This window comes from Neophocaena asiaeorientalis, unplaced genomic scaffold, assembly GCF_003031525.2.
Source record: "Neophocaena asiaeorientalis asiaeorientalis breed wild unplaced genomic scaffold, Neophocaena_asiaeorientalis_V1.1 scaffold439, whole genome shotgun sequence".
Taxonomy (NCBI): Eukaryota; Metazoa; Chordata; class Mammalia; order Artiodactyla; family Phocoenidae; genus Neophocaena; species Neophocaena asiaeorientalis.
In genome coordinates this window covers 113,680-172,923 of record NW_020173943.1, presented here as the reverse complement: position 1 = coordinate 172,923, position 59,244 = coordinate 113,680, and the positions used below count along the sequence as shown (strand labels likewise).

Here is a 59,244-nt window from a genome sequence, read left to right as displayed (position 1 = left end):
ACTTTACTTAGTCTGGATCATCATTCAGATGTCAGTTTTAGGCCGTTTGGAAGAAAGACTTACCTAAACTCTTATACAAGATTAGATTTACTATTATTTTCTCTCATAACACCCTATATTTAACTTACATAACCTTGTATTTTTACTGTGGGATTGTTTGGTGAGTGCTTTTTTCTCATTAGAGCATGAGTTCTGGGAGGGTAGGGTTCTAGTCAGTTGCATTATCTTTGGTATCTCTATCACCCAGACCATTTGAAAAATTCTTAAATGGGAGAAGGGGATTCTTAAAGACCATATAGTCTACCACATTTATAAAGAAGAGCAAAGAAGGAAATTTCCCAAGTTCATACTACAAGCCATGGCATAGCTGGGCCTGGAACTCAATCTTCTGCCACTGTGTATAGGGCTTTCTTTAATGAATCTCCAATCTCGATTAATTCTGGGTCCTAGGTCATTAGGCACCAGGGTCAAGGGATGGTCAAAGCTTTCAATATTTACATGTCACCTCATTTTCAGGCCTGTACAACAGGAATAATTATTTTTCATTAACAAATATTTATTGAACACCTACTAAAAGCAAGGCATTAGGAATATAGTTGTGAATAAGATAAAATCACTGCCCTCATGGAGCTTGGTAGAAGACACAGACAATAAACAAAAATATAAAATGCTAGAAGCAAAGTCAAAAGACGAATGATAAACTAGTGAAAATATTTGCAATTCTTATTACATACAAAGGGGGAAATCTCTCTAATATATAAAGAAGTCCCAAACACAAGAAAAATAAATTAACAACTTTATAGAAAACTGGATATAACAAACATGGTTCTTGACCTCATGGAACTTGTAATCTAGCGGGAGAACCTCCTTTTCTCTAAGGCTAGGGAGTGGCTGGACTGCATGGTTTTAGGACACCAAAGGAGATGGTGAGTCCTTGAGTAGCCCCCCTCATGTCTTCTTAGGTACACAGCTAATAAAAGTCCAAATATCAACTCTGTCACTTACTAAATATGTAACTTTGAGGGGAATTGCTTTTTTTTTGAGCTTCAGTGTCCTTATTTTGTGAACTGGGAATAATTCTAATTCTACAGGTTTGTTGAGAGGACTAAGTGATATAATAGATGTGAGAGTATGTGGTACATAATAAACACTGAACAAAACTTTTTTTCCTTCCATTTCCCACCTCTCATTCTGCCTAGAACTGAGAATAGAGGAGCAGTGCCTCTTCTTCTGTGAATATTTAGCTTTTTTTTTTTTTTTTTGCTTCTTACCATGTAATGTCTGGCCTTGAGAGTTCTCAGTTATACCACTTTCCTGAAATCCCATGAGGTACCTATTTATTAGCTCAGTTTTGAGATGGGTAAATGGATAGTCAGAAATATTAGTAATTTACCCAAGGCCCCACGGCTGGAAAGTGGCAAACTGAAATTCAAGTCCAGGTCTTTGAACTTCAAGCTCAATGCTCTTGTCACTATAGCACAAGGCCTTGGGTGACAATCTGCAATGCCTGCCACCAATCAAACACCCACTTTTAACATCTTTGATATTTTTATTTCCCACTTAATCAAACTGTAACACTCTTTATGAGTAAGAGACATTAGACCATCTACAGCATAGCATCTGCTTTGGGGTTAGAAAAGTTCAGTTTATACATTGGAGATTCTGAACTACCTATTGCCATACACATTGTGATGGTTGACACTCTTTAGATGAGTCTGTGGAAGCTAACATATGCAAATAAGGGACAGGAGCATTAAGGAAAGCTGTCTGTGGTGACTAACCCTAGAGAGAAGTATGTAAAAATTGACTACCTCCTAAATCAGTGCTAAACTAAGTTCTAGCACCCTAGTTCTAGAAGATGTTTAGCTGTGGTGTAAGCACAAAGGCTTGGCCTAAATTCTCTTTTTGTCCCCACAAATGCACCATTCTTGCCCTTTGTTTAGTCAGAGGAAACTCTAAGAAGATGAAAATGGTCTGTGTGTCAAGTCAGTGAAACCAGGGGCACCCATCCCAGTCTGAATTAGAGACTATATATTTTAAAGAAATGCTGTTTTGTTCCTTCCAAATATATGCAATGGACTATCACAAGTTTTTCCTCCTTCCTTCCTTCCCTGTCCACAATTGTTGCCTAGGGGTTTTTACCTTTAGGTGGGCCATTGTGGAAAATAGATGAGTGGTTGGCTAGTTATTTCTTCTGTTATTTCTGTCATAGATGGAAGTTTCTGAAGGACTCTTATTGGGAGTAAGGTATAAGAAGTGAGGAGCACAATCAGTTTACTTTTCTAGGTCTTTAAACTCTCTGGAACTCCTATCTTATCTTATCTACCTTTTTTTTTTTTTTGGATCCCACCGCATGGCTTGCAGGATCTTAGTTCCCTGACGAGGGATGGAACCTACGCCCTCAGCAGTGAAAGCGTGGAGTCCTAACCACTGGACCACCAGGGAATTCCCATTAATTAGTTTATTTTTTTCTTTCCAAGAAGCTAAGCAAGGGTCAGCTCAGCTCAACCCCTCTAATAGTCATAAATTGGAAATTAATTGAGTTTTTTCTGAAAAAGACTGCCCTTGTAGACTGAGATGATAACTTACTTGAATTTGCTACTTCTTAACCAGAGCCATATTATATATTTTTGTAGATTGCTTCAAAATTCCTACCTTTCATAAATTGTTGCATAGCATTTGGGCAAGTGACATGACCTCCCTGAACCTCAGCTCCTATTATGTCATATGGGGATAATTTTAGTATCTCCCTTATAAGGTTGTTATGAGGATATTACTAAACTAATACATGCAAAGGGCTTGAGACAGTGCCTGGCACTTAGTAAATTCTCTTGGTAGGTCCAAGGTCTTTGCCTGGTTTCTCCCAGAACACATTTTGTGAGTTGGATAGGCTTTGGGGTGGCTATTGTTCTAGTGCATCTATAGATATTCAAAAATATACTTAAGCTTATATTTACCCTGTTACATCAGTTGTCCCTCCATTCACACAAGCTCACCATGTTCTTTCCTACCTCTGCACTTTTACTTGTGTTCTTCTTTTTGTCTGGAATGCTCTTCTCTGACTATTGATCTTACTATCTTTCAAGGCTGTTTTTAAATGCCTCTTCTGTGAAGTCTCTAGTCCACCCAGTTGGAATTAACTTTTTGTTCCATGGCCTAAACTCCAGAATTCCTTGTCTTGAAGATGGAAGAGTATTGCACCACTTGTACATTCTCTTGTTTCTCATGTCACATTGGATAAGTTTCAAACCCTCAACATAGTATACAAGGGCTTCCTCAGTTTGGCCTCCTGTTACCTCTCCCACTTTGCTTTGAGCTATTCTTTCCTTTGCTTGCTCTATTCCAGACCACATCAGCCTCCTTATCTTCTTGGAATATGCCACATATTTTCCCATCTCAGAGCTTTTACACATGCTGTTTCTTCTGCTTGGAATGGGTTTTCAACAATTATTCACTTGGCTCACCTGGTCATTTGTTCTTATTCTTCAGTCGCACTTCAAAGGCCACTTCCTTTGAGAGGTTTTCTTGACCTATCCAAGCCTTGTGGATTAGGTTCCCTGTGTTCTCCTAGCTTTCTGTGATTCCTCCTTTCTTTTCATATTTACCTGTAATTATTTGTTCAATAGCTATTTTCCACCACACTGCAAGTGCCAAGAAGGTAGGCATCTTATGTGTCTTGCTCTCCTCTGTATCCCAAGTGCCTCGCACAATGCTTGATACTTAGAAAACTCTCAATATATATTTGTTGAGTGAATGAATCTAGTCCAGCCTCATTGTAGATATGGCCCATAGAGGGAGAGGGTTTTACTCAAGGTCACACAGATAATCAGTGGCAGAGAATAGACTGTAGTCTGGGTCTCCTGACTTCAGGTGCACTGCTCTTTTCCATACATTCACCTCCACTATAGTATTTGTTCTTTGTACATGCTTATGTATTAATTTGGATCCTGGACTACGCTGTAAATTCCTTGAGGGCAGGGACTACATTTTATACTTTTGTTGTCCCACATGGTAACTACTAGCTATGTGTGGTGATTGAACACTGGAAACATAGGTAGTCCATATTGTGGTGTACTGTAAATTTAAAACACACACCACATTTTAAAGAGTGTAAAATACCTCATTAAAACATTTTTACATTGTTTACTGGTTAAGATAACATACTGGATGCATTGGGTTAAATAAAATATACTATCAAATTACTTTCACCTATTTATATTTCAAATTTTTAATGTCGCTATTAGAAAATTTGTGGCTCACATTGTATTTCTGTTAGATGTATAATACGGCTCTGCTGTGTATTTATTTTTCCCCTTGGTGCCAACCATAGAGCTTTGCAGCCAGTAAGTGCTCAATACACCCTTGTTGAATAAAGTTGAGCTATAGTTGGTAGGTTAATTGCTGCCACATTTCTTGTCATTGTCACTGGGTTTGTGGGGAACCTCTCAATGAAACATCTATCCCCAAGCCCATGAGTACATGAAGTTCTTCAATCTTGGCCTGGAGGTGCCCTGTACATTGCATCAGCCTTTGTATTTCCTTTCAGAGGAAGCCCCAGTGCAATCATACACATAGCAATCACCAGGGATGAGGTGGAGTGTGTGGACACTGGCTTCTTGCACAGGAAGTGGCCTCAGCTTTGCAGTTGTCCCTGGGGCATTTTCTTGACAGGCTTCCTATAGGAAGTGGGGGTAGGTGAGCATGAAGTTGAACTCAATGTTGAGAGGGGCTTCTCAGTTCCTTCAGGAAGGTGAGGTAAGCTAAGGAATGTGGGGATCTTGGGCTCTTTCATTTGCTTATGCACTGATGCATTCACTTATTCACCTCATAGTTCTGGGGCAACTATTTCATCCTTGGACCTGTGAAGAAAGGTAGGGATCAGACACAGTCCTATTTTTGGCAGTTCTTGGTCTTTTTGGAGAGACAGACACATAAATGCAGTGTGGAGAGGTTTCTGAGACTAGAGGCAGGCAAAGCCAGGAGCCACTAATTTTGTCAGGAAAGGGGTGGTCAGAGAAAGCTTTCTAGAGACAGTGAGCATCATTATTTTATCTCCCCATCTTTTAGAATCTAGCTAAAATCCTACTTTTCTATGAACCTTTCTAATCACCACCACTTCCTCACCCTCTGCCCTGGAAGAATCATGTCTTTCTTACCCACTCTTCTGATTTCACTTTGTACCTTCATCAAATCACTTGTCTCACACTGTAGAGATATATATTTCCTTAGGTGCATGCCTGAATCCCTCTCCCCTCTAGCCTGACAATCCTTCAGTATGATGTAGTGACTGATGCTCAGACAGGCTGTGCATGATTTTTCAAGGGCGTATAGTTAATGTTACAGAGGTTGGTCTATAACCCAGGGGCTATAACACAGGATCCAAGACACAGGGACTCAGACTCAAAATTCAGTGTTTTTTTCATTCCAGCACTGAGTGAATAAATGCATGTATCTACAGTGTGGGACTCCCGCACTGTCTGCCTGCTCCCCCTATCCAACTCTCTTCTCCCTCATCCTGCCTCATAAGCATGGTCAAGCCAAAGAGCATCCAAAATGGAAGAACTCTATGTCTTTTGGTTGGACAACAGACCTAAAGGAAAAGTCCCGTTTGTGCTGTTGCTGAAAATTGGTCCTTCCAAGCATGCTTTATGTTTGTGAGGTAAAGAGGAGCTCTGAGGAGCCCCATGCCATTTTCTCTAATTCAGACCTTTTGCATAGTAGGTATGATTTGTAGATCCTCCTGGTTCCTAATGCTTTTTTAATTCGCGTATAGTTGTTTTACAGTGTTGTGTTAGTTTCTACTGTACAGCGAAGTGAAGTAGAGTTCCCTGTGCTATAAAGCAGGTTCTTATTAGTTATCTATTTTATACATATTAGTGTATATATGTCAATCCCACCCTAATGTTTTTTTTTCATGGATGTACTATGAAGCTCAAGTTGGCCACCATTAATTACTACTTTAATTGAAGGCATTGTTTCCAGAGGGCCCCTGTTAAAAAGCTAGGAGAGTACCTTAACTGATAAGTGAGAAAAAAACCCAAGTGGGTAGCTGAACTTAATCTCTAGGATATGAGTAGGGAGGAAGGGTCCCTCCCTAGAAAAGTGCCCACAGGACAACCCTGACTCTACCACAAGCTTTAGTCAGAAACCAAAATAAAAAGGAATTGAATCTTTCTAGAAGCCAGATCTGGGGAAACTGGTTTCAAGGACTAAGCCAATAAATTATTCTGGTAGAAGGAAGTTTTCTGCAGAGTAGTGTGAGTGTAAGTGAATTCCTATCCCAGGCTGTCCCCTAGAGCCTCTAGGCTCTGCATACACAGGAAAGACCATAGTGAGAGAGGGGCAGGTATGGAAGGGGTTATAAAGGAACCAGGAAATGTTTGAGTTGGAGAGGCCACCAAGATCATCTAGTTCAGCCTCTGTTGGTTAAATGGGAAACTAAGACTAAGGGAGGGAACAGAGCTGACAGATCTGGGAGTAGGACACCAAACTCCTGGCTCCCAGGATGTGGTCTTTTCTCTTGAACCCGAATTTATATGACTGTATGTAGCTTAGATAGATTATTCACCGAGGCTTGAGTACTGTCAAGGGTCCTATTTCTTCTATGTAGACTAAGGACTGAGACTTGGGCACTGCAATCATTGAAGGTGATCCTGTAAGTATACCCTGAAAGCATTGCAAGAACTGCCTCTCCCGTCTGCCATATCATCAGGATTTATGATGTAGAGCACTGCATAATGGGCATCCAAAGTCTTCCTCGCTGTGAATGGGGACTGCCCAAGGATTGCAAACATAAGGCTCTAGGAAGTCATTCACTTTCTTCTCATAACTGTCATGTCCCTCATGAAGCCTAAAGGTCACAGTTGAACTTAAGTGTCTGGCACTATCTTTTCCTTCTCAAGGTCAACCACTTTCTTCATAACCAACATAGGAGAGTAGAAAAAGCCTAACATTTTAAGTCAGAAAGACCTGAGTACAAATTCTGCCTTCTCCATTTTTCCTAGTTTTGTGTCCTTAGACAAGCCACTTTACTTCCATGTGTCTCAGTTTCCTCACCTATAAATAGGAATAATGATAATACCATACTAGGTGGTTGTTGATTAAATGAGATAACACATGTAAAACACATAATAAATACTTTCATAGATGTGAATTTTCTTTTTTCTGTCTGTGAGCTCCCTGGATGCCAGAATGTGACCTGTGGGCAGAGCTGTGCTAGCAGGCCCAGCTTCATAGGCATGTGACCTGTAAATTTTCACAGGGCCTCATACTTAGAAGGACCCCAAACTTAGCTTAATGTTCTGCTGTTGCCATCTTGAATTTTTAATTTCTTTTTTACAAAGGGCCCTTCCTTTTCATTTTTCACTGGGCCCTGCTAATTATGTTTGTGTGCCAGGGGAGATAAAATGGGTGTTTCAGGACTAGGAGGCATTCTGACAGGGTGAGACAACACATGATTTGGAGTTGACAGAAATGGATTCAAATTCTAGATATACGACTAATTTTCTTTTTGATATCAGGCATTTCCTTTTATCCCTCAGGGGGTCAGTTTCTCAATTTTGACAATGGGGATTTTTATTTGATAATGTCTCAGTTTTGACATTCCAGGACTCCTTCAGTAAATCTGGGGAAACCTCCCTGTCCATAGGTCGAACCTAGGGCAGCCAGGGCTTTCTGCTCAGACTCTCTGCAGCTTGGGGAGTTAGTACCTGTTGGAGTTCAGCTGGCAGTGGGTGAGGACATGGCAGTGAGGACTGTTGCTTCAGTAGGAGACCCTTTCACAACGGCACTCTTTTGTCATTTTGCACCCAGATTTCCGTTGGCTAACCTCAGCCTTATCTTCCTCATTTCTGTTTCCTCTTGAAGACACCAAGGGCCCTTCAAAACATAGGACCTTCCTGCTCACAGCATAAAGCCCAGTTCCCTCTGGTCTCTGCAGGTTGACTCATCACCAGGGAACCTATGCCTCCTACAAGATGAAGGCACCACTCCAGTAACAGGTATAGTATCAACTTGTCCTCTCTGCTTGGATTCCCAAACTGGGGCAGTGTCCATGGCTACTAAATATGGCTTGGATCTGCTCATCCCATTCTCCTTGGACACTTCTAAGGAATTCTGGATCAAGGGTGGGGGAGAAGAAGTGTCCCATTGGTACCCTTCTCTCCTGGAGCCTATAATGATGAGAAAGGAGGATGACATTTCCTCTCCAAACAGGCTGTTTAGGGGACAGCCAAATGGAAGTGGAATGTTCTCTGGAACCAGGATCAGGATATTTGAATAGTGGTCCTGGTTTTGCCATTTACTCATTGTGTATCTTTGAACAAGTCCTTTCTCCATTCTAGGACTCATATTTTTGACCACTTCTGAAAAGAAGAGGAGGGGAAGGATTAGATGGACAGTGTCTAGAGACTCTTTTAGTTTTTATATCCCTTATTTTGATAGTTTTTAGCCCTCTGTTGAGAAAGGACATGAGAGTGATGCTGAGTAAATATCTCTGGGTAGGGTTGAGCAGAGGGTTGAACTATGCCTGAAAAAAAGTCCATACTGCTCCCAGTATGAAGGGGCCTAACTGGGTCAGTTGCAGAGCAGGTCTTACTGCTTGGTGTGTTAGCCCTCCCAGGGTAGACAGGGAGCAAATGATATTTTATGTAGTATAACAGACCAAGAGAAAACTTTCAGAGATCCTCAGTATCACTCCACGTAGATATCCATCTTTTCTTCCTATGGGTCTGGCCAACCTTCCTCAGCTGAACCTGCTTTCCTTATATACACTCTGTTGGAGAGGCATGGACTAAAACATCAAATGTGAAAATAAAACCAATATAATTTCAGCTCAGCCACTGCCTCTTTCCATTAATACTGGGGCAAAATGGTCTATAAGGCTCTTAAACTTCATGTACTAAGAAAGAATCTTTAACCTCCTCATACCTGTCTTCCTTTCTGATGAAGTCAGAAAGGGCATTCAGGAGGCTGTGGACATCTTCAGTTTATCCAGGTCTTCACACAGAAGCTGGTAGCCAGTAAGGATAATGATAGAAGAAAGGAATCAGTCCAGTTCTCTCTCTCCCACTACCCTGAACTCAAACTCTATTAATCAGCTTCCTTGATTGGCTTCCACTCACAGCTCCAGGGACTGAGCCAAGGTGCCTGTGAGCTCCTATATGAGAGGCTCTGGAAAGCTCACCAAACACTTTCCTGACAACTTTGCCAGGTAAGTCTTCTTGTCCCCATTTCCAGAGAAGACAACTGAAGCTCAAAGGGCAACTGAAGCCTAAAGGAAAACTTTCCCAAAGCCATGATTGGCTAATTAGTGCCCCAAGCAGCATTAGAATCCAAGTTTGTCTGATTCTTTCCACTATGCCATATCTGGTGACCAAGATTGTTGCTTTGGCTGAAAAAGCCACACTTCTGGGTGGCTTGGAATGGCTTGGGTAAGTAGAGAGGGAAATGAGGGGATGGAAAATATCATTTAGAGCTTTAGGTTTGAAGTCACTCTCAGATATCAAATTGGAGGAGCATGTCGTCTGCTTACCAACATACATTTACCTGAAAGAGTTAAGTGTTTTTTTTTTCAATGCACTATGATATTTTGCTGAAAGACAAGTCCCTCTGCCTTGTCTTAGCTGGGATAAGGCTTTCTGGCCTCATAGGGTAGTTTTATGTTCCTCGGAATGTTTGCCTCTTTTCATGTCAGTATATAATATAAGCCAGCTACTTTCTCACAGATCAACTACCACATCTGGAAAAGGGAGAAATTTCACACGGACTACCTGGAATTTTTAGCAACAGTATCTGGGTATTGCCAAGTGAATTCTCTCAGAAATTCCAGGTCTGATCATGCTCCTGGCAGCTTCTTTATTCCTCTGATGGCTGTGGGTTGAATGATCCCAGTACCTCACTGCCAAGTCCACTGCCTATATTTTGCCTTCCTTTTTGATGTGTCTCCCTTTTCCCAGAGAGATATACAGAGCATGGAGGTAAAAAGACCAGTGAGGAAAACTGGAGGGCACAATAGGGTGACATAGGGCACAGACCCAAACTGTGTACAACTTGTATGATCTTTAGCAACTCTCATCCTCAGTGTGAGCCTTCATTTCCTCATTTATAACATGAGTAGGTGAAACTAGATGAAGGTCCTTTTATAGCTGCCATTCTTGAGTCCTGATTTGTTAAGTGCATCATGTTAGGTAAGTCTGAGACCATAAGAAATTCCTGTTTCATTGTCCTGACCCTGTTAAGTCAGTGGTCAATGGCCCTTGCTTTCCTTGTGGTAGTTCAACCACCTTTTTATTTTTCCTTTGGAGCATTTGTTATGTATCAAATACTGACCTAAGGGCTTTACATACATTATTTCATGTCATTCTCACAATAACTTATTAGGTAAGTACTATACTTACGCCCATTTTGTGGATGTGGAAAACTAGAACTCAAAGAGATGAAATGATTTATCCAAGATTTCTCAGCTACTCAGTGGAAGAGCCAGAATTCATGCCCATGCTTAAACTCAAAGCCTATGTCCATAGTCATAACACTGTGAGAACATAGACTGAGAGAGTTGGGAAGGTGGGACATGGACATTGACTCTGGGACCTGGTCCTTTCCTGAGGTCAGGGAGGCAGGACAATGACCAAATTGTACATTCTCTGCTGCATAGAGAATCTCATTGAAGCTCCAGATCCCTAGAAACGCCATAGCTATAGGACTCAGGCCTGAGGACCTCCCCAACTGAGCACTGGGGCTTCACCTGCAGTATCAAGTGGGCCTTTCTTACATACCCTAAGGATGCCTCTTCTGGTTAGAAGCTTTATTGCCTATTTTGTTCACTTCCTTATTCTGGTGCTTCAGCTAGTCCCTATAGCCTCTGCAGTTTCCCTGGTGCTCAGGGTGTGACTCCTTTCTCTTTCTTTCCCTCCAGGGCCATATCTCGCAGGAAGATCTTGCCTCCCCACTGAAGCCCATGGCCCAGCCTCCTGCAGTGCCACGCTCCGTGTATTTGACAAGCTGAGTTAGACACTCCGTGTAGTACAGTGTCAGTTTGTCAAATACCCCAAGTGCGGCATATGCCTAGCAGCTCCAGGCCAGGACAGTTGAAATACAGCTGATAGACTGACAGCTGGATGCAAGAACACACACCAAATACCAACTAAGCTCTCAGAAGTTATTTTCGGTGACTTTGAGGGAATCAAAGCATTGTACATGAGGGTGTTGGGGGGCGGGGAAATGAAGCAGCTCTGCTTATACACAGTGGGAGCCCTAGGTGGATACAATAGTCTTGAAAAGGCATATGGGCCCCAGGGATGGCAGTACTCCTTTATTCATTACTTTCTTCCTTCACATTCCCCTCCCAGAGTCCCCTAACAAGGACATCTGAATTCTCACACAAGCATCATCACAGGGCTTAGACACCCAGTTTCTGGACACTTAACCTTGGCTTCTAAACACACTTTGACCTTACCTATCTCTCTCCTTTTCTTCATGCTTTTTCTCCTCCTGGGAACACCTTCTTCATTTCTCTCTTCTTATCCAATTCTTTCCCATACTTCTTGGCCGAGCCAAAGTCCAGTCTCTCCAAGGCCTTTTGAAAGTCAACCTATACTCTTTCTTCATTCTCAAAGCACTCCTTGCCTGGGTGCTTGTATGTACCCTTTTATCTCCTACTGCCAAATGGTACATCTTGAATTGTTAGTGGACTTTTACAGGGGATATTTTTGAATTCCCCACTAGATTGTGAGCTCCTAGAGAACAATACTCTTTCCTTAATTGCTGTCTCCCCATTCCATCCCTACTTCAGCCCCAGAACAGTACTCAGGTAAAAGAAAATACTTAATAACTGTTTATTGGTTGATAGGCTTTCCACTAGTCTATTAGTTTTGGGCCTTTGGGCCAAATGCTACCCAGGAATTTTGTAAGAAAACAATTAAACTTTGGTCACTGCAGTGCTATAGGGTGTGTGAGGTAATTGCCAACATGGAGGGTTTTTCTTCCTGAGAAATAGGGTCAAGAGTCAGAGAAGGAGGGCAAACATGTAGACTCAGAGGGCAAGTAAGCTTTGGAATTACTTGGTAACAAAAAGTTATACAGATGCTTTATTGCAGGATTTTTCAGAGACTTTAATATTGTAATGTTCCATTGGAAATCTCCAAGAGAGGGCCATAGAATGAAGCAGTTCCCATGCTTATCTGATCATGGAAACGTTTTTCTGTGGGCCATTTCCTGGATCGAGTGTTCCATGGAACAAAATTTGAGAAATTGCCTTAGAGGAACTTCATATCTTTCCTCTCTTCTGGAGATCTTGTCTTTTTACTCTTCTACTTTTCTCCACCCAGCTACCTGCCTAAGACAGGTCCTGTTTTATTATACCATTTTTGTTTAGCCTATCCTGCATATTTGGGCTAGCCTTATACTTAGGACTTTCTCACTGGCTTGTCTTGCATGAAAAAGATTATCAGGTTTTAGGCAGAGATGATCTCTAGAAGTTTCCTGCTGCAATAAATATATGCTCCTAGGTCTGTAATTTTATCTTGTTTTATCTTGTGGCATTTAATAAACTTGCAGTATCAGTGTCAACCTGTATCATAGAAAAAGTTTAGAAGTTTACTTTCATTTTTTCCTACTCTGGAACAATTTACGTAGCAACAACAAAAGGCTTATGGGTCCCAGGGATGGATGTGCTCCTTGATTCATTACTTTCATTCCTTCCTGTAAAGCGAAGGACTCTTTGTTCACTTTTATGTATGATTTTGACTTCTGTAATCAATTCATAGGGGAGCAGCTGCTGGCTAAACCTGAGCTGACCTTGGAATTGCATTGTAACCAAAAGTGGCACATGTCAGCTTCCATAAAGGGTGAAGAAGTTGATTTGACATGCATTACCTGAGGGAAAGGAAACAGTGTTGAACTGACCCAGAACAGTTCCTCTCTGAGGACACTGATTTAAAGGTGTATTGTGTGTGCACATATACAGACAGATAAACACACACACACACACGCACACACACACTCACACTCCTAGTGCTTATTCCTGTTTGAGAAGAAAGACTTCCCTGCTCTGACCTCTACCCCACAGTGTAAGAAGGGGCCAAGAGATAAAGACCATCTATGAAGAGTACAACTACTCCAAAGATTTTAGGATTCTAGGAGGTGGAAATCCTTGAGGGTGATGCATTCATACTTTGGAGAAAGGGGGATCTCTTTATCTCCGCACCCACAGTCCACTTTTTTAGGTTTCCAATTGACCTGGGAAGAGTCACCCAGGTGGAGCTGGCAGGATGATTAAAAAGGGAATAGAAGGCAGTTGAGTACTGTTTTACCAAATGTTCATTGTGTTCCAGTGAGCTCACTGCTGAAATGAGGTAAGGGTAGCATGGGTGGGAAGAAGGAAAAAACAAAAAAGCAAAGGTGCTATCCATACTCCCAGGGCCCCAACCATCTCAACTAGTCTCACTTTAATCACTCATGGTAGGTCCTTGAGAGAGGACCAATATGACCAAAGTTGCTGTTATGTTTAGATATTCATTGAGCATCAGAAGAATACCAGAGCACTAGACTCACAGTACAGGAGCAGAACTGAACCCTGGCCTGTTACATGACAATCTCAATTAAAAGCTATCTGGCACTAGAGAAAGGGAAGTGATCCTAAACCTAACTGGTTCCCTGAGCTGCCAGAGCTGAGCCTCCCTCTGGTCATTCAGTGGTAAGAGGCCAAAGTTGACTGGTGTCTGAATGCATGATGACCAAGTCCTAGTGCTATAGGCACTTCCCTCTGATGTTTGGAGTGAAGCAATGGAAACTCCAGACAGGGATACTAGAAGGGCCTAAGGCATGATCCAGCAGCAGGTTTGCTTGAGGTGCATATGGTAACTTCTTAGGCAAAGCCATTCACTCTTAGCAACCCCAGTGTTGACAAGGAAGACACTTTGGACTATCCAGGAATAAAGATAGCAGGGAAAGGGGCCATGCGGAATGCCAGGGATGAATAGGCAGTTATGTCAACAGACTTTGGCCCAGTAGGACATTTTTAGCAGCTGCTCTTGCCCTTGGTGACCAGAAGCTCATAATCTGGGGGAACTGTGTGCAGCAGGTGAGCATAGTCACCGTTGATCTGGGTGATGATCTGGTACTCCTGGCTCAGGCAAGGTTCATCAGAGTAGTCGTTGTCCAGTGTCTGGAAAGCTGGCTCTTCACTGGAGCAGCCACTTGTGAAGATGGCCACCCTCATGGTTTCACCAGAGTCACTGGCCTCCCCAGCATGCACCCTGTGGTCCAAGAGCCCACCATCCATGAGAAGAAACTTGAATCTGGTACCCTGGTTTCCCACTTTTCTGCCCCAATTCTTGCCAACTGACCCTCAGGCACTTGCCACCCAGGGATTCTGGGAATGGAGGGCTAGAGGACCTGAATTATTTTGTGTGTTCAATGGGCCAGGACAGTACCACAGAAGATGCTTCAGAGAGGGAAGAAAGTTGTGCCCTGACCCCGAAGGCCTCTGGGCTTAAGATTGGGCCTGTGCCAAACCCCATTTCCTCTATGCCAGTGACGAACAAAATCGAGGGCAAGGAATGGGTCAGAAGATAAAAGAAGAGAGGTTATCTTACCTGATCACTTCACAGACATGCTCTAGAAAAAAAGGAAGAATCAGGTCAGAAGTCTCCATGGGGAGTGAGTAAGAGCCAAGCATGAGTACTTCTCAAAAGGTAAGGGAAGGGGAGACAGAAAGGGGGATCTCAATATGTCTCAGCCTTCCAACAAATAGGAGCTGTTGGGAAGGTGAGTTGAAATACAGGGATGCAGATTTATCAGGGAAATGAAAAGGAAGCACACTTTATCACTGTCATCTTTGACATACTCTAACTCTGGACATTGGGCTGGAGCATTTGCTTGGTATGGTGGGGGGAGGGACACTGGAACTGGATCCACTCTCCACCCAGGAATCTTGCCAAAGATCCCCAGGGAGTCCTTGTGAGAAACTTGGCAGCCATCCAGAGCCCAGGTAAAAGGGTCTGAATTAGTCTGATGTCTGGGACTTTGGTTTGAGCCATTCCCAAATTCATTTATCCCCACCCTGCACCCAGGAAAGATCTTGAAATAAGTCACCATTGCCCCCTAGTGTCAGTGGAGGAGAAGTATCTACATTCCATGCAGGCTTAAAGGCTCTAACCTAGTACGAAGATAGATATCTCTTGGTACTGTCCTCTAGGAGCTTGTAATCTTTCGGAGATGCAACAGGGAATGCATACACTAAACCACAACAAAGCAAACACGGCATGCTGCAGCAATTTTGCTTTGTGATAGAGCCCTGTATTTCCATGTCTTACCTCCCCAGTTGGCCTGGCAGCTCCTATATTGTAGGGTCTTTTTCATTTTTATATGCCTAATGCATGGTACGTAGTAGGCACTCAATAACTACATGTTAAATTGGATTGATGCCCTAAGGCTGTCTCCCTTATAGAGAGGTAGAAAGCAGGAATTCTGGGAAGGCAATCCTGGAAGGGGAAATATAAAGGCATGAGGTGTGTGGCCTATTTATTTGCCTGCTTGACTCCAGTGTCTGGAAATGAAAATAAGTATAAAGGCATGGTGGGGATTGACAAGATAGGCCAGAGCCACATTATAGAGGGCTTTGAATAGAATGCTACATTTTGACCTCTACCCCCTGAGTCATGAGGAGCCCTGGACTGTTTTTGAAAGGAAAATAATCATATGATTACAGTTTATATCCAGTCTCATTGAGACTATAATGAATGTTTTCCTTTTAGTACTCCTGGGACTTGTGACCACTTGAGATATCTCCACATCCAAGTTTAGCCTCATGGGTCGTAGCCATGGCAGTTGGCCAAGACCAGAGCTTACACTTGAGACCCAGGATAAGGAAACACTCAAGGCTCCCTTCTCCTTTTTGGTTGGAGAGACCCATGGTAGAAACCAGACTATTTGGGAGTAAGAGCTACTACAAACGAAGAGACACACAAATGCTAGTTAAAATAGCTAGTGCAACAGGAACTGAAGTGCAGTTAGGTTTTACTTATAAATCAACATTCAAATTCTTTTTCCTCCTCTGCTGGCAAATAGATGTTAAATGACCCTGACAACTACACTGTAATCATGTCACTCCTCGGCTTAAATATTTTTTAGTAATTTTTAGTGCAAGCCTTAGAGAAGAAAGTCCAAATTCCTTAACCTGTCATTCAAGACCTTCTATAATCAGGAATAAGCTTTCTTTTTCCCCTGTATTTCTCTATTGCTTGGCTACCTGAAGTTCTTTATTGATGATCCCACTCACATTCATATTTCACCATTTTACCCATTTACTCTTGTAGTTTCTCCTTCCTAGACTATTGCTCCCTTTCAAATGGTTTTCATCCTCCAAGGAATGGTCTAAGCCCCACCTCCTTCTGAAATCCCTTGTTAATTACTCTAGCCCTAACTGACTCCCCTGTCCTCTGGATACCTTTAGCACTGATTGTCTTCTCCAGGCTTTGAGTCCATAGCCTTTATAGCTATGTATTGTTATTGATAAACTCCACGCTTCTACCTTGATTCCATTAATCAAATTGTAAGCAACTTGAGGTCAAGGACTGTGACTTCTCCTTCTCTTGCATCCTCATTAGAAAACTCATTACATAGATACTGTACTCGGTTGGGTACCAAAGATTTGTGAATTAACTTTCATAAGTTGTATTCTCATTGTTGCCTTGCAGGTCTGTCTCCATGGACCCCCTACCCTCACTTTCAAACTAGGCTAGGAGTCCCTTTGAAGTGCCTAACATAGTGCTTGATACTGAGTTTATGCTCAACTATACTGCTGAATGAATGAATAAATGAGCAAGAGCCACCCAATCATACTTATCACTCACCCTGTTGGGATGTCTTCCGGCAGACCATGATATAAGTCATGGTGGTGACCACAATACAGCAGAAGGAGATGATGAGAATTATGGCAAAGATAGGCAGACCATTTCCTAGGAGGTAAAACAAGACCAAGTGGTATCTGGTTGAAAATGAATCTAGCAACTCCAAGGATCAGTCCAGACCAGCTCACACTTCTTTCTTTTCCATCTTCTCCTAAATTTCTTAGCTAGCCAGAGAGACAAACAAAACCCTAGGCCCATGAGAAAGACTTGAGAGAAGCTAGAGACTCCACGTATAAACAAGTTATTTCAGACCCACTGGTTGATGGCTGATTGGCCTGGGCATTTGAATGACATAGAACATTGTATATAGTGGAAAATTTCAGTTACAAAGTTCACAGCCAAAAGGGAAGGCTAGAAGTCTTAACATTGCCCTTACCTGGCCCAGCACTTGTCTTTCCAACGTAGCCATCCACTTCAGTGGTCCAGCCCTGGGATGAGTTCACTATGGATGTTGCTATGACAACAAGTGTGTTAGGGTTAGAGGCCTCTCTTCCAGCAAGTAGCTGTGAGGTGGAGGGTGGCTGCAAAGTCTGAAGTCCTTCTGTGGGTATCTGTGCTAAGCTTTCTGCAATTCCTGGCCATGTCACTGACCACTATTACCATAAAGTGAGGTATCTTAGTTTTTCACTGTTTATGATGGGAAGAAGGCCAATAGAGGGGAGACAATATACCTAAACTCCTATAGCAAGTCAGACTAGGAGCAAAGCAGAAGTCACAGTTTTTTCTTTTCTCACTTTTCCCATGGGATTATTCAAATTCTCTCCTTCCTTTTGCCTCAAACATTTTCACGAAGAAGAATATATATATTCATGATTTCACTTCATCATGACTCTTAAATCTTTCTTATTTCCATTTCTTTAGTACTAATTTCTTTCTGGAGAACACAACGACCTCTTATTACCCATCTAATGGCATTGGGCCTCCTCTCTTGGCTTCTATGAAGCCATTTCAGACCTTTCCTACTCCCGCAGAACCCTAGTAAAACTCACCTTCGAAGGGGGATTGCATGGTTGGAGGTGCCTTAGTCTTGGTCTTGAGTGGCTTTGAGGAATCTGCAAGGAAAAGGAAGTCCATTCAAGGGTCCTGGCACCTTTGAGTGAACAGTTGGAATGCCTTAGGGAAAATGGGAAGTAAGTTAGGGCCAGTCAGGTCCTTAATTAATCTGGATGGGAAAACATTTTGTTTTAACTAACTTCTGATTGAAATTTAGCTATTCATTCTCTTGAGAGGGTCTTAGAAGGATTACAAAGAAGGTGGCTGTGGTGATGTCAGTAAAAATGGTAGAGTAATGACCTCCAAATATTCACTTCTTCACAAAAGCAATGAAATAACTGAAAAAAAATTCATAACTTTTTTCTTTCAGATTTGGGGAAATTAGCCAAAGATTTGCATCAACCCAAGTAGCATTTATGGAAGAAAAATATCCCAGTCATGTTAAGAACAGGGAGCTCTGTGGCATTTTAACTTACCCCAGCCCTATCACCCTGCCCCAGGCCAGTAGTAGCCTTGAAAATAAACCCCCTTCTAGGTGCTGGAGTGGACAGAGCAGATTTAATTCCCAAACAATTGTCATTATTTGACCTGTGTGGTGGTTCCCTGAAAGACCTGACTCAAAAGGCTTATATTTATTGGTCACCCAGTGCTAAAACTGTCCCCAGGGAAGGGATGTATTTATCACACAGCTGCCTGAGGCAAGAGATAATAGTTGAGGTAAACAAGAAACTAGCCAGAAAACTTAAAAGAAAAAAAAATAATTAGATGTTCATAGAGACTTTGAAAATCTCTGACACATTCCTGGTAATCTAGAAAACACAGACATGCCTAGGGTTTTGTGCATGCTCAGGAAAAACATGAGAACATCATAAGTTCTTTCCTCTGGCTAGCCTTGAGGCTCTGCATTAGCAGGAAGTGAAGGCTACAGCACAGTTATAAACTTCCTGGGTAAGTGTTGAAGACATAGTTCAAAAGGCAACAGAGCCCTGGGAGTTTTAGTGGTTCTAAGTATTTAAGGAGATATCTATCCAATCAGTAGCTTACCACTAAGCTACCAAGCAGAGACTTCAGTGGCAATCCATGACAAAGAATACAAGAGACTACTTAAAATTATCTTAGAAAAGTTACTGAACAAACAAACAGCAACTAGTACAATAAGCAGTGCCAAAAACAAGTCCTGGAGAGAGAAAGGGAGAGTCAGATTTCTAGATTTGCCATATTATATTATTTAAAAAGTCAAATTTTCAACAAAAATATAAGATATGCAAAGAAACTAGAAGCTAGAGCCCATAAACTTATAAAAGAGCAATGAATACAAACCATCCCTGAGGAAGCAGAGATACTGGACTTACTAGACAAAGATTTTAAATCAACTAAATTTGTTAAAAAAGAAATAAACCAAAGGAAAGATTGTGCAAAAATCTAAAAGAATGAGGACAATTCAAGCCAAATAATGAATATCAATAAAGAGATAGAATTTATAAAACAGGAACCAACTAGAAATGCTAGAGTTGAAAAGTACAACAACTGAAAGGATAAAAATCAATAAAAAGAAGAAAACTTCACTAACGGAGATTTAAGCAGGCAGAAGAAGAATCAGTAAACTTGATAACAATTGAAATTAACCAATTAGAGAAACAGAAAGGAAAGTGAATGAAGAAAGATGAGTAGCACCTCAGAGGTCTGTGGGACACCTTCAAGTGTACCAACATACACATAATGGGAGTTGTAGAAGCAGAGGATAGAAAAGGGTAGACAAAATATTTTAAGATATAATGTCAGAAAACTTTCCAATTTGATGGAAAACAATCTGCAAGTACAAGAAGCTCAATGAACTCCAAGTAGGGAAATATTTTTTAAATTCACACCTAGATACATACTCAAAAGCCAAAGTCAAAGAGAGAATTTTGAAAGCAGCAAGAAAGAAGCAACTCATCATATACAAGAGATTCTCAGTAAGACTAATGGCTAAGACCATAAAATTCCTAGAAGAAAACATAAGCAGAACACTCTTTGACATAAATCATAGCAGTATTATTTTAGATCTGTCTCCTAAAGAAAAGAAAGCAAAAATAAACAAATGGGAACTAATTAAACTTAAAGGCTTTTGCACAGCTAAGGAATCCATCAACAAAACAAAAAGACTGCCTACTGAATGGGAGAAAATATATGCATAATATGAATGCTAAAGAGTTAATGCCAAAAATACATAGATAGCTCATATAACTCAATAACAAAAAATAAAATAAAAACAAAAAATCCATTGGCTTATTTTTGTTTTTATTTCCCTTTCTCTAGGAGGTGGGTCAAAAAGGATCTTGCTGTGATTTTTGTCACAGAGTGTTCTGCCTATGTTTTCCTCTAAGAGTTTGAAGGTGTCTATCCTTACATTTAGGTCTTTAATCCGTTTTGAGTTAATTTTTTTGTATGGTGTTAGGGAATGTTCTAATTTCAGTCTTTTACATGTAACTGTCCAGTTTTACCAGCACCACTTATTGAAGAGGCTGTCTTTTCTCCACTGCATATTCTTGCCTCCTTTATCAAAGATAAGGTGACCATATGTGTGTAGGTTTATCTCTGGGTTTTCTTTCCTGTTACATTGATCTATATTTCTGTTTCTGAGCAAGTACCATACTGTCTTGATTACTGTAGCTTTGTAGTATAGTCTGAATTCTGGGAGCCTGATTCCTCCAGACCTGTTTCTCTTTCCCAAGATTGCTTTGGCTATTCAGCGTCTTGTGTGTTTCCATGCAAGTTGTGAAGTTTTTTGATCTAGTTCTGTGAAAAATGCCATTGGTAATTTGATAGGAATTGCACTGAATGTGTAGATTGCTTTGTGAAGTAGACTAATTTTCACAATGTTGATTCTTCCAATCCAAGAACATGGTATATCTCTCCATCTCTTTGTATCATCTTTAAGTCAGAAAGAGAAAGACAAATACTGTATGCTAACACATATATATGGAATTTAAGAAAAAAAATGTCATGAAGAACCTAAGGGTAAGACAGGAATAAAGACACAGACCTACTGGAGAATGGACTTGAGGATATGGGGAGGGGGAAGGGTGAGCTGTGACAGGACAAGAGAGAGGCATGGACATATATACACTAACAAACATAAGGTAGATAGCTAGTGGGAAGCAGCCTCATAGCACAGGGAGATCAGCTCGGTGCTTGTGACCACCTACAGGGGTTGGATAACGAGGGTGGGAGGGAGGGAGATGCAAGAGGGAAGAGATATGGGAACATATGTATATGTATAACTGGTTCACTTTGTTATAAAGCAGAAACCAACACACCATTGTAAAGATGTTAAAAAAAAAGATACATGCACCCCCATGTTTATTGCAGCATCATTTACAATTGCCAAGACATGGAAAGAACCTAAATGTCCATCCACAGATAAATGGATTAAATAAGACGTGAGAAGAATGGAATGATATAGAAACAAAGTTTTTATATGCTATTGAAATTAAGTTGACATGGATTCCTCCTAGATTGTTGTAAATTAAGAATTAATGGTAATCCCCATAGTAACAACCAAGAAAATAACCAAAAATATTTATGGAAGAAACAACAGAGGAACAACAGAGGAACTACATAGTACACTATATTATATTTATTTACTACCAAAGACAGAAGTAATGAAGGAATAAAGGAATGAGAAAAGACAATATATATATAGCAAGCTGGCAGACATAAACCCTATCTTACCAGCATTTACATTAAATGTAAATAGCTTAAATTATCAAATTTAGAGACTGGCAGAATGGATAACAAAACACAATTCAACTACAAGCTATGTATATGTATGATTCAAAAGACACAAATGGTTTGTAAGTAAAAGAATGGAAAAAATATGCCATGCAAATAGTAACCAAAATAGAGCTGGAGTAGCTATACTAATATCAAACAAAATAGACTTAAAACCAAAAAGTGTTATTAGAGAAAGAGAATCACATTTTATAATTATAAAAGGATCAATCAATCAAGAAGACACTACCATTATAAATATATATGCTCTTAACAACAGAGCCCCAAAACACATGAATCAAACAGTGACTGAATTTTTAGGAGAAATAGACAATTAAACAATAATAGCTTGAGATTCGAATACGACACTTTGAAGTATGGATAGAACAATTAGAAAAAAGATGAACAAGGACATCAAAGAACTGAACAATACTGTTAACCAATGGCCCTAACAGACCGATACAGAACACTCTACAAAACAACGGAATACACTTACTTTTCAAGTACGTATGGAACATTATCCAGAATAGACCATATGTTAGGCCATAAAATAAGTCTCAATAAACTTGAAACAATTGTAATAATGCATCACAATAAAATAAAATTAGAAACAAATAACAGAAGGAAATTAGGGAGATTAAAAAATATGTGGAGATTAAATAACATACTTCTAAATAACCAGTGGGTTAAATAAGAAGTCATTAGGAAATTAGAAAATACTTTCAGATGATTGAAGATAAAAACACAGCATACCAAAACTTATTGGATGCAGTGAAAACAGTACTCAGGGTTCAGATGTAGATACCTACATCAGAGAATAAGAAAGGTTTCTGATTAATAATTTAATCTTCCACCTTAAAAATAAAATTTAAAATAGAAGAGAAAACTAAACAGAAAACAAAGCAGATGGAAGAAAATAAATATTTAGCAGAGATAAATGAAATAGAAAATAGAAATTGATAGAGAAAATCAACAAAACCAAAATCTGGTTGTTGAAAAAGATCAGTGCAATTGGCAAACCTTTAGCGAGACCAACCTACAAAAGAAAGAGAGAGAGAGAGAGAAAGAGAGAGAGAGAGAGAGAGAGAGAGAGAGAGAGAGAGAGAAAGAAAGAAAGAAAGAAAGAAAGAAAGAAAGAAAGAAAGAAAGAAAGAAAGAAAGAAAGAAAGAAAGAAGAAAGAAAGAAAAAAGCAGGCTCAAATTATTAAAATCTTTGATGAAAATGGGGACATATCTACTAAATTTGTAGAAGTAAACAGAATGACAAGGGAATACTATGAACAACCATATGACAGTGGATTAACTAAGATATAAACAACAAATTCCTAGAAATGCACAATCTACTGAAAGTGACTAAAGAAGAAATAGAAAATCAGAATAAGCAGAACGTTAACAAGTAAAAAGGTTGGATTGCTAATCAAACAACTTCAGATAAAGCAAAGGCTAGGCCCAGGTGGCTTCTCTGGTGATTTCTATAAAGGTGTTTTTTTTTTTTTTTTTTAATGGCAACTCTTCACTAATTCTTTCAAAAAGTAGGTGTGGTAACACCTTCAAACTCAGTATATGAGACCAGTATTATCATGATACAAAATCATAGAATGACATCAAAACAAAAGAAAACTAAGAACCAATATCCCTTATGAATATAGATGCAAAACTCCATAACAAAATACTAGCAAACCAAATCCAGCAGCATATTAAAAGGATTGTGCACCATGATTAATTTATCCCAGGAATGCAAGATTGGCTCAATATTTGAAAATGAGTCAAGGTAATGCAGTCTCTTAATAGAATAAGGAATAAAAGAAACACAAAATCATCTCAATAGACACAGAAAATGAACTTGACACAATCCAATTAACTTTTCATTATAAAAACACTCAACAAGCTAGAAAAAAAAGAAGTGGTCTCAAACCAATAAAGGGCATCTACGAAAATAAAGGCATCTATCATCATAATGGTGAAAGAAAGAATATTTTCCTGTCATATCAGAAACAAGTCAATTATTTCCATTCTTTCCATGCTTATTCACCATTGTACTGGAGATACTAGCCAGGAAAATTATGCCAGAATAAGAAATAAAAGGCATCCAAATTGGAAAGAAAGGAATAAAATTATTCCTATTTTCAGATGACAAAATCATATATAGAAAAGCCACAAGAATCCACAAAACAGGAGGGAAGATGGTGGAAGAGTAAGTCGCAGAGCTCACCTTCCTCCCCTACAGATACAGCAGAAATACATCTACACGTGGAACAACTTCTACAGAACACCTACTGAATGCTGGCAGAAGACCTCAGACCTCCCAAAAGGGAAGAAAGTCCCCACGTACAGGGGTAGGGCAAAAGAAAAAACAGAGACAAAAGGATAGGGACGGGACCTGCACCAGTGGGAGGGAGCCGTGAAGGAGGAAAACTTTCCACACACTAGAAGCCCCTTTGCGGGCAGACACTGCGGGTGGCGGAGGGGGGAAGCTTCGGAGCTGCGGAGGAGAGCACAGCAACAGGGGTGCGGAGGGCAAAGCGGAGAGATTCCCGCACAGAGGATCGGTGCCGACCGGCACTCACCAGCCCGAGAGGCTGGTCTGCTCACCCACCGGGATGGGTGGGGCTGGGAGCTGAGGCTTGGGCTTCGGTCAGAGTGCAGGGAGAGGACTGGGGTTGGCAGAGTGAACACAGCCTGCAGGGGGTTAGTGTACCATGGCTAGCCAGGAGGGAGTCCGGGGAAATGTCTGGACCTGACGAAGAGGCTAGAGACTTTTTCTTCTCTCTTTGTTTCCTGGTGCTCGAGGAGAGTGGATTAAGAGCACTGCTTAAAGGAGCTCCAGAGACGGGTGCGAGTCACAGGTAAAAGTGCGGACCCCAGAGACGGGCATGAGATACTAAGGATGCTGCTGCCGCCACCAATAAGCCTGAGTGCAAGCACAGGTCACTATCCACACCCCTTTCCGGGGAGCCTGTGCAACCCACCACTGCCGGGGTCCCGGGATCCAGGGACAAATTCCCAGGGGGAGCGCACAGCACGCCTCGGACTGGTGCAGCGTTACACCGGCCTCTGCCACCGCAGGCTCTCCCCGCACTCCATGACCATCACCCCCCCTGGCCTGAGTGAGCCAGAGCCCCTGAAGCAGCTGCTCCTTTAACCCCGTCTATGAATAGAAAACGAATCATCCCAAATTGAGGAGGTGGACTTTGAGAGCAAGTTTTATGATTTTTTTCCCCTTTTCCTCTTTTTGTGAGTGTGTATGTGTATGCTTCTGTGTGAGATTTTGTCTGTATAGCTTTGCTTCCACCATTTTTCCTACGGTTCTATCCGTCCGTTTTTTAAAAAATTATTTTTCTTAATAATTATTTTGTATTTTAATAACTTTATTATATTTTATCTTACTTTATTTGATTTTACTTTATTTTCTTTCTTTATTTCTTTTTTTATCTTTCTCTCCTTCCTTCCTTCCTACCTCCCTTCCTCCCTCCTTTCATTCTCTTTTTCCTCCTTTCTTTCTACTTCTACTAATTTGTTTTTTCTACTTTTTCTCCCTTTTATTCTGAGCTGCGTGGATGAAAGGCTCTTGGTGCTGCAACCTGGAGTCAGTGCTGTGCCGCTGAGGTGGGAGAGCCAAGTTCATGACACTAGTCCACAAGAGACCACCCAGCTCAACATAATATCAAACAGCGAAAATCTCCCAGACATCCCCATCTCAACACCAGCACACAGCTTTACTCAACAACCAGCAAACTACAGTGCTGGACACCCTATGCCAAACAACTAGCAAGACAGGAACACAATGCCACCCATTAGCAGAGAGGCTGCCTAACATCAAAATAAGTGCACAGACACCCCAAAACACCCCACCAGACATGGACCTAACCAGCAAAAAGAAAAGATCCAGCCTCATCCACCAGAACACAGGCACTAGTCCCCTCCACCAGGAAGCCTACTCAACCCACTGAACCAACATTAGCCACTGGAGAGAGACACCAATAACAGCGGGAACTACGAACCGGCAGCCTGCAAAGAGGAGACCCCAAACACAGTAAGATAAGCAAAATGAGAAGACAGAGGAAAACACAGCCGATGAAGAAGCAAGATAAAAACCCACCAGACCTAACAAATAAAGAGGAAATAGGCGGTCTACCTGAAAAACAATTCAGAATAATGATAGTAAAGATGATCCAAAACCTTGGAAATAGAAGAGACAAAATGCAAGAAACATTTAATAAGGACCTAGAAGAACTAAAGATGAAACAAACAATGATGAACAACACAATAAACGAAATAAAAAATACTCTAGATGGGATCAATAGCAGAATAACTGAGGCAGAAGAACGGAAAAATGACCTGGAAGACAAAATAGTGGGAAAAAATTGTGCAGAGCAGAATAAAGAAAACAGAATGAAAAGACCTGAGGACAGTCTCAGAGACCTCTGGGACAACATTAAATGCACCAACATTCGAATTATAGGGGTCCAAAAGAAGAAAAGAAAAAGAAAGGGACTGAGAAAATATTTCAAGAGATTATAGTTGAAAACTTCCTTAATATGAGAAAGGAAATAGTTAATCAAGTCCAGGAAGCACAGAGAGTCCCATAAAGGATAAATCCAAGGAGAAATACGCCAAGACATATATTAATCAAATTGTCAAAATTTAAATACAAAGAAAACATATTAAAAGCAGCAAGGGAAAAATAACACAAAAGGGAATCCCCATAAGGTTAACTGCTGATCTTTTAGCAGAAACTCTGCAAGCCAGAAGGGAGTGGCAGGACATATTTAAAGTGATGAAGGAGAAAAACCTGCAACCAAGATTACTCTACACAGCAAGGATCTCATTCAGTTTTGATGGAGAAATGAAAACCTGTACAGACAAGGAAAAGCTGAGAGAGGTCAGCACCACAAAACCAGCTTAAAACCAAATGCTAAAGGAACTTCTCTAGGCAGGAAACACAAGAGAAGGAAAAGACCTATAATAACAAACCCAAAACAATTAATAAAATGGGAATACGAACATACATATCTATAATTACCTTAAATATGAAAGGACTAAAGGCTCCCACCAAAAGACACAGAATGGCTGAATGGATACAGAAACAAGACCCATATATTTGCTATCTACAAGAGACCCACTTCAGACCTAGAGACACATACAGACTGAAAGTTAGGGGATGGAAAAAGTTACTCCATGAAAATGGAAGCCACAAGAAGGCTAGGGTAGCAATTCTCATATAAGACAAAATAGACTTTAAAATAAAGACTATTAGAAGAGAGAAAGAAGGACACTACATACTGATCAAGGGATCGATCCAAGAAGAAGTTATAACAATTGTAAATATTTATGCACCCAACATAGGAGCACCTCAATACATCAGGCAAATACTAACAGCCATAAAAGGAGAAATCGACAGTAACACACTCATAGTAGGGGACTTTAACACCCCACTTTCACCAATGGACAGATCATCCAAAATGAAAATAAATAAGGAAACACAAGCTTTAAATGATACATTAAGCAAGATGGACTTAATTGATATTTATAGGACAGTCCATTCAAAAACAACAGAATACACATTTTTCTCAAGTGCTCATGGACCATTCTCCTGGGTATATCATATCTTGGGTCACAAATCAAGCCTTGGTATATTTAAGAAAATTGAAATTTTATCAAGTATCTTTTCCGACCACAATGCTATGAGACTAGATATCAATTACAGGAAAAGATCTGTAAAAAATACAAACACATGGGGGCTTAACAATACACTACTTAATAATGAAGTGATCACTGAAGAAATCAAGGAGAAAATTTAAAAAATACCTAGAAACAAATGACAATGGAGACACGATGACCCAAAACCTATGGGTTGCAGGAAAAGCAGTTCTAAGAGGGAAATTTATAGCACTACAACCCTACCTTAAGAAACAGGAAACATCTCGAATAAGCAGCCTAACCTTGTGACTAAAGCAGTTAGAGAAAGAAGAAAAAAAGAAACCCAAAGTTACCAGAAGGAAAGAAAGCATAAAACCAGATCAGAAATAAATGAAAAAGAAATGAAGGAAATGATAGAAAAGATCAATAAAACTAAAAGCTGGTTCTTTGAGAAGATAAACAAAATTGATAAACCATTAGCCAGACTCATCAAGAAAAAAAGGGAGAAGACTCAAATCAATAGAATTAGAAATGAAAAAGGGCAAGTAACAACGGACACTTCACAAATACAAAAGATCATGAGAGATTACTACAAACAACTCTATGCCAATATAATGGACAACCTGGAAGAAATGGACAAATTCTTAGAAATGCATGACCTGCCAAGACTGAATCAGGAAGAAATAGAAAATATGAACAGACCAATCACAAGCACTGAAGTTGAAACTGTGATTAAAAATCTTCCAACAGTCGAAATCCCAGGACCAGATGGCTTCACAGGTGAATTCTACCCAATATTTAGAGAAGAGCTAACACCTACTTTTCTCAAACTCTTCCAAAATATAGCAGAGGGATGAACACTTCCAAACTCATTCTACGAGGCCACTGTCACCTTGATACCAAAACCAGAAAAGGATGTCACAAAGAAAGAGAGCTGGAGGCCAATATCACTGATGAACATAGATGCACAAATCCTCTACAAAATACTATCAAACAGAATCCAACAGCACATTGAAAAGATCATACACCATGATCAAGTGGGGTTTATTCCAGGAATGCAAGGATTCTTCAATATACGCAAATCAATCAGTGTGATACACCATATTAACAAACTGAAGAAGAAAAACCATATGATCATCTCAAGAGATGCAGACAAATCTTTTGACAAAATTCAACACCCATTTATGATAAAAACCCTGCAAAATGTAGGCATAGAGTGAACTTTCCTCAACATAATAAAGGGCATATATGACAAACCCACAGCCAACATCATCCTCGATGGTGAAAACATGAAAGAATTTCCACTAAGATCAGTAACAAGACAAGGTGGTCCACTCTCACCACTCATATTCAATATAATTTTGGAAGTTTTAGCCACTGCAATCAGAGAAGAAAAAGAAGTAAAAGGAATCCACATTGGAAAAGAAGAAGTAAAGCTGTCACTATTTGCTGATGACATGATACTGTTCATAGAGAATCCTAAAGATGCTACCAGAAAACTACTAGAGCTAATCAATGAATTTGGTAAAGTAGCAGGATACCAAATTAATGCACAGAAATCTCTGGCATTCCTATACATTAATGATGAAAAATCTGAAAATGAAATCAAGAAAACACTCCCATTTATCATTGCAACAAAAAGAATAAAATATCTAGGAATAAACCTACCTGAGGAGACCAAAGACCTGTTAGGTGCCTGGTTTTCAATGTTTTATATAAAAAAAATGAATCCGCAAAACAATGATTAGAGCTAATAAATGAGTTTAGCAAGATTGCAGGATATAAGTTCAATATACAAATATCTGTTGTATTTCTGTACGCTAGCAATGAACAATCCAAAATTAAATTTAAGAAAATAATTTTAGAATAAAAGCCTCCCAAATTGGAATGGAAGAAGTAAAATTTTCACTATTTGAAGATAGACGTGATACTATATAAAGACAAACCTAAAGACCACCAAAAGTCTTTTAAAACTAATAAATGAATTCAGTAAAATAACAGGACACAAAATCAATATACAGAAATTTGTGGCATTTCTACATACTAATAATGAACTATCAGAAAGATAAATGAAGAAAATAATCCAATTTATAGTTGTATCAAAAATGTAAAATACTTAGGAATAAATTTAACCAAGATGGTGAAAGACCTGTACACTGAAAACTGTAAGACACTGATGAAAGAAATTGAAGACATAAATAATTGGAGAGATATCCCATTTTTATTGATTGGAAGAAGTAGTATTGTTAAAATGTCTATACTATCCAAAACAATCTACAGATTTGATGCAATCCTTGTCCCAATTCCAATGGCATATTTCCCAGAACTAAAACAAATAATTCTAAAATTTGTGTGGAACCACAAAAAATGCAGAATAACCTAAAACAATCTTGAGGAAGAACAAAGCTGGAGGCATCACAGTCCCTGATTTCAAACTATACTACAAAGCTGTAGTAATCAAAAGAGTATGTTGCTGGCACAAAGACAGACACACAGATCAATGGAACAAAATTGAGAGCCCATAAATAAACTCACACTTATATGGACAATTAATTTATGACAAAGGAGCAAAGATGTGAATAAAGATATCTTGGGTTTTGGAGATTTGGAAGTGATGACTCCAGTTTACAAAGTTATGTTGTGCTAAATAGGGAGAGACAGCCAGTGAAAACTACCTTTTTTAATAGGTTGGTAGTGGCCATAGGAGAGAGGTGGTGTGGCAGATGAAGAAAACGTTTATTTTTTATTCTTTTTTTATTTTTAATTTTTTTGCGGAACGCGGGCCTCTCACTGTTGTGGCCTCTCCCATTGCGGAGCACAGGCTCCGGAAGCACAGGCTCAGCAGCCATGGCTCACGGGCCCAGCCGCTCCGCAGCATGTGGGATCTTCCCGGACCGGGGCACAATCCCGTGTCCCCTGCATCGTCAGGTGGACTCTCAACCACTGTGCCACCAGGGAAGCCCGAAAACGTTTTTTAAAATAACATATATATGTATGTTATTTACATATATATGTATATTAGGCTTACATTATACATATATTATACATATATACATACACACACACGTACATACATACATTTTAGGCTTATGTAGAGGATAATGGGTGAAGCAGGGAGTCGGAGTAGTTGAGGTAAAGAGCTGAGGTAGAAGGTTTACTGTGGAGAGAAGAAAGACACATCTTACTCTGAGCCAAGAGAGAATAGGCAGGGAAATGTCAAAGTAGAGAGGGTGGTTGATAGAATTTACATCTGAGGGCAGGGGTCTGGGTCTTCTCAAAGAAGGAGAAGGTGACCTCATCTTCTGGGAGCAGGGCTGGGGACATGAGATAAGGCAGAAAGTATTCTGAATAGCTGTTATAAGGAATGGAACATAGATGAGCAAATTGATTGGCATACAGCATGGGGACAGGCAGTTGATGTCACAGAGCATGAAACTAAAGTGGCACCAATGCACCTCTGTGCTTTTTCCAGAACTAAGGAACATCACAGAAGGTGAGGGGATGGATGAGGAGCTGAGAGCTATGTAGGACAGAGATGAAACAAGTGACCAGACTCATGGGACCAGATTGAGGTGCAAAAGAGGCAGGTAGAGGAAGCCAAGAGATAGTAGCTTGGCTTAGAGAACAGGGAAGGGTGTAACTTCTCTGAGCCTCAATTTCCTTATCTGTCAGAGAGCTCAATTGTGAGCACTGCCTAACAGCTCTGTGACCTGTGAACATGGACTAGATAAGGAATAGACAGGCTGATTGGTTGTGAGCAAGATCCTCCCCAGAAGGACTAGAAACAAACTCAGAAAGGTGAGAATGTTCAACTTGTCCCTTTATGAAGTACACATTCTTGGACTTTCTGCCCATGTTTTGCTCTCTCTGCTTGACCAGATTATCGACTCTCAGAGAACTGGGCCAGTGTCCATATAATTCTCTCAGAATGAGACTGCCCTTATTCCCACCTAAGCTAACAGACCAAATCCTACAGCACACATCCTCATTATAATTCAATTTTGGGAAACAAATCCTTGCAGGCAAAACAGGAGTCTCAAACCAACATCGGTCTCCTAACCCAAGTGGAAGGAGACAGTTTGTTCACTTTTGTTATACAGAGTTGGCCTCAGAGGATAATAATTTTCAGGTGGCTCTGAGGATAATCTCCTAAAGGCAGTTAGTACTCAACATGTTTTGGGAAATAGAAACCTTATTGAAATAAGTATCTTTCCTTCCAAAGAGATTTCTTGAAAGGTAACAAGACTCATTTGGACATATCACTGCTGAGCTGATCACTTAAATCCCAGCCTACAATCTTTATGTAAACAGTTTGTAGTATTCCCAAATAATTCTTTAATAAATAATCTGACCTTGATTAAGCATAGTCAATCTTCATCGAGACTTCAACCAGAACTTGCATTTGGCTTTAGGAAAAAAGAGTGGGGGGGGATTTAAAGAAACTATGCAGAGATCTGGGCTTTATTTCATAAAGCAAAACCAAACATAATCAACCAACAAAATAACAACAAAAAACACACCAAACAAAGCACAACAAAAACAAACAAACAAAAAGTATCCCAAAGGGTGCCCAGGAGCTGATATAGGTTCCACCATGAGAGGCAATCAGACATAGTGGAAAGAGCATGAAATCTGAGTACAAATACTGCCTTGAACTTCCAAGCTCTGAGCCCCTGGACAAGTAGGTTTCCCTTCCTGACTTTTAGTTTCCTTTTCTGTAAAATAAGGGTATCTCATGAGATATTTGTGGGATTCAATGAGAAAACATGTGCCGACTTCTTGTGCATTGTATCTGGCAAATAAATGTACCTAGTAAATGTCACTTTTCCCTTTACCATTTTCATCTACTTAACCTACAACATGACAGGCATTGTCTCCACCCCTATTGTCCCCAGTCCAGAATTTTTTCTTTGTGATTGAACAACCCAGGACTCCCTTCCCACCCTGCCCCAACCTCTCTTCTCTGGAATAAAGGCATATACTGACGTATCTCTGGAACAAGGTAGTCCATTGAAATGCTCACCAGGAAAGAGAATTGCTCACCTTTGACTACAAACTTCACAGTGTCACTGTGCTGCTCAGAGCCTAACCGGCCCTTGGCAGTACAGAAATAGGAGCCTGAGTCTGTCACCACTGCAGGCTTGAAGAGTAAGGTACTCAAGACTCCTACTTTGATGGGTTCTTGGTTGTTAGTCTGTTTCTTGTACCACACATAACTGATGGGAGGAGAACCCCAAGCCTGGCATTGAAGGCTAATCCTCATTCCCTGGGGTACCATGAAGCCATAGCCACTGCCAGTCGTCACTGTGGGTTTGGAAACAGAAACTGCAAAGGGAAGACAAGAGAGGAGGCTCTGAGAAGTTACAAGGGTATGGGAACACAAGGCTGAGTCATTCCTGCTGAGTCTAGGGGTATGAATATATCTGCAAAGGGAACTAAAAGGGACTCCTGACATGGGGAGGAAAAAGGGAATAGGACAACTTAAATAAAAATAACTTCCTTTTGGAAGATTAGGTACCATTTTGTATTATCTGGGGATTTGGGTTATCTGGAGTTAAAACAATCAACTGACTAAAAACAACAACAACAACAACAAACAGGCTTTGTTGTTGTTGTTTTGCTCAAGTAGAGTTTTTGGATTATATGCAGTTTGAGATTACCAGGGGTCAGAACTCTGTAAAATTGTCAAGTCAGTTAAGTTTATCTTGACTAATCCATGCATCCCTTTTCCCAGAGTTTCTCTGCCAGCATCTATCCACTCTCCAATATCCTGATCAGATATACTCATTTTTATGGATTTTAAGACTCAGAGTCCAAGGAAGCAATCAGGCTATCGATGCAGGAATTTCTGGGACACTTGAAGTGGTAGAGATTTGAAGGCCAGAAAGCCTTCCCAACATTTAAATTCTGCCACGAGAGTGATATCACTGAGGATGCTCTGCCTGTCCACTTCCTCTGATTAGCACATATAACTGAAGAGAGACTATGTAAATGTAAACAGAGGTCTCTGGGTTTCTCAGTGTTTTCTAGGATTACAGTCCTCTATCAGGTTTTTGCTTACCAGTACTTTCCTAACACCCACAGTGACTCACGTTTCTGGACACGGAGTTCAATGATCTTATCTCTCACGACTTGGTTGCCATTAGGGGTCTGCCAAGTGACTTCACATGTGTAGTGGCTCCGGTCATCCATCTCCAGGGTATTCAGTTGGAGGGACACATCTCCTGGAACCTTGTGGTTTACATGCAGGCGGCCCCGGTATTTTGCTTGCTGGATATGGTCTCCAGAAGAGTCACGTAAAAAGATGGTGACTGGGTCTGAGCCACGTTGTACCAGCCACTTTACCAAGACTTGTGTATAGCCTTGCAGAGGACCATAGGTGCAGGGAATATTTACATCCCCTTTCCAAGGCCCTGTCACACTCTCAGGCACTTTCAGGATGGGATGGCCTGAAGAGGGGGAACAGAAGAAGGAAGCAGACACAGATGGCACACCCACCTGGGGGCTAAGATGGCAATGGCAGAGAGGCTTTTGAGAAACACAGCCTTAACTCATACTTTCAGATTTCCCATGCCCTTTTGTTCTCCGCCAGCCCTCCCATCAATCAGAACCAGTCCTTAGAAGGAAAGCCCTTAAGGTTGTTTAGCTCTTGTGAGTTTCAAGTCCTTTCCCTGTCACTGCCTTGCTGTGAGGTGACCCTGGGTAAGTCACCTTTTACCATGGAGGACCCATTTTCTTTGTATATAATGTAGAGAATCTGAATGGAATGATCTCTAATGATTCTACAAACTAACGTTCTGTAAATCCATGAAAGATACGTCTTTCAACATTTTGCAAAAGAAGTGTGGAAGCAAATGCTGAGCAGTTGGGTCTGGGCTATTTTACTGTATGTAATTATGTACCTGGATAAATGTGGTGGCTTCAAGGCTCAGAAGGAAAGGGCTATCTGCCCCACTAATTCCCCATTGCTCCTTCAGAAAGGCTCAGATTGGGTCCTTAAACTAAAGCTCTTTTCTGGAAGGGAGGAAAGAGGCAGACAAAGGACAATTTTGAGGGTGGAAACTTGTGTGAGATGCATTCCTGTTTAACAAAATCTTTAGTTATTGTTAAGTGTTAAACCTGTAATTTGTAAGCTTGACTTTTTTCTTCTGATTTCTATCCTTTCTTTGTTTATTTCCCTATTGGTTTCTCTGAGTTGTCAGCAAAGGTACATTGGAAAATTTCATGCTGAGGAGGAATGGAGATGAAAAGGTCTGGAGGGGAAAAAGTTCTGAGTATAATCCTAGACCTGGCTGTGGTAGGAATGATGGTAGGACCAAAGGGTGATTAATTCTTGGCTTGCTGGGAAAGGAAACTAAGGGGGGGGGAATTTGTGGGTGTTGAGAGAGCCACCACCTTCCATCAGCAATATCCATCCATAAGCTAATATCTTGAGGATTTTGTGTTTTATTTAACTGGGGTCAGGAGTGAGAGATTGTATTTAGATATGTCTTTATATCTCTCTCAGGAAAGGTTGTTTCAAAGTGCAAGCTATTGATGAATAAAAACTTTTTATATAGCCTAGTATTCCCAGGCTTCAGTCAAGCAGATGGAAGTTGGGGTGGGGGCTAGCTCCCATAATGTATTGCCAAGTACCAGGGCTTCTATCAATGGGGTTACTAAAGTTTAGCCTTTGGCCTGTGCCCTCACCTGGGACTCTAGTACATAACCAGCATATTTTGGCCAAGATAAAAGCCTTGAATAAACAATAATAAATAAACATGGGTCCATGTTGCTAGGTCCACCACATTCTATCTGGAGAGTTTCAAACAGGGCAGAGAGAAAAACTCAGATCCACAAATGGGAGCACAATACAGGCAGATTTTGGTTTTCCCTAAAAATGAATTTTGTAATTAATCAGAGCTGTCCATGATGGACTAAGCTGTCTAGGGCAAGTTCTGAGCTTTGTTTAGGTCTTGAACAGCATTATTCTTTAAGGTCTCTTCCAATCTTAGATGGTTCAGTGCTAATAGACTTAATGAAAGCATAAATTAAATAATTACATGTTCTAGCTGGTGGTGAGCTTTCACCAGGTAGTGGGTTCCACTGTGCTATTGACAGTTCCTGCCTCCATATGCATGCAGATACAGCTTATCATCGTCATGAGCACACATGCCCATATATATTTTTGCTCACCTGTAAGCACAAGCATACCAGCCTTAAGCCCCTTGAAAACTATTTGACCCTTTCAGTTTAATCTTACTCCAGCCCTCCCAAATATCCTTCTCCAACTCTGAAAAGTATCCTCATACTTCCCTTCCTTCTAGGGCAACAAAACAGCATTTTGTTGTGAGGACAGCTGGAGCAGCCAAAAATGCCTGTCTGTGAATATATATGTTTTCCCTTTGACATAGCGGGGCTGCAAGGCCTGTCTTGCATTACTCTCTCTGGAAACTTGCTGGAGATTCTCACATAGCTCACTCTGGTCTGTCAAAAATATGGGCAGTCACTCCCAATTTCCCAGTCTTACTTCTAGAAGTGGGTCAGGCTTCACTTCTCCATCCCAGAATAGGAGAGTGGGGCATAGTTAGTAACAAGACATCCAAGAATGACATATTTTCCCCCTTTTACTCTTTTCCTTCCCTTCTCCTTTATTCCTTTCACCCATTATTCCATCTTGCTCCTGTTACTCCTCCTTTTTCTTCTTGTTCTTCTCTCCTCTTATTCTTCCTGCTTCATCAGTAGCATGAAGAGACAGTGTATGGTAGGCACAGGGTATCACAAGAAAGAGGACAATGTACCATTCCTCATGTACCCTGACCTCCAAAATGAAGGTAACTTCAATAGCATAGGTTTTTACCTTCCAACTCTTCCTCTGGTGCACAAAGAGCCTAGAGAAACACTGAGTAGGAGCACTGCACCTAGTGAGATCAGGAGGACAGTGAAGGACTGCATGATGTAGTAAGAAGAATAACACCAATCTAAGTTTAAGGTCTGCCTTACCATATATCTCTCTGTGTGACCTTGGGTAAATTGCTAAGCCTGACTGAGTTTTAGGTCATTATCAGCAAAATAGAGGTAATAGTAAACCTTCCATGGAGTGTTATTATGATGATAAAATGAGCTCATAAGTGTGAAAGCACCTAGCATAGTGGCTGGCATTCAGTAGGTGTGGGATAAATGCTAGTCCTGTCCCATGCCTCAAGAGAAACTTCACATATTTGTATTGATTCTTCTTATCCTAGAAATCCTCAATATGTCTTACTCAGGGTGGACAGATTCATTAGATTGGGTCATTGTCTGCTTTAATAATGACCTGAAGGAGAAGTTAATACATGAGAAAGTAAGGAGTTTGCCTTTCCATTTTGCTGGGACCTACCAAGTTATGGGTAGGTAATAGGTCATCCCTGGGTTATAAGGAAACCAGAGAGGACACTTTAGTGACAGGACTGGCTTGGCAGCCAATGTGAAATGTTGGCCAAATTCAACAATACTCCTGACTTTCCTGGAAGATTGGGTAGAGGAAAATCTATTTCAGGAAAGTCCCAACTATTAGGGGGATGCTCTGCCCATTATGGATCTATGCAGACCACCAAATGGTGAGGTACTTGGTACAACAGGGTTTGAAGTATCAGGCAGGAGAGAATTTGGAGACTTTCAGTATGGCATAGCTCAAAGGGCTTTTAGAAACCACTTAGTCACACTCCCTCATGGTACATGTGGACAAGCTGAGGCCCAGAGAGAGAAAGGTGCTTACTCAAAGTCACACAGAGAGCAGAGCAGAGCTTGGCCTGGAGGCCTAGAATGAAGTCTTTCAGCTCCTACACTGCCTTTTTACTTTTTTAACTGATTAATCCACCAGCTACAACAGAAACCAGCAACTCCTTATCTGGGCCTATTTGACATGGTTTAATGGGTGTTATCCTAGGGCTAGATAATATCCTCCTGACTGCCTGAAAAATAATTCCCCCATCTGCCAGCTGCTTCCTGAGAAACCTTTCCCAGAACTTCAGAACTTAGCTCTCCTCCCTCATGAAAGGATTGAATTTCCTGCAAATATTGCATCCCCTCAGAAGAAAGAAAAGGACTGAACATGTACTCAAAGGGCTTTGTTGAAAAAAGTTTTGGCTTGAGAAAGAACGCATATTACTGAGGCCCACTCTGGTCCTGGGACCTGGACTTTGAAAATCAACGTTCTGTGGTCTGTGTGATGATACTAAATCAAGAAAAGGCCTAGTTTGGAGTATGTGGCCCCTTTTATGAGATCCATTATGGATTCCATCTTGAATTTTCCTTCTCCCATCATCAAACAAAGATGGTGAGATCTTCCAATGACCCTGCACCTCTGTGTTTGGCCTCTCTCCTCCTCTTGGGATGCTTCCTCAAAAGAAGATTAGCTAAGATAATAGGTATTTATAAAATGTTTATAGTTTTTATAAAATGCAAATATTAGGACTTATTTTTATTGTGATTATTTCAACATATGTCTTAGATCTAGAGGCTTTTTAGAAGTTAAGCCACAGTCCTACAGATTTGTCCAGCTGACAGGATCTTCTAAGGCCAGCCAAGCTGATCTAACTATATAGATGGGTTGGGGATACTGAGATGAAGGGAGACAGAAAGCGTTATCGGCTGTTGAGTTTGTCCACAGTCTCAGGTCTGTGGTGTAAGACCCTCCATGCAAATGGAAGACCTGCTTCCAGGTCTAAAGGACCCTCTCAGGCTGTGGAGGGAACATGCACTCACACACATACACACGTGATTTAAATTTAACATTTACAAAATGTTCCTCTGAGCTCCAGTCCTGCCTCTTTAATTCCCAGCTCAAATCAACAGATTTGGAGAAGGTAGAGTGGTGCACTCTAAAACATGTTAGATAGTGAAAATATTGTAGTTGTAGAAAGAACGGTAATTTTTAGGAACATTAACTCTGCTGCTAATGCTCTGTGCCCTGGAGCAAATTATTTTCCTTCTTGGGTGACTTAACTCAGTGTTCCTTTTCTAACTTTGAGGTTCTAGAATTTAATGGGTCACAGAGCCCCAGGACAAGGTGGTTTAATCTGAGTCAGTTATGGAAAGCTGGGTTCTTTCTAACCACACAAAGGGCACCAAGTTAACACTCATCTAGTCTCTCCCTCTAAGGATATGGAATAAACAGGGGTGCATCAAAGAATCTTTTACCCTATCCTGGATTTCACTTAGCTATTATCAGGCTCAGTTTCCTAAAAAGGCTATTTCAATTTTCAGGGGTATAAATGAGGATGGAGTAAGACCCCACAAAATAATGCTACTATGGGATAGTCAATCCTCTTTTGGGGTATGTGTCCAGCATTAAGCCCCCACAAATAGCCCAGACAAACTGGACTATGTCCACAGGGAAGTGAGATAACCCAGGAAGTGGTAAGAAACCAAGTTCTGTGAAGAACAGTTGAAGGAGATAAGGCTGTTTAGCTTCGAGAAGAGATGAATCAAAGGGACATGGTTTCTGTCCTCAGGACTCTAAAGAGTTGTCACAGCATAGAGGGAGAAGATATATTATCTGTGTCTCCAAGAAACAAGGCTGGGGTGTTTGGATGGAAGCCACAGGGAATTTGATTTAGTTCAACACAAGGAAGAACTTTCTAACAGTTGAAGCTACCTTTTTAGATGGTCTGGACAAATAGTGAATTCTCAGTCACTGCAAGAATGTGAACAAATATTCTGAACACCTGTTCATAACAGTGAAATGTGGATCTAAGTTACTTCTAAGGTCCCATCTAGCTCCTGACAACATTACTTCTTTTGGGGGTTGTATACCTTAACAAGGATCAAAACCTGGTAGCATGGGGGTAAAGGTATAGTGGTAGAATTTCAGATGAAGGGCAACAGATTGGGGAGGGATTTGGGTGGCATTGGGCACATTTTTAATGCCCCTGAGATATGACAGGTACTAGAAAATCATGTGGATGTTTTCCGAGAGAGGATCCTTTCCAATTTCTACCCAAAATTATCTCCTAGCTTCTTCAATAGATTTCAACCTCCTCCCTTTCTTCTGCCAAAAGCTGAGAAAGCTGGGAGCATTGGCTGAGAACACTCACCTAGTCAGCAGGAGTAGGCTTTCCTCAGTAGGCGTTCAATCCCGCCTCTCCCCAACCCCCAGCTTTTTGCCTGTGCCAGCAGTAGCAGCCAGACCCCTTTTGCTACCTTACCATAGGTGACCACCAATAGGTGGTGCAGGAGCAGTAGGCCCAGTAAGAGCTCCATCACAGCCAGAACCACTTCTGTCCTTTCTTCCAGCCTCCTGCTGTCAAAAAGACTTGAACTCCTGATGGCTGCCAGTGTCTGTGCCTGCTCACTTCCTTTTCTTCCCTATATCTCTCGCTCAGACTCCCAGTCCCATCTCAAATTCCCCTTCCTTCCCTATTTCAGCACAAGTCACATGAGAACACCCTTCCCTCCCCTGCCTGGGGTTGGAGGTTTAAGTGTGAGTGAAGCAATTCCTCCCCCTGCTAAGACTATTGACTTGACTTTCCCTGGAGCCAATAGGGGCTTCTGGTCTTTGATCTCTCAAGCTGTGTTTACTTGTGTTTCCTCAACAAGATGAGGTTGAGGAATGAGTTTTGGGATGAGTCTGCTCCCTTCAGTATGGGAGTGTTTTCCTTTCTGGTGGGCCCAAGTAGAAAAGATCAACTTTGCTGGCCTATGCAATATTCAGCAGTCATACAGTTAACCCCGTCTGTTCAGTGTATGCAAATAAAGAGTGTTGGAGGTGGGTGCCTATGGGCCTCAGAATACAGAGATTAAGTTTATGAAAGACATTTTTATACACCAATGCTTAAATAATTTGTAAGCCCATGAGTAAGACGGTTATGAGGGAATATACCCCCATATCTCATATAGGGAAAGCTCTTTGAATTACTTTCTCCAATAGCTCTGCCTCTTTAGTGGTAAGGGTACACATTAGTTCCCATTACTGCTCACAAGGAATCTATTATTTATTTATTTTGTGGGAAAGTTAAGTCTAGCATCCAATGTACTTGCCAATTGACCTGAGTGGTGCGCTCTATTAGGTTGATGTTTTCAGTGGCTTTCAATTGGTACATACCCCTGATCTGTGAGAGAGTGATATTAAGCCTTATGGGAAGCTTAATTACTTCTTTTCACAGGCCCAAGAGTGACTGTAAGTCCACCAGAAGTCTACCTCCAAGTTTGACACTGACAACAATCCACTAATATTTGAAAATATAAACACTTCCAAAAGAAAAATACATCCAACAAATTCATACTGAAGTGTGGGTAACATCTGAATTTAGCTTTCTTTTTGATTAGAGGGATAGAGAGACCTTGGTTGGGGAGGCATGAGCTTTAAAGAGAGGGGGAGTGGGACTCCAAAGAGAGACATTATCTCCTCCACATGCTTGTCAAAGCATGTTTACATACAGATGATTTGGAGTTGTTCAAGGGCTAAGAGGAGACTTCAGATTTTCAGGCCCTGCCATTATCACAAGGAATTCTGTCAAGCCCCTCTGCCTCCCAGTTTCAATCCCACTTGTCTATTTGTCCCTTGATTTTTGGTTACTTCATTCAGTCTACCTCACTGGAACTTCTAGTCATTCATTCCCATAGGGTCCTCACTCAGGGAACTCTGAACTTTGGAGAACTCTCCTACCACACTACCACACTACCACCATTCACATACAAACACACACTCTCACACACACACACACCTCTTCACCTATACAGTCTTTCCTGACGAAGAGCTGGAAGCCCATGCCCCCTTGGACTGGTGTCAATTTCTGTCTGGCCTGGTGATTTTATTTTTGAACTGCCTCTTGCCTCTTGTTAGGATCTCCTGGATCTGAAGATAAAGAAATATCCTCGAGAGCATGCACAGCATTTCTCTGGGGAAGACTTCCAGTCCTGCAGTGGGCTCAGTAACTGTTGATCAAGAAGAACATTGAAGGTGAAATTAGGAAGCCCAGAGACAGGCCGGGCTCTGCATCTATTTCATTCTGAGACTTTAGACAAGTTAAATCTCTCTGCACCTCAGCTTCCCCAATTGTAACATGAGCACTGTTAGCCTTGATATTTGTATCTTTCCTGATCTTTAAAAATCAAACTATAATATACATACAATAACAAGTATAACAATGACAGCTACTATTTCTTAATCATTTGCTCTTCCAGACATGTACTAAGCACTTAGTGCAGATTATTTCATTTGGCATTTACAGTCACTCAGGTAGGTATTGATATTATTGTATTATTGTACTTACTCTTGTGTCTCTTTTATCACTCTATTCCCTCTTATGCTGTTATTCTTTTTCTTTGTAGAAATCACTTGGCATGTTGCATTTTTACTGGTTTATTTGTTTGTTTTCTGTCTTCCACTCTAGAATGTAAGCACTATGAAGTCATGTTCACTGCTATATACCCAGTGCCTAGAACAGCGACTAACATATAATAGATACTCAGTAAATATTTTTTGATAAAGGAATTGAATAAATCACCATTTTACAAATGAGACTGAGGCCCAGAATAGTGAAATCACTTACCTGTATAGAGCTACCTAGACAAGATCCAAATTGTTAAGCACAGTGTGAATGTACACCTTGGGTTTGGCTGAGCTGGAAGGAATCAGTGGTGCAAAAAGGAAATCCACACAAATCCTGCTCAAGAACATGCATACACACAAACCCATAAACCCACAAATATCATATATAAACATAGATGCATAGATACATATGGACACATAGTTATACATATGTATATATAATGACCATAGGCATAAAATATTAGCACATTGACACACAATACATGAAATGTACATGCAGAGATACACAGACACACAAAACAGTCATACAGACATGCAAATATACACAGACATGCACATGGACACAAAAACAAGGATTGAAACACAGATCCATTTATCCAAGCAGAACACAAGCAGACAGTACATGCATATAAGCATGTAAACACACAGATACACACATACAAACATTAACCCAAAGAAACATTTAAAAAGGGGGAAATGTATTTAAAAGTAAACTAACAATAACAGGCCTCACATACTAAGGGATAAGGGAATGACAGAAACTTATTTGTACAATGGGAATACAGAGGTGGTAACAAATCCCATGAACTTCATTGGTCTAAGAAAACTTCTGAGAGGAGCTGGAATGTGGGCTGGGACCTGAGATTTGGTTAACACTGTCTAGGCAAAGAGAATGGGGAAGGAATTCCAGATAAGATGGGTAATGAACAAATGCATATTATTTACCTTTACATTCCTGACACTGTTCTAGGTACTGGGGATATAGTGCTGAACTAAACAGACATGGAGCTTATTTTCTAGTGGAAAGTATCTATTAAACAAACAACCAAACAAATAAATATGGAAATGAAACGTTATATATGATATGGCTCAGGCACGAAATCTCAGCATCATAAACACTGAATCTTACTCTTACCAATAAAATTATATTTGAATGTATTGAGATAATGGGAAGACAGGAAATATGCATGAGTTTATGTGTGCAGGACTGGAGTGAATGGATACAGGGGAACAAATGAGATCTAGATTCTCATCTTCTATATAAGATAGAAGAAGGAGTAGCAATATAAGCATGTTATTTAGAGTTATGGAGTCAAAGCTCCCCAAAATCAGTTAAAAGCGTTGATAATATTTGTCTCTGAGGAGAGAAAAATGTTTTAACAAGCATCATAGAACTATTTGATTGTTTTGATTACATGCATGTAATAAATAAATACGTGTGTTGTATATACTGCATCAGGCGGTGATGAGTACCATGAAGTTAAAATGAAGCAGTGCTGTGGGACAGTGAGTATGGTAGGAAGAATACTGGACCCCCAAAAATGTCTATATGCTAATTCCCAAAGTTTGTAAATATGTTAGTTTACATGGCAAAGGAGGATTAAATTTGCAGATGGAACTAAGGTTACTGGTTAACTGACTTTAACAGAGAGAATATTTTGGATTATCCAGGTGATGTCAGTGTAATCACAAGGGTCCTTAAAAGTGGAAGAGAGGGAGGCAGAAGAGTCAGAGTTATAGGAAAATGTTACTATGAAAAAAAGGTGCAGATAGGTGCAACATTGCTGGCTTTGAAGATGGAGGAGGAGAGCCGTAAGCCAATGAATGTGGGTGGCCTCTAGAAGCTAAGAAGGACAAAGAAATGGATTATTCCCTTTCAAAGCCTTCAAAAAGGAATGCAGCTCTGCTCACATCTTGATTTTAGTTCAGGAATATCCCTGGCAGACTTCTGACCACTAGAACTGTGAGGTAGTAAACTTGTGGTGTTTTAAGCTACTAAAATCATGATAATTTGTTATGGCAATGATAGAAAATTAAACAGAGAGTAATAAGGTGGCATGTACTCTTGGAGGAAGTAACATTTGAATAGAGGCTTGAATGAAGTTAAACAGCAGGTTTGGCCGATATCTGGGAAAGATAATTCCAGGAAAGGAGGACTGCAAGTGGAAAGATCCTGAGGAGGGAGTATACCTGGCATTTTCAAGTATGTGTGGTTGGAGTACAGTGAGTGAAGGGGAGAATTGTTAGAGGATGTAATGGGAAAGGGGATGGTTGAGGGGGAGTATATCATGCAGGGTTTTGAGGGTCATTTAAAGAATTTTAGCTTTTACTCTGAGATAAGGAATGATTGGTGATATCTGAACATGGGAATGATGTGATCTTGATAGTGTTTTAAAATCATTTCCATGACTTCTCTATGGTAGACACTAGAGGGGCAAGGGTAGAAGCAGGGAGACCAATCTGGATGCTTTTGCCACAAATGAGTAAATGTACAATGGTGGCACTTTAATCAGAGTAGAAAGAGTAGATGCCAGAGACTGAGGAAAGAAGAGTGGCTAGGACTTGACAATGTGTCAGAGTGAATCATGGCTAAGTGTAAGGTGCAGATATTGTTCATGTGGTAGATCTGGATGGCGTGGGCAACAACAAGGCCACAAGTAAAACTCAACAAATTCTGGATGGGAAGTGGTGGTTTTTATGTGAAAACAGTTTGGAACCAGCTTTATGGGAATAGAAGTGATGGGACTTCTGCACTGAGATGTCCTCGTAGGGAGAATATGAGAGGACTGGAAGTCATAAGAGAGGTCATGGCTAGAGGGAGAACTTTGAAAATCATTTAGAAAGAGATGATGGTGAAGACATGGGAGTTTGCCAAACCGCTGAGGAGAGTAGAGAAAAGGAGCAGAGAGTCAAGGATGGAGAACCAAGAGTTCCTAGAGGACACCCAGCTCCCTCCTTTGCCACTAATTCCAGACCCATACTTAGAATCATTAAAGGTCAGAGCCTAGAGAACCTTTGAGGTCACCATGGATCTTACATTGTCTCAATTGTACAGGTGGGAAAAACTGAAGCCTAGAGAGAGAATGGAATTTGTTCAAGTCTACAGAGTGAAGGTCAGTGTTAGAGGAAGGACTGGAACTCAGACTACTTTTATTTACTTATTTACTTATTTTTTTCACATCTTTAATGGAATATATTTGCTTAACAATGGTGTCTTAGTTTCTGCTCTATAACAAAGTGAATCACTATACATATACATTTACCCCCATTTCTCCTCCCTCTTGCGTCTCCCTCCCACCCTCCATATCCCACCCTTCTAGATGGACACAAAGCACAGAGCTGATCTCCCTGTGCTATGCGGCTGCTTCCCACTAGGTATCTATTTTATGTTTGGTAGAGTGTATATGTCCATGCCACTCTCTCACTTTGTCACAGCTTACACTTCCCACTCCCCATATCCTCAAGTCCATTCTCTACATCTGCGTCTTTATTCCTGTCCTGCTGCTAGGTTCTTCAGAACCATTTTTTTTTTTTAGATGCCATATATATGTGTTAGCATACAGTAATTGTTTCTCTCTTTCTGACTTACTTCACTCTGTATGACAGACTCTAGGTCCATCCACCTCACTGCAAATAACTCAATTTCGTTTCTTTTATGGTTAATATTCCATTGTGTATATGTGCCACATCTTCTTTATCCATTCATCTGTTAATGGACACTTAGGTTGCTTCCATGTACTGGCTATTGTATATAGAGCTGCAATGAATATTTTGGTACATAACTCTTTTTAAATTATGGTTTTCTCAGGGTATATGCCCAGTAGTGGGATTGCTGGGTCATATGGTAGTTCTATTTGTAGTTTTTTAAGGAACCTCCATATTGTTCTCCATAGTGGCTGTATCAATTTATATTCCCACCAACAGTGCAAGAGTGTACCCTTTTCTCCACACCCTCTCCAGCATTTATTGTTTGTAGATTTTTGGATGATGGCAATTCTGACTAGTGTGAGGAGATATTTCATTGTAGTTTTGATTTGCATTTCTCTAATGATTAGTGATGTTGAGCATCCTTTCATGTGTTTTTTGGCAATCTGTATATCTTCTTTGGAGAAATGTGTATTTAGGTCTTCTGCCCATTTTGGGATTGGGTTGTTTGTTTTTATAATACTGAGCTTCATAAGCTGCTTGTATACTGTGGATATTAATCCTTTGTCAGTTGTTTCATTAGCAAATATTTTCTTCCATTCTGAGGGTTGTCTTTGAAGCTTGTTTATGGTTTCCTTTGCTGTGCAAAAGCTTTGAAGTTTCATTAGGTCCCATTTGTTTATTTTTGTTTTTATTTCCATTTCTCTAGGAGGTGGGTCAAAAAGGATCTTGCTATGATTTATGTCATTAAGTGTTCTGCCTATGTTTTCCTCTAAGAGTTTTATAGTGCCTGGCCTTACATTTAGGTCTTTAATCCATTTTGAGTTTATTTCTGTGTATGGTGTTAGGGAGTGTTGTAATTTCATTCTTTTACATGTAGCTGTCTAGTTTTCCAGCACCACTTATTGAAGAGGCTGTCTTTTCTCCGTTGTATATTCTTGCCTCCTTTATCAAAGGTAAGGTGACCCTATGTGTATGGATATATCTCTGGGTTTCTAAACAGTTCCATTGATCTATATTTCTGTTTTTGTGCCTATACTATACTGTCTTGATTACTGTAGCTTTGTTGGGTAGTCTGAAGTCAGGGAGCCTGACTCCTCCATCTCCATTTCTCTTTCTCAAGATTGCTTTGGATATTCAGGGTCGCATGTGTTTCCATACAAATTGTGAAATTTTTTGTTCTAGTTCTGTGAAAAATGCCATTTGTAGTTTGATTGTGATTGCATTTAATCTGTAGATTGCTTTGGGTAGTATAGTCATTTTCACAATATTGATTCTCCCAATCCAGGAACATATTATATCTCTCCATCTGTTTGTATCATCTTTCATTACTTTCGTCAGTATCTTATAGTGTTCTGCCTACAGGTCTTTTCTCTCCTTTGGTAGGTTAATTCCTAGGTATTTTATTATTTTTGTTGCAGTGGTAATTGGGAGTATTTTCTTAATTTCTCTTTCAGATTTTTCATCATTAGTGTATAGGAATGAAAGAGATTTCTGTGCATTAATTTTGTATCCTGCTACTTTACCAAATTCATTGATTAGCTCTAGTAGTTTTATGGTAGCATGCTTAGGATTCTCTATGTATAGTATCACGTCATCTGCAAACAGTGAGAGTTTTAATTCTTCTTTTCCAATTTGGATTCATTTATTTCTTTTTCTTCTCTGACTGCTGTAGCTATGACTTCCAAAACTGTGTTGAATAATAGTGGTGAGATTGGGCAACCTTGTCTTGTTCCTGATCTTAGTGTAAATGCTTTCAGTTTTTCACCTTTGAGAACAATGCTGGCTGTGGGTTTGTCATATATGGCCTTTATTATGTTGAGGTAAGTTCCCTGTATGCCTACTTTCGGGAGGGCTTTTATCATAAATGGGTATTGAATTTTGTCAAAAGCCTTTTCTGCATCTTTTGAGATGATCATATATATTTTGTTGACAATACAAGAATTTAGGAGCTTTATTGGGAATATGTGTGATATACAGTGGGAGCACAGGAGACCAGGATGAAACCTGTAAGTCAGGAAGATAAACCCAATTTTATCTAAGGGAACCTGTCCTAAGCTTTTAAATTAGTAAATTTCCAGGCCCACAAGGCTCTTCCATTTCTTCCAGATCCCCGTCCCAGTCTGGATGGCAGGTCTCCTCTATACCCTAGAATATGCACTGTGTACCATAGCCTGGCAGGTTATGCAGTGCTTCTCATCTGGAGCAATTTGCCCCCCAAGGACATTTGGCAGCGTCTGGAGCATTTGTGGTTGTCACAATGTGGGAGGTGGGTAATGGGGAGAGGACACTGGCATCTAGTGGGTAGAAGCCAGGGGTGCTGCTAAACATCCTATAATGCACAGGACAGCACCCACAACAAAAAAATTATCTGGCCCAACATGTCAACAATGTCAAGGTTAAGGAACCCTGGACAATGGTGATGTCTTCATATTTTATTCTGAGTGAGATGCAAACACAAGCACCTTCACCATTTCTGCCTTAATTCAGAACCACCTTCCTTCATCCATCCATCATATCTAATTACAATGTGTGACCAACCCTTCCAAAGGATAATCTTGCTGCCTATTCTACCATTTACATTGTCACCTTGGCCTTTGGGGCTTGATGTTGGGTACCATTTTCTAAGACAGGACCCTGGCTATTTCCAGTTCAACCCCCAAGTCCTCTAAACTTGGGGCTGCACTCCTGAAACATGTTCCCACTGGGCTCATCCCATTTCCACAAATATGCCTCCCGACTACCTCTGCTCCCAAACTTGGTGTCCTGCCCCCACCCTATATTCAGCTAAAAGTGTGGACACATCACTAAAACTACCACTCCCCAAGTCTCTCACCAGAATCCCTCCCTCCCAAAGGTCACATCCTTCAGCACTACATCTCACTTGGGCACAAACACAGGTGGTCCTAGCACACAGAAAAAGGTTGGGTGAATGGGTGTCACCCACATTTGCCAGCACCTGGCTGGCTCAGGGTATTGACCCAAGGATATGCCTGCACCCAAAAGTTTTGAGTCATTTCCAGTGTCTTAATTTATTTTTATTTTTTATGATTGTGTTGCACAGGGAAGTATATTCAATATCTTGTAATAAAGCATAACAGAAAAGAATATGAAAACGAATATATATATATATATATATATTATATATATAACTTAATCATTTTGCTGTACACCAGAAACTAACACAACATTGTAAATCAACTATATTTCGATTAATATATATATTATATATATATGCATATAGTTCACTGATTTTTGACAATGGGACAAAAACAATACAATGGAGCAAAGATAGGCCCCTCAACAAATGCCGCTGAAACAACTAGACATCCATGTGCAAAAACGTGAATCCAGATACAGACTTTACACCCATCACACACAAAAAAATCTCAAAATGGATCACAGACCCAAATGTAAAACACAAAACTATAAAACTCCTAGAAGATAACATAGGAGAAAATCTAAATAACTATTGACTTGGAAATGACTTTTTCTTTTTTTTGGGGGGGGGTCTAAGGAATTATTTTTGGTTTTGAATTTTATTTTATATATTTTTTTATACAGCAGGTTCTTATTAGTCATGAATTTTATACACAGCAGTGTATATATGTCAATACCAATCACCCAGTTCACCACACCCCCCCACACCCTGCCGCTTTCCGCCCTTGGTGTACAAACTTTTGTTCTCTACATCTGTGTCTCAATTTCTGCCCTGCAAACAGGTACATCTGTACCACTTTTCTAGATTCCATGTATATGCATTAATATACGATATTTGTTTTTCTTATTCTGACTTACTTCACTCTGTGTGACAGTCTCTAGATCCATCCACGTTTCAACAAATGATCCAATTTCATTCCTTTATATGGCTGAGTAATATTTCTTTGCATATATGTACCACATCTTCTTTATTCATTCGTCTGTCGATGGGCATTTAGGTTGCTTCCATGACCTGCTTATCGTAAATAGTGCCGCAATGAACATTGGGGTGCAGGTGTCTTTTTGAATTATGATTTTCTCTAGGTATATGTCCAGTAGTGGGAGTGCTGGGTTATATGGTAATTCTATTTTTAGTTTTTTAAGGAACCTCCATACTGTTATCCATAGTGGTTGTATCAAGTTACATTCCCACCAACAGTGCAAGAGGGTTCCCGTTTCTCCACACCCTCTCTAGCATTTGTAATTTGTAGATTTTCTGATGATGCTCATTCTAACTGGTATGAGGTGATACCTCATTGTAGTTTTGATTTGCATTTCTCTAATAATTAGTGATGTTGAAGAGGTTTTCATATGCTTCTTGTCCATCTGTATGTCTCCTTTGGAGAAATGTCTGTTTAGGTCTTCTGTCCATTTTTGGATTGGGTTGTTTGTTTTTTTTAATACTGAGCTGCATGAGCTGCTTACATATTTTGGAGATTAAGCCTTTGTCCATTGATTCCCTGGCAAATATTTTCTCCCATTCTAAGGGTTGTCTTCTTGTCTTGGTTAAGGTTTCCTTTACTGTGCAAAAGCTTTGAAGTTTCTTTAGGTCCATTTGTTTATTTTTGGTTTTATTTCCATTACTCTAGGAGGTGGATCAAAAAGATCTTACTGTGATTTATGTCAGTGAGTGTTCCTCCTATGTTTTCCTCTAAGAGTTGTATAGTGTCCAGTCTTACATTTAGGTCTCTAATCCCTCTTGAGTCCATTTTTCTGTATGGTGTTAGGGAGTGTTCAAATATCAGTCTTTCACATGTAGTTGTCCAGTTCTCTGAGTACCACCTATTGAAGAGACTGTCATTTCTCCATTGTATGTCCTTGCCTCCTCTGTCATCGATTAGTTGACCATAGGTGCCTGGGTTTATCTCTGGGCTTTCTATCTTGTTCCATTGATCTATGTTTCTGTTTTTGTGACAGTACCAAATTGTCTTGATTACTGTAGCGTTGTAGTATAGTCTGAAGTCAGGGAATCTGATTCCTCCAGCTCTGCTTTTTCCCCTCAAGACTGCTTTGGCTACTCGGGGTCTTCTGTGTCTCCAAACAAATTATAAGATAGTTTTTTCTAGTTCTGAAAAAATGCCATTGGTAATTTGATATGGATTACAATAAATCTGTAGATTGCTTTGGGCAGTATAGACATTTTCACAATATTGACTCTTCCAATCCAAGAACATGGTATATCTCTCCATCTGTTGGTATCACCCTTAATTTCTTTCATCAGTGTCATAGTTTTCTTCATACAGGTCTTTTGTCTCCCTAGGTAGGTTTACTTGTCAGTATTTTATTCTTTTTGTTGCAGTGGTAAATGGGAGTGTTTATTTAATTTCGCTTTCAGATTCTTCATCATTAGTGTATAGAAATGAAAGAGATTTCTATGCATTAACTTTATATCTTGCAACTTTACCAAATCCATTTATTAGTGCTAGTAGTTGTCCCGTGGCATCTTTAGGATTCTCTATGTAGAGTATCATGTCATCTGCAAAGAGTGACAGTGTTACTTCTTCTTTTACAATTTGCATTCCTTTAATTTCTTTTACTTCTCTGATTGCTGTGGCAAGGACTTCCAAAACTCTTGAATGATAGGTATGAGAATAAGACATCCTTTTCTTTTTCTTGATCTTACAGGAAATGCTTTCACTTTTTCATCATTGAGAATGATGTTTGCTGTGGGTTTGTCCTATATGGTCTTTATTATGTTGAGGTAGGTTCCCTCTATGCCCACTCTCTGGCGAATTGCTATCAGAAATGGGTGTTGAATTTTGTCAAAAGCTTTTCCTGCATCTATTGAGATGATCATATGGTTTTTATTCCTCAATTTGTTAATATGGTGTATCACGTTGATTGATTTGCATTTATTGAAGAATCCTTGCATCTCTGAGATAAATCCCACGTGATTATGGTGTATGATCCTTTTAATGTATTGTTGGATTCTGTTTCCTAGTATTTTGTTGAGGATTTTTGCATCTACATTCAACAGTGATATTGGTCTGTAATTTCTTTTTTTTGTAGTATCTTTTTCTGGTTTTGGTATCAGTGTGATGGTGGTCTTATAGAATGAGTTTGGGAGTGTTCCTTCTTCCGCAATTTTTTGGAAGATTTTGAGAAGGATAGGTGTTACCTCTTCTCTAAATGTTTTATAGAATTTGCCTGTGAAGCCATCTGGTCCTGGATTATTGTTTGTTGGAAGACTTTAAATCACAGTTTCAATTTCATTACTTGTGATTGGTTTGTTCATATTTTCTATTTCTTCCTGGTTCAGACTTGGAAGGTTATACCTCTCTAAGAATTTGTCCATTTCTTCCAGGTTGTCCATTTTATTGGCATAGAATTTCTTGTAGTAGTCTTTTAGGATGCTTTGTATTTCTGCAGTGTCTATTGTAACTTCTCATTTTTCATTTCTAATTTTATTGATTTGAGTCCTCTCCCTCTTTTTCTTGATGACTCTGACTAATGGTTTATCAATTTTGTTTATTTTCTCAAAGAACCAGCTTTTAGTTTTATTGATCTTTGCTACTGTTTTATTTGTTTCTATTTCATTTATTTCTGCTCTGATCTTTATGAATTCTTTCCTTCTGCTAACTTTGTGTTTTGTTTGTTCTTCTTTCTCTACTTCCTTTAGGTGTAAGGTTAGATTGTTTATTTGAGATTTTTCTTGTTTCTTGAGGTAGGCTTGTATAGCTATAAACTTCCCTCTTAGAATTGTTTTTGCTGCATCCTAAAAGTTTTGGATCATTGTGTTTTCATTGTCATTTGTCTCTAAGTTTTTTTTTTTTTTCACAGTACGCAGGCCTCTCACTGTTGTGGCCTCTCCTGTTGTGGAGCACATTCTGTGGATGCACAGGCTCAGTGGCCAAGGCTCACGGGCCTAGCTGCTCTGCAGCATGTGGGATCATCCCAGACCGGGGCATGAACCCGTGTCCCCTTCATCAGCATGCAGACTCTCTACCACTGGGCCACCAGGGAAGCCCTCTAGGTATTTTTTGATTTCCTCTTTGATTTTTTCAGTGATCTCTTGGTTATTTAGTTATGTATTGTTTAGCCTCCATGTGTTCGTGTTTTTTAAGTTTGTTTCCCTTTAATTCATTCCTAATCTCATAGCGTTGTGGTACAAAAAGATGTTTTATATTATTTCAATTTTCTTAAGTTTACTGAGGATTGATTTGTGACCCAAGGTGTGATCTATCATGGAGAATGTTCCATGCACACTTGAGAAGAAAGTGTAATCTGCTGTTTTTGGATGGAATGTCCTATAAATATCAATGAAATGTGAGTGCTCTACTCTGTCATTTAAAGCTTCTCTTTCCTTATTTTTTTTTCATTTTGGATGATCTGTTCACTGGTGTAAGTGAGGTGTTAAAATCCCCAAATATTATTGTGTTACTGTTGATTTCCTCTTTTATAGCTGTTAGCAATTACCTTATGTATTGAGGTGCTCCTATATTGGGTGCATATATATTTATAATTGTGATATCTTCTTCTTGGATCAATCCCTTGATCATTATGTAGTGTCCTTACTTGTCTCTTGTAACATTCTTTATTTTAAAGTCTATTTTATCTGATATGAGTATTGCTACTCCAGCTTTGGTTTGATTTTCATTTGCATGGAATATCTTTTGTCATTCACTCACTTTCAGTCTGTATGTGTCCCTAGGGCTGAAGTGGGTCTCTTGTAGACAGCTCTTGTTTTTGTATGCATTCAGCAAGCCTGTGTCTTTTGCTTGAACCATTTAATCCATTCATGTTTAAGGTAATTAATGATATGTATGTTCCTATTACCATTTTCTTAATTGTTTTGGGTTTGTTTGTGTGTCCTTTTCTTGTCTTGTGTTTCCCACTTAGCACAGTTCCTTTAGCATTTGTTGTAGAGCTGGTTTGGTGCTGCTGAAGTCTCTTAGCTTTTGCTTGTCTGTAAAGTTTTTGATTTCTCCATGGAATCTGAATGAGATACTTGCCGTGTAGAGTAATCTTGGTTGTAGGTTCTTCTCTTTCAGCACTTTAGTCCCACTCCCTTCTGGCTTGTAGAGTTTCTGCTGAGAAATCAGCTGTTAACCTTATGGGAGTTCCATTGTATGTTATATGTCATTTTTCTCTTGCTGCTTTCCATAATTTTTCTTTGTTTTCACTATTTGCCAATTTGATTATTATGTGTCTCGGTGTGTTTCTCCTTGGGTTTATCCTGTATGGGACTCTCTGCCCTTCCTGGACTTGGGTAGCTATTTCCTTTCCCATATAGGGAAGTTTTCAACTCTAATCTCTTCAAATATTTTCCCGTGTCCTTTCTCTCTTCTCTTCCTGAGACCCCTATAATGCAAATGTTGTTGTGTTTAATGATGTCCCAGAAGTCTCTTAGGCTGTCTTCATTTCTTTTCATTCTTTTTTCTCTTCCACAGCAGTGAATTCCACCATTCTGTCTTCCAAGTCACTTATCCGCTCTTCTGCCTCATTTATTCTGCTACTGATTCCTTCTACTGTAGTTTTCATTTCAGTTATTGTATTGTTCATCTCTGTTTGTTCTTTAATTCTTCTAGGTCTTTATTAAACATTTGCTGATTCTTCTCGATCTTTGCCTCCATCCTTTTTTCCAGGTCCTGGATCATCTTCATTTTCATTATTCTGGAATGTTGCCTATCTCCACTTCATTTAGTTGTTTTTCTGGGATTTTATCTTGTTCTTCATCTGGTACATAGCCCTCTGCCTTTTCATCTTGTCTATCTTTCTGTGAATGTGGTTTTTCTTCCACAGGCTGCAGGATTGTAGTTCTTCTTGCTCCTGCAGTCTTCCATCTGGTGGATGAGGCTATCTACAGGGCTTGAGCAAGTTTCCTGATGGGAGGGACTGGTGGTGGGTGGAGCTGGGTGTTGCTTTGGTGGGCAGAGCTCAGTAAAACTTTAATCTGCTTGTCTGCTGATGGGTTGGGCTGGGTTCCCTCCCTGTTGGTTGTTTAGCCTGAGGTAACCCAACACTGGAGCCTACCCAGGCTCTTTGTTGGGGATAATGGTGGACTCTGGGAGGGCTCACACCAAGGAGTACTTACCAGAACTTCTGCTGTCAGTGTCCTTGTCTGCATGGTGAGCTACAGCCACTCCCACCTCTGCAGGAGACCCTCCAACACTAGCAGGTAGGTCTGGTTCATTCTCCCGTGGGGTCACTGCTCTTTCCCCTGGCTCCTGGTGTGCACTATACTTTGTGTGTGTGCTCCAAGAGTGGAGTCTCTGTTTCTCCCAGTCCTCTCAGAGTCCTGCAATCAAATCACACTAGGCTTCAACGTCTGATTATCTAGGAATTCCTCCTCCTGTTGCTGGACCCGAGGTTGGAAAGCTTGACGTGCGGATCAGAACCTTCACTCCAGTGGGTGAACTTCTGTGGTATAAGTGTCCTCCAGTTTGTGAGTCACACACCCAGCAGTTATGGGACTTGATTTTATTGTAATTGTGCCCCTCCTACCATCTCATTGTGGCTTCTCCTTTGTCTTTGAATGTGGTGTATATTTTTTGGTGAATTCCAGTATCTTCCTGTCAATGATGGTTCAACAGTTAGTTGTGTTTCTGGTGTTCATACAAGAGCAAGTGAGAGCACGTCCTCCTTCTCTACCATCTTGGTTCACGGCTTTGATCATATGATTTATATCCTTCAGTTTGTTAATATGGTGTATCAAATTGATTGATTTGCATATATTGAAGAATCCTTGCATTCCTGGGATAAACCCCATTTGATCATGGTGTATGATCCCTTTAATGTGTTGTTGGATCCTGTTTCCTAGTATTTTGTTGAGGATTTTTGCATCTATGTTCATCAGTGATATTGGCCTGTAATTTTCTTTTTTTGTGGCATCTTTGTCTGGTTTTGGCATCAGAGTGATGGTGGCCTTGTAGAATGAGTTTGGTAGTGTTCCTCCCTCTGCTATATTTTGGAGGAGTTTGAGAAGGATGGGCATTATCTCTTCTCTAAATGTTTGATAGAATGCACCTGTGATAGCATTTGGTCCAGGAATTTTGTTTGTTGGAATTTTTAAAATCACAGTTTCAATTTCAGTGCTTGTGATTGGCCTGTTTATATTTTCTATTTATTCCTGATTCAGTCTCAGAGGGTTGTGCTTTTCTAAGAATTTCTCCATTTCTTCCAGGTTTTCCATTTTTTTAGTATATAGATCCTTGCAGTAATCTGTCATGATCCTTTGTATTTCTGCAGTGTCAGTTTTTACTTCTCCTCGTTCATTTATATTTCTATTGATTTGAGTCTTCTCTCTTTTCTTCTTGATGAGTCTGGCTAATGGTTCATGAATTTTGCTTATCTTCTCAAAGAAGCATGTTTTAGTTTTATTGATCTTTGCTATCATTTCCTTCATTTCTTTTTCATTTATTTCTGATCTGATCTTTATGATGTCTTTCCTTCTGGTATGTTGGGGTTTTTTTGTTCTTCTTTCTCTAATTGCTTTTGTTGTAAAGTTAGGTTGTTTATTTGAGATGTTTCTTGTTTCTTGAGTTACTATTGTCTTGGTATAAACTTCCCTCTTAGAACTGCTTTTGTTGCATCCCATAGATTTTGGGGCATCGTGTTTTCATTGTCATTTGTTTCCAGGTATTTTTTGATTACCTCTTTAATTTCTTCAGTGACCTCTTGCTTATTCTGTAGTGCATTGTTTAGCCTTCATTTGTTTGTATTTTTTTACAGATTTTTCCTCCAGTTGATATCTAGTGTCATAGTGTTGTGTTTGGAAAAGGTACTTGATACGATTTCAATTTCTTTCAATTCCCAAGGCTTTATTTGTTACCCAAGATATGATCTATCCTGGAGAAAGTTCCATAAGCACTTGAGAAGAAAGTGTATTCTGTTGCTTTTGGATGGAATGTCCTAAAAATATCAGTTAAGTCCATCTTGTTTAATATGTCATTTAAGCTTGTATTGTGTTATTTATTTTCATTTTGGATGACCTGTCCATAAGTGAAAGTGGGCTGTTAAAGTGTCCTACTATATTTGTGTTACTACTGATTTCCCCCTTTATGGTTGTTAGTATTTGCCTTATATTTTGAGGTGCTTCTATGTTGAGTGCATATATATTTACTATTGTTATAACTTCTTCTTGGATTTTTCCCTTGAACATTATGTAGTGTACTTCTTTGTCTCTTGTAATAGTCTTTAATTTAAAATCCATTTTGTCTGATATTACAATTGCTACACCAAGTTTCTTTTGATTTCCACTTTCATGGAATATCTTTTTCCATCCCCTCACTTTCAGTCTGCATGTGTCCCTAGGTCTGTAGTTGGTCTCTTGTAGACAGCATATACACGGGTCTTATTTTTGTATCTATTCAGCCAGTCTATGTCTTTTGGTTGGAGCATTTAACCCGTTTATATTTAAGGTAGTTTTTGATATAGGAACCCTGTTCCTATTACCATTTTCTTAATTATTTGGGGTTTGTTATTGTAGGTCTTTTCCTTCTCTTGTGTTTCCTGCCTAGAGAAGTTCCTTTATCATTTGTTGTAAATCTAGTTTTGCGGTGCTGAATTCTCTTAGCTTTTGCTGTCTGTAATGGTTTTAATTTTTCCATTGAATCTGAATGAGATCCTTGCTGGTAGTGCAATCTTGGCTGTAGTTTTTCCCTTTCATTGCTTTAAATATGTCCTGCCCCTCCCTTCTCGCTTTCAGAGTTTCTGCTGAAAGATCAGGTGTTAACCTTACGGGGATTCCCTTGTATGTTATTTGTTGTTTTTCCCTTGTTGCTTTTAATATTTTTCCCTTGTACTTATTTTTTTATTGTTTGATTAATATGTGTCTTGCATGTTTCTCCTTGGATTTATCCTGTTTTGGACTCTCTTTGCTTCCTGGACTTGATTGATTATTTCCTTTCCCATATTAAGGAAATTTTCAACTATAATCTGTTCAAATATTTTCTCAGTCCCTTTCTTTTTCTCTTCTTCTTCTGGGGGCCCTATAATTCAAATGTTGGTGCATTTATTGTTGTCCCAGATACCAGAGTTCTCTGAGACTGTCCTCAATTCTTTTCATTCTTTTTTTCTTTATTTTGGTCTGCAGTAGTTATTTCCACTATTTTATCTAACAGCTCACTTATCCATTCTTCTGCTTAAGTTATTCTGCTATTGATTCATACTAGAGAATATTTAATTTCATTTATTGTGTGGTTCATCATTGTTTCATTGCTCTTTAGTTTCTTTAGGTCCTTTTTAAACATTTCTTGTATTTTCTCCATTCTGTTTCCAAGGTTTTGGATCATCTTTACTATCATTCCTCTGAATTCTTTTTCAGGTAGCCTACCTATTTGACCTTCATTTGTGTTTTGGGTCTCCTTTTCTCAGGCTGCAGGTTCGTAGCTCCCATTGTTTTTGGTGTCTGCCCCCAGTGAGTTATGTTGGCTTACTGGGTTTTGTAGGCTTCCTGCTGTAGGGAACTGGTTCTGGTGTGCTGGTGGATGAGACTGGATCTTGTCTTTCTGGTGAGCAGGACTGCATCCAGTTATGCGTTTTTGGGTGTACTGAATTTATTTTGGTGCCTTGAATTTGAATTTATTATGATTTTAAGCAGTCCCTTCTAATGGATGGTGTTGTGTTCCTGTCTTTCTTGTTGTTTGGCATAGGGTGTCCAGCACTGTAGCTTGGTGGTTGTTAAGTGCATCTAGATCTTAGTGTTGAGATGGAGATCTCTGTGAGATTTTTCACATTTTGATATTACATGAGACTGGGAGGTCTCTGGTGGAGCAATATCCTGTACTCATGTCTCCCACCTCAGAGGCTCAGGCCTGACACCTGACCAGAGCACCATGATCCTGTCAGCCAGTCAGCTTAGAAGAAATGTGACATATTAACAAACTGAAGGAGAAAAACCATATGTTCATCTTAGTAGATGCAAAGAAAGCTTTTGACAAAACTCGACACCCATTTATGATAAAAACCCGGCAGAAAGTAGGCATTTCTTCAACATAATAAAGGCCATATATGACAAACCCACAGCCAACATCATTGTCAAGGGTGAAAAACTGAAAGCATTTCCACTAAGATCAGTAACAAGACAAGGTGGCCCACTCTCACCACTCTTATTCAACATAGTTTTGGAAGTTTTAGCCACAGCAATCAGAGAAGAAAAGGAAATAAAAAGAATCCAAATCGGAAAAGAAGAAGTAAAGCTGTCACTGTTTGCAGATGACATGATACTATACATAGAGAATCCTAAGGATGCTACCAGAAAACTACTAGAGCTAATCAATGAATTTGGTAAAGTTGCAGGATACAAAATTAATGCACGGAAATCTCTTGCATTCCTATAAACTAACAACAAAAGATCAGAAAGAGAAATTAAGGAAACCATCCCATACACCATTGCAACAAAAATAATAAAATACCTAGGAATAAACCTATCTAAGGAGAAAAAAGACTTGTATGTAGAAAATTATAAGACACTGATGAAAGAAATTAAAGATGATACAAATAGATGGAGAGATATACTGTGTTCTTGGATTGGAAGAATCAACATTGTGAAAACGACTCTACTACCCAAAGCAATCTGCAGATTCAATGCAATCTCTATCAAACAACCACTGGCATTTTTCACAGAACTAGAACAAAAAGTTTCACAATTTGTATGGAAACACAAAAGACCCTGAATAGCCAAAGCAATCTTGAGAATCAGGCTCCTTGACTTCAGACTATACTACAAAGCTACAATAATCAAGAGACTATGGTACTGGCACAAAAACAGAAAGATCAATGGAACAGGATAGAAAGCTCAGAGAAAAACCAACGTACATATGGTCACCTTATATTTGATAAAGGAGGCAGGAATTACAGTGGAGAAACGACAACCTCTTCAATAAGTGGTGCTGGGAAAACTGGACAGGTACCTGTAAAAGTATGAGATTAGATCATGGAGAAAATATTTGCTAATGAAGCAACTAACAAAGGATTAATTTCCAAAATTTTTAAGTAGCTCTTGCAGCTCAATAACTAAAAAACAAACAACCCAATCCCAAAATGGGCAGAAGACCTAAATAGACATTTCTCCAAAGAAGATATACAGAA

General features: G+C 39.9%; 1 protein-coding gene and 1 long non-coding RNA gene across 8 annotated transcripts; one reads left to right on the top strand and one right to left on the bottom strand.

Annotated features, from left to right (window-relative positions):
* The first annotated feature begins 4,731 nt into the window (after window positions 1–4,731).
* LOC112404671 (uncharacterized) lies at window positions 4,732–11,942 on the top strand. 5 transcript variants are annotated; one of them, XR_003004158.1, is made up of 4 exons: window positions 4,732–4,750; window positions 7,867–8,000; window positions 9,125–9,211; window positions 10,916–11,942. It is a non-coding gene; the product is annotated as an uncharacterized LOC112404671 (long non-coding RNA). The 5 variants fall into 5 exon arrangements; XR_003004160.1 differs by having other exon boundaries at window positions 4,736–4,750; window positions 7,940–8,000; XR_003004157.1 differs by having other exon boundaries at window positions 4,737–4,755.
* Window positions 11,943–12,317: 375 nt separating this feature from the next.
* On the bottom strand, window positions 12,318–39,643 carry VSIG4 (V-set and immunoglobulin domain containing 4). Of its 3 annotated transcripts, XM_024752734.1 has the most exons (8): window positions 39,464–39,631; window positions 33,389–33,745; window positions 32,340–32,621; window positions 17,900–17,962; window positions 17,287–17,364; window positions 16,854–16,958; window positions 14,595–14,616; window positions 13,499–14,255 (listed from the first exon to the last, which is right to left on the bottom strand). In XM_024752734.1, the coding sequence occupies exons 1-8, from the start codon at window positions 39,516–39,518 to the stop codon at window positions 14,018–14,020; spliced, it is 1,200 nt and encodes a 399-aa protein (XP_024608502.1). In that variant the 5' UTR covers window positions 39,519–39,631; the 3' UTR covers window positions 13,499–14,017. The 3 variants fall into 3 exon arrangements, with proteins under 3 accessions (XP_024608504.1, XP_024608503.1, XP_024608502.1); XM_024752736.1 differs by lacking the exon at window positions 32,340–32,621 and having other exon boundaries at window positions 12,318–14,255; window positions 39,464–39,529; XM_024752735.1 differs by lacking the exon at window positions 14,595–14,616 and having other exon boundaries at window positions 13,493–14,255; window positions 39,464–39,643.
* Between the last annotated feature and the right edge of the window lie 19,601 nt (window positions 39,644–59,244).

What these genes read in the sequence shown, in the direction of transcription:
- VSIG4 (XM_024752734.1), bottom strand. Translation starts at nt 39,518, where the DNA reads ATGGAGCTCTTACTGGGCCTACTGCTCCTGCACCACCTATTGGTGGTC. An exon ending in CCTATTGGTGGTCACCTATG is followed by an intron (nt 33,746 to 39,463) that starts GTAAGGTAGCAA and finishes CCCCCTCTTCAG; the next exon opens with GCCATCCCATCCTGAAAGTG. An exon ending in TGTGAAGTTTGTAGTCAAAG is followed by an intron (nt 17,963 to 32,339) that starts GTGAGCAATTCT and finishes TTTTCCTTGCAG; the next exon opens with ATTCCTCAAAGCCACTCAAG.